Source organism: Typopeltis vanoorti, chromosome 11 (genome assembly GCF_054136105.1).
Source record: "Typopeltis vanoorti isolate ZY-2024b chromosome 11, IOZ_Tvanoo_1.0, whole genome shotgun sequence".
Lineage (NCBI taxonomy): Eukaryota > Metazoa > Arthropoda > Arachnida > Uropygi > Thelyphonidae > Typopeltis > Typopeltis vanoorti.
This window is the reverse complement of record NC_143559.1, coordinates 62,311,776-62,368,799: the sequence shown is the minus strand read 5'-3', so window position 1 is coordinate 62,368,799 and position 57,024 is coordinate 62,311,776. Positions and strand designations below refer to the sequence as shown.

The following is a 57,024-nucleotide window of genomic DNA, read 5'->3' as shown; positions in this document are numbered from 1 at the left end:
TTCAAGGAATACAGACAATATGAAATTGTAGCAGTGATAGAACTACTTTTGCTGCAGACAGCTGTATAAAACAAACTACTTGATAGAATGACTTGCAATTTCACATGGATGCTTATGATGTACCAACTTAGAAAAAAAAAAAAATCTTGCTGATAGTATTGCCATCCATAATCAAGGCCGATAACTTTTCAGACTACCCTTATAGTCTGTTTTAATTTCCTTAAAAAATGCACTTATGAATAGTTAATGTAATAAGCCTTACCACTGGAGATTGATTCTATAGCTAAAGAGAAACATTTTTCACTTTATCTAGAAAATCAGAAGAATTTTTTATGAATGAGTAGTAGTTACCAATTTGAACTTTCGTTAGGTGTGCTAAAAATTTGGCTAATTTTGTAAGTAGGTCAATCGGCAATTGAACAAAGAGGAACGTTTTATGTATCTTATGTTAACCATAGTACCTAGGGATTCTAGAAAAATATGTTAAGTTTTCCTATGCTGTCTCCATCAAGGCTTACAACTTCATTTAGTAATGAATTAAATTTTCTGAGTTGTCTGTTAATGGGATTGTAATCCAGTTCTTGGTACGTTGACCAATCTCATAATAAAAGAGCAATTTTTCTTTTATAATTGGCTGAATCCATAACAATCATAGCTTACCCACTTGTCAGACTTAATAATAATGAGATCACTGTTGCTTCCTAAGGATCAGAATGGTTTTCATTATTAGTATCCTCACTAGATAGTGAATAATTTCTGTTCAATGTTAAAGAAGAAATCTGAGTAAGGTATCATTTTATTAATTATTGATAAATTATGTCCTTTGGAAAGAATAAGGATTTCACATTCAGTTAAAGACCATCCTGAGATGTTTACTATCCAGTTTTCTGGGACAGTATAAAGAGTGCTTTGCTTAGTGACAAGGGCATTGAATTTATTATTATTATTGCATGACACTTCCAGGGAGTCCAAAGACTCATCAAGAGAGGGCACCTACTCTCTATCTACAACTACTATAACTCTGTCTCAATCCACAGACTACAATGAACCACAACTACACCAACACCATCTACTGCCAACCACCACTGGTATTTTCACAGACAATTACAAACATCCATGCCCACGGCAGGATTCGAACCTGCAACCTTTTGGCTGGAGAGCAGATACGCTAATCAGACCAGCGTTTTATTATTTATTATCTAAATGTCAGTTTTGTTTATTAAATGAAGGATGCATAGCATATAGCTACAGTAAGAACTACACTGGAAAGTTGAATCTACAGTTGAGGCAGTATAATTATGGAGATCAGAAATAAGATGAACATTAATACCTAGTTCACATTTAGCAGCTCGAAGTTGATTGTGCATGAGTAATAGGCTTGCATTGAAATAGATATTATGAGCACTAGAAGACTTGATAGTTTTTTTCCCCTTTGTTTTTTCAGTTTTGCAAAGTTTGGAATAATTTTGAGATTGCAGCATTTTTTAATGAAGGAAACCCTTGCTTGCAAGCGAGGATTTCTTACCTTGTAACACTGATAATTTTCCAGGTTTATTGGTCTTGGTTATTTCTTCCCAGTGAAGGATTATTAATTTATCATGTGGCTCTTACTTTTTCAAATCAATCCATTGTTTGCATTCTCCCTTGTAATTAATTGTTGTCACCACTGATGATGGCCTATAATATTCAGACTGAAATATATGGCCTTAAATAAAAAGTATTACTTATTCCTTGTGTTTTTTCATGTTAATTTAAAGAAGCTTCTCATGACACAAGTATCTCTTAGAACGACTAAAACTGTTGCCAAAAAAAGTACTATTAAAACCTCGCACTACTTCTGAGATTATCTTGCACTAAAAGAAAATCATTCTTCCATATGCATAATTGGGATCTAAACTCCCAGTCATTCTGCCTAAACATTTCAGTAGTTTTCCATTTCTCCCTAGATTCTTGACCTATAAATAGTATCCAACATGGCTTATCACAGCCTTGAAAATAAAAAAAAAAAAAAGAAATTATAAAAACTAGTGTAGTATTGCAAAAGACTAATTACAAAATTTCTGCTGCCACCAGATAGGATATCAAATGAAGCAGTTTTTATATTCTGAAAATGTAAAACATGCTCTAGTATTTAGGGGGGGAAAAACTATATACTAATCTACTCTGGAAGTACAAATTTTATTTCACATGAAAAATATACATATTTTAAAACCGAGACATAAAAAGTACCTTCTGGTAAATAAAAGGTTCAATTGAACATTTAATGTTACTATAATAAATTCAAAAGGTATACAGACAAGTCTGATCAACTGAAAAGTTACAATCAAACACTAATACAAAATTTTCTTAAATCCAAAATGGTGTTTAGTATTTTGATGTATTTTCAAATGTCTATTTAGTCAGCCAGTACTGTTTTTACTAACTGCTCTGACTAATTATTGGCCCAGTATTAACATCCAATATACCCATGGTACGAATACCTACAGGAATTCATCACACCAATCTGAGAGACACTGATAGCAGTCTGAAGCCTGTTTACTATTGGCACTACTGATGTCTTTCATCCAGTCAATAAAAAGTTCTTTATTTTTCTTCAAGACAAGGAACTGTCCCAATACAACATAAGCCTGAAAAATAAAATCAACATATTAAGTATTTCGATGGAAATTTAGAAACAAAATATTGTTCTACAGACTTTCCTGCAGAAACCAACATTTAATTCTTGCCACTTATTTATATTTTTATGCAAATTGTATGTGCAACCTAAAATCTTGTATTCCCTGTTTTTCCCCACCCCTTCTAATTCTAAATGTTATGACTTAAGAATAGAAGAGATAAACATTTCACAGATAAGGACAATTTAGGATACAGTTTACTTCTAAATTTATTTACACACACAATTCTAGAAACAAAAGTTTCAAAGGTAATTTATATTCTTTCAAATTTAGCAGTGTTTCTTTTAGAAAGCATGTGGATTAGAGTTTGCAAAGACGTGGGAGTTATTTCAGTTTTCTGAATACAGATAAAGAAAATATTACAGAAATTTCTGAAAGATTTAATGCATCATTAACATTCAATTATTCATTAAAACTAAGTACAGAAATCAATTATTATGCTCGTGTGTTCTTTTGAAAAATATTTTAGGATAAATGATTGAATAACTGGAAGAAAAATTAGAAAACTTAATAATCATAATTAGGTTTAATTAGTTTTTTTTTTTTTTTGGTAAAACAACAGATGCTTGTATTTATTCACTGCTAGTAGGAAAAGTGAAAACAAAACTAAAAATTATTTATTGATATTGTTACTTCATAGTCTGATAACATTTTGGGAATAAGAACAAGTATGTAATGCACAGCGTATCAAGCATAAAGTTACAGTACAAGTATCATTAATTTCCTGATATATATACCCTCAAAGCACAGGAGTATAGGTTAATGATAGTACTATAGTCTTCTTCTACTACGCGTTATTTCCCGCTTCCCATGCAGGGTCTGCGTGTTACTTTAGATGCGACTTCTTGTTAGTACTACTCCCAACTGACCCGTCGCCTGGTCTGCCGCTGGGGGGGGGGGGGGGGGGAGATATATTTTTGACTGTACAGGCGTATGTTCATGGGGCAGGTTTGCCTGTTTGCGGGATGAAAAACGCCAGATAAACTGGCGAAAAAAACCCTACTGACTGGCTAACTTGGCTATGCCTGAGGAAGATCCTCAAATTCCTCACGTCTACAACGGGAATTGAACCTGGGACACTCCTTCCCCAGGCATATGGTTGCGAAGCGCAAAGCCACTAGGCTAACCATGCGGGTGATGATAGTACTATAGTAATCTACCATTTTATCCAACCTTCAAACTGAGATACAGCTTATTAAGCAGAAATTTATGGTAAAAGTACCATCATTATTTTCTATCTATTTATTCAACCTTTAGGAAAGAACTTGACATTGTTAGCATCCGGGAATGCATTAGCAGAGCGAATCTCCGGTGGTATGGTCACTTAAATAGAATGGGAGAGAAAAGATTAGCAAAACAAGTGTTCTCTGCCAGGTTGGCAGGAAAACGACCCAGAGGAAGACCAAGATATAGGTGGATTGATACGGTACAAAGTGCCTTAGACGATAGATATATAAGATCTGATAATGTAGGAGTCTTGATAAGTAACAGACTGATTTGGAGGAAAATTGTAGATAGGAAATTAGTAATGATGTAAATTTTTCATGTAGTATTATCATATCCTGTACACCCCTTGAGGGTACATGGCAGGAAATTGATGATGATGATTCAACCTTCAATTAACCAAATTCTTGCATGTCAACCGATTTCTGGTACAGCACCAATTACAAGTATGCAAAATTAACTATACGATAATTTTAATAAAATTTTACATAGCAGATATATTACAAAAAAAAAAACCTTGTATACCAAATCTTAATGTGAAAAATGCAAATTTCATTAAATAACTGAGCTTATTTCCATAGTAAATGTGGAAAAATTACTGAATATTACAAATTTCTAAATGTACCTCATCTGTATATCATATGCCAACTTTGAATAAAGGTGCTATTATACTGTACCGTTGCATTCTGTCCCCCCCCCCCCCAAAAAAAAAACGCTGGGTTTAATATAATGAATACATCAAAGAGAAATAAAATAATTAAACACAAGTTTAACAGATCTTATATTTCATCTCTGTTACAATCTTAAAACTGTAAAAGCACACAAAACAGTAAGTGGAAAAAGTTAAACTGGAAGCCTGAAGTCCTATGAGGAGTGCCCTCTATGGGTGCTGTTGGACAGAAGACCTAAGAATTTTTCCCAAGATGTGGAAAGTTGAACACAAAAAAAAAATCTAAATAAAATGGTTTTTTTTTTTTTAATATGCTGCTGATTGTAAAAAAAAGTGTTGAATTTATATTTGTTTGATGAAGCGTAGTAGTTTAATTCCATTTTATTCTGTGCAAGGTATCGGAGGCATGGTCAACCAAACCTGATAACCACAGTTATGATAGATGTTGGCAGATCTCCCAGTTTTTTTGTTTTTTTTCTCTCTCTCTTTTATGTAGTTTCCATCCACAAAAGGTTATTAGTAAACCTATAATACATTTGTACCATGGGTGGGCTAAGGATTTTTTTCCCTCTGTTTTTTTAATGAATTTTTTAATTTCTTTATTTTTACATATCCAGAAACTTCATTTACTTATTGCTGAATAAGCTTACATAATGCTTTATTTATTCTTATAGCAAAAGATGAAGAGATCACAAAAAACTGTATACTATACTGATGAAGCCAGGGACTTCAAGTTTAGAGGGTATAATGCAAAGGTAGCCAAAACTGCACATCATATATGGTTGTTGAAGAACACACTAACAAATGGTGTAGGATGATTATTAATACTCTTTATAAGGCTATATAAAGACTATTAAACACAGATCTAGTCACCTGGATTCTGGGGAAAGAAGCAGTGGAGAGAGGATTGTATCAGGTATATGGAATGCTTCCTATGGGAATAGATTAAAGGTCTGTGGGCTTCCAAAACTAGCCGACATGATAAAAGCATATGTTATTATTCCATGCTCATCATAAGAGACCCAAACTATCATATCTCTCCCTGAAACCATTAACAGATAAAGCACTCACAACTGACTCAGGCAACCCATTCCATTCATTCACCACTCTCCAAGCAAAAAAATCTAGTCCTCATACCCTTGCTAATCATACTCTTACCTAACTTCCAGGAGTGACCTCTCGTTCTGCCCCTCTAGCCAAGTGCTGAAACACTTTCCCTGCATCAGTCCTATAAAAGCCTTTAAGTAACTGTAATGTTTCTATCATACCTTCCCTCCCCTTTTTCTGCCTATCAATCAACCAGCTTTTGCAATCCACAAACCCTAAATCTCTCCTCATATAGAGCATCCCACTCATCTCCAACAAACACACTAACCAGACAGACCTGATCACAGTAATCCAGATATGGTCATATTAAGGCTTTATAAAGAGGAATGATAACTCTTTTACCTCTGCTTGTTAGTGTTCTTCAATAACCAAGTAATTCTTGAACTACCCTGGCTACTTTAGCAATATGCCCTCTAAACTTCAGCTCTCTATTTCCTAGCTTCCTCAATTTCTTGGAGTACAGTTCTCTCAATGTAGTAATTAACAGCTTATAATCTTTGTATCCCAAAATGCATAACTTTACACTTTTCTGCATTAAATTGTGTTTTGCCCATACTGTCAGCTTATTTAAATCATCCTGCAAGAGCTCTCTACATCTTGATTAACTATTACCATATCCAACTTTGCATCAGCTGAACAAATGACTACCTCCCTGCAAAATTATACAACGGTGGGTACAGAACCCTCTGGCACACCACTAGTCACTTGCCTTCTTCTAGATTCTGCTCCTCCATACACCAGTTTTTGATATCTGTCCAGTAGCCACCCTTTAATCAATATCACAAGTTTCCTATCTATCCCCAGTTGTTGCAGTTTGTGTAACAGAGTTTCATGTGGTATCCTGCCAAACACATTTGCAAAGTTCAGCAGTATCATCATGTAGCCCTTCATCCAACTCAACTGTCACTCTATTATAAAAAATTAGATTACTGAGGCATGACTGACCCTTCAAAAAGCCATGCTGTGTATTTTTCTATCACAGATGTAGATCCTTTATGCAAAGAAATGAATTTGCCTTCCTTCCACTGTCTTGGGATCTTGTCAGAGCTGAGACTTAAATAACCTAGTCAAAGGCATCAGTTCCCCTGCACATTCTTGTAAAACATGAGCCAATATCTCAACCAATTCCACAGTTATATTTGCATTCAGATTCTGCAATACACCCTCTGTCCAAAAAGAAACCGAACTTTTCGAAAATAGAAGAAACTAGTGGCACCACCTGTTGAAAGTGGCAACCCTCATTAGTGTTGTGTCAACTGTTTATGACATTTGTTTCATTAGAAGCTGAGTTATAGTGCCAAGAGTGGCGTTTTGACGAACAGTCAGAAAATGAGTTTCAAACAGAGAGCTGTGATTGCTGTTTGTGTTAAACATGGTAAAAGTTTTACTGAAATGCATCAAATGCTTCAAAAAGCATATGGTGATGAATGCTTATCCCATGCTCAAGTTTATGAGTGGTTTAAGCGATTTCAAAGTGGTCATGAGATGCTTGAGGACAACAAAAAGCCGGGCCGTCCAAAAACTGGACTGAGTGAAGCTAACATCCAAAAAAAACCTGAAATCGTCCTTAAGATTGATTGAAGATGAATTGGGGATTCCTAAATCAACTGTGCACAACATTTTGACCAAGAGTTTGGGCCTTCGTAAATTGAATTCGCGATTTGTTCCCCACAAGTTGACAGACGATCAAAAATGCATCGAATTGAACATTGCAAGGACCAGCATTAAAACCACTCATAAGGACTCAAACTTCCTTGAAACGATCGTTACTGGTGACGAAATGTGACGTTTTGAATATGAGCCCAAAACAAAGCATCACAGTGCTGAGTGGAAACCCTAAAAAAAAATCGCTTGGAGAAGTCAAAAGTAAAGACAGTGCTAATTTATTTCTACGATTCCAAGGCATTATCCACAAAGAATTCGTTCTGCCTGGCCAAATGGTTAATGATGAGTTTTATCTTGAAGTTTTTAAGCAATTGATAGCAAGAATTCGTCGCATACGGCATGAATATTGTGATGACCATTCGTCAAAACACACACTGTCACTCTTGGCACTATAATAATTTGGCTTCTAATGAAACAAATGTCATAAACAGTTGACAACTAATGAAGGTTGCCGCTTTCAACAACAAAAAGATACAATGGGTGGCACCACTAGTTTTGTATTTTCAAAAAGTTCGGTTTCTTTTTGGACAGAAGGTGTATTATTATGTGACACCTCCAAGGAGTCCAGACTTGTTGAGAGAGGACACCTACTCTACAACAACTCTGTCTTCACCACTGAATCCACCAACTACAGGGAACTGCATCATCTACACCAACGCCATCTACTGCCCACTACCTGTATTTTAACAGACAATCACAAACATCCATGATAGGATTTGAACCAATAGCCTTTTGGCTGGAGAATGGATATGCTAACCACTCAGTCAACCAGGCCGGCAAAAAGTTTGGAAAGGTCCAAGCTACAATGGGATTCAAACTTACGTGTTGTAGCAACTTACAGATGCTCTCCATTTATTTATTTATTGGTTGGTCTGAATGGCTAAATACCTCCATTTCTTCAGCCCTCTGTTCCACACATCAGTCCCTGTCACAACAATATCTTCACTTGGATGATATACCCTTACAAAATGATCACTGAGTGGCTCAACAATTTCGTCTGCCTGTTACCTCTCTACCATCTGCACTCATTAAAGTTATCCTTCCATAGTCATTCTTCGTTTTACTTGCCACATAATGAAAAAAATCTTTAGGATTTCCTTTACCTTGTTTGGCTAATTTTTTCTCATAATCTGATTTTGCCTTCCATAAGTAGATAAACTTTGTGAAGAACAAAATGGCTTTTGAAAAGGACGATTGTGCATTGATCCAACTTTTACATTAAAAATTTTAATAGAAAATCATTATGAATACAACATAGAAACGCATTGTAGACCACCAGAGCGCCTTTGACAGTCTTAAGGAACAAACTGTGGACCATACTGAAGAATTTGAACATTCCAAATCAGCTACTTGTTGCAATAACTAACATTATTAAAACAAACAAATAGTTGTAAGAATCAATGAAAAAGTTGCAGAATGGAAATTTATAAATAGATGGGGTCTGCCAAGGATGCCCGATATCAATGTTATTCAATATCTATATGGATGGATTAGTAAAGAAATGGAAGGAAAATATAAAACCAGCATTTAAACTGGATTGTGGAACTATGCTTAATACCTTTTTGTTTGCAGATGACCAAATAATCTTAGCAAGAAATAAAGATGAACTCCAAAAATCAATATATGTCTTAATGAGTGCAAAAAAAATATGGAATGCAAATATCACCAGATAAAACAGATAAAGTCAGAAGTAAAATCATGATTGAAAATAAAATTTTAGAACAAATTAAATGCCTTGGATGTACTGTATCATATACAAAAGAAACTGACATTGGCATCAAAATTTCAAATTTTCTAAAGATAACAAGAATGATCAATATTTTTCAAATCTTACTACGTTCAAAAGCACAGAGAATAAGAGTTTATAAAGTTTTGGCAAGACCTGTACTATACAGAAGTGAATTAGGGACCATAAAAACTGCAGAAGAAAAAAAGAATAGAAACTGTAGAAATGAAATTCTTGAAGGACACCAGCCTATATATTCTCTGGGAAAAAAAGAAGATGCACAGAAATATATAAAGAAACATATCAAAAGAATTTACAGTTCAAACTACCCCAAAAAAATAAAATAAAATACTCTGATACCACCACGTTGGAGAATATAGAAGTCAGGAACGACCAAGAAAAAGATGGAAAGAGACTGGAACAGGCCATCGGGCCTAAATCTCTTAAAGGATGATGCCTTCCTCACCATGCTGGTCATCTTTCTTGCCAAACTCATGTTCATGAGTATGCTGGTCACCTTTTTCCTTATATACCCTCTACAACTTCTTTGTTTGCAGCTCATGCCTAATGACACTAGTCATCCATCTAACTCCTAACTGATTTACTCTCCTGGCCTTGGGTATACACCATGATATTGCTTCCTCTAGATATCCCTTGACTATCTCCAATGCATACGTGGAACTATTAGGAGGCAGCTTTATGCCATGGTACTGCTTCAAGCTGCCTCCTAATAGTTCCACATATATCCCCTTTTTAACTTTTGCTTTTATAGGGGTTTTATGGGATTGACACTGAAGACATTTTTCAGTACGTAGCAGGAAAGGAATAGGGTGTCATCTATGGAAATTATGTGAGTTAGTTAACAAGGATACAACGGATTGCCAGAGGTGGTTTTGAGTGAGTGCTTCGTTAGTGAATAGATTTAAGGATGGGGTAGGGCAAGTATTGTGTGAATAATGAGTCTCTCATGATGAGTCTTTTGACTCTATGGAGTCACCAATATAATAATAGTCCTCTAAGTAGAAGTGCTGTACCAATATTTACGGCTAAGAAAGAGAGAATACAAAGAGAAATGATCTGATATAATACATACAGTCACCAGAAAAAGTCTGCGCCTGATTAATTATGATTAATTATTAACTGCTTCGCTATCATCTGTCTATTACACTCCTCATGCCTTCTTAACAGACAGTAAGGGATACTTGTATTTTGTTGCGGACCCATAATTTATTTCAAAAGATGCTAGTCAGGAACAAAATACTGATATCCATCATTGTCTTTGATAGGTGAATATAAATGCAAAACTTCTTCTGACATGTGTGGAGAGGGATACTATAACATTAGATCAGTTCTTTTGTGTTATTTCTCTTAGCATATATATATATGGTGGCATAGCATATATACTTAGGGGATAAACAGCCATTTTAGAGAATTATTTATTTACGATTTAGAGAAGTATTTCCAATAACAATCAATCATTTTTCTTTCTCTCCTTTCTAATGCTCTGAATTAATTTCATAAAAAATTTTATAACTATAAAAAAAGTTATGTCACCTTATCAAATCCTCTGGCTTCTAGCCTTTTCCCAAGTACTTCTCCTATACCAGCAAGATCAGTGACTGCTTTGTCTCCCATTGGCTCGGAAACAAAATTTCTGTGTTTTTGTGAAGTTGATGACATTGTAAACTTTTATCAGTTCTGAGTACTGCCAAGAGAATATCAAAATTATGTTTCTGACATTTATGTAATAATTGAAACAAGACAAATAATAATGCTTTACTCATTTCTCAACTATATAAATAATTATTAGACAATTTATAGTATAATTTTTTAAATAATGGCTTCACATTTGTAAAAGAAAACTAAATAGAATGCATTACTCCTATATATTTCACCCAATATGTTACGAGCTTCATTCAGGGAGAAGGCAGAACTGGGGTAACAAAATTTAAATTCTGAATACAAGAACGAGTCATTACATTATGTGTATATATCATGTGTCTCAGTCACAGCTGTACAGTAGGTGAAAACATTATTAGAGTTCAGTCAGAGAAGTGATTACTGATTTATGATTATTACTAACGTACACATAAATGAAACATTATATTAATACAGTACACTAGCAGCATTTGGGTAATAAACTTGTATATGTGGCAGAACATATCACAAAATAAATTAAAATGAAGATTTTTTTTAAGAACATTCAAAATCTGTATCATAATTAACAAAACATTTACAATTTCAAAAAAAGAGCATCCTAGTGATTTATCTCCAGTCTGCAATTTAACCTGCTCATACGCCAGTTCTTTAAACGAATTAGTGTCTACTACAGCAGACTGCAATTTTTAATACATTAATTTACTTTAAATGGCTTTAATAACAAATATTTGAAAATGAATTGAAGAGCATTTTGTTCTGATGGTGTTCTAATATAGTGCTGGAAAAAAAGTCTGGAGTGGCTACTAAGTTAGAAAAATTTCCTAAAATCATCATTTGGCATCATTTAAGTCACTGACTGTAATTGTCATTTGATGATGCAATAACTAAAAGTTATATTTAGATAAAATTTATTCTATTCATCATCAGTCTAACAAAAATCAAACCAAGTTAGAAACTGTAGCTAAAGAACTTGAAATTATTAAAATTAGTCGATTACTGGGACCACAATGGGTGGCATATAGTTTACAAGCTGCTACTGCTGTACACCATGCACATCCTTATTAGCAAAGGTTGGTCATCAGCTGGTAGAGCCTTTGCTACTAATGGATCACGCAAAAAGTTAAGCAAGTTTGAGTGTGGTTAGTAGTTGGAAGGGATTCAATCATTTGATGCTGTTGGCACACTCTCCCTCGATGAGTCTTTGGACTCCCTGAAGGTGTCACTTAATAATAATATGCATTTTTCAAGTTCTTATTCTGGTCTGTCTGCTGTTAGCTAATATACACTTCATACAAGACCTTACTTTAATGATAGACATTCTGGATGATGTTTCATTACTTTCAACTGCACTTCAGTCAAGATTAACTAACATTCAGAAAGCACTAAAATTAATCAAACACCAAGCATTGGAAAATTTAAAAGTTGGTACTGGAAAACATACATCGCAAGTTTAGGATTTGATTTATATCAAATAAGTTTAAAGATATTCCATTTAATTTAATAAAAATAATAAATGCAATGCTCCTACTAGGAATACATTACTAGAAAATATAATTCAACACATGAATTTACAATTTATCAAAACTTTTTTTTTTTTTTTTGATTTCTTAGAGCAATCTACTTGACCTTATGAAAAAGTTCACCATGGGCAGCTGGTGAAAAAAGTTGTACCTTTTAAGTAAAATTTTAAATTATGAAATTAATTTTACAATGATTTTTGGGATTTTGTAGATAATAATGCAGAATCAAAAAATGTTTCAATCCAGGCAGTATTCAAAACGCTAAATCAACAGTGCTGAAACAAAGAGATTTTGGTTTAATTAGCATAATTCATACAAGGGTGAGAAATAGTTTAATGGATTACATATCAGACTTAATGACAAAATATTTATTGGAAAAAGAGTTGGTGGTTTGAAATGCGACTCTGTTTTGTCAAGTCATGGTTGAATTGTAACCACAGATTGTTACAGATACATGAACTAGGCAAAAATCAGTGAAAACGTTTTGCGAGAGTCATTTGGCTATAAGGAAATCACAATAAAAGATTAATATTACTGCTTGAAATTTTTATATTCAAAACTGCTGTAAATGAGTAAAACTACAATATACATGTACACACACATTCTCTCTCTCTCTTTTCCCAGTAAGACGGTTAAAAAGTTACCAGCACACCACCGATATAGTGACTACTACGCACACACTTACTGTGAGAGGTACTCTATATCAAACAAAATGGTCATCGAAACTTACTATTTCTAATTATCACACATACAAGGTATGAGTCAAATCTATTTCTTCACACCAGATTCTAATCATACTTCATTAAGTAAAAAACCTGCTCTTCCCACCTTTGCTCATCTTCTTTATGCAATTTCCAGGCTGGTTAGCATTAAAGTTAAAGTAACCAACTAGGTCAGCATATTAGGTCTGTTAATTGCATGTGTGCTGGATGAAAAACTAGCATTAAAAAAAGGTAAACCCTGTTATCTCTGCATAAGGCTGATTAACTTACCTATAGTTAAAACGCCCTGGCAGGATTCAACCCCAGGCCTTCCCAACCAAAAGGAAATGTCAATACCCTTATGGATGTAATAACTTCGAAGAATGGGCTTACATTCAGACCCTCTCTCTCCACTATACAATAATAAAAAAATTTCACCATTCACTGGCTATATCTCAATCACATTGCTGACATCAACCTAAGTGGATCCACAGCTGTTCTTCCTTCATCTACTCATATCCCCTAATGTGTTTCTCACAAAATACAATATATGGTCTTGTAAATCAAATGTAAACAAGTTCCTCGTTTCCCAACCTGCTACCCATATATGGTACTAATGTCCTATAGGTTGATCAACCAACCTCTCGTATGGGCTCAACATAAATATATATATATATATATATATATATATATAAATTATTTTAAATGACTGATACTGAGAGATAAAGAGATGACATGGTTTATTTAAAAAGATACTACTAGTTTCGTTGAATGGATCAACTTCTTCAGGTATCACAATCAAAGAAATATACAAAAAATAACAAACTTAAAAATTGCATTAACAGTACTAGTCCAAAAAAAAAATATACTGTTTCTCCATCACTCAACTGCTTCTGAAGATCCCTCTTCTCCCAGAGCCTTTATTTCTTTGCTTACATCAGCTCTCTTTCACCAAAACTAGCTAAAATTCTCAAGAAATTTAACTTCAGAACTTGCTTCACACTTAGTAAACCTAAAGAGAAATATCTTCCAACTCAGTTTCCAGGAGTCTACAAGATCTTATGTGATTGTGGAAAGCCATACTACAGCCAAACTGCTAAATCCATCCTTCTACGTTTGGAAGAACACCGTAGAGATATTTCCTACAACAGGACTAGAGCCAGCGCTCTCTCTAGCCACGTTCTTTTCTTCGTTAACTCAGATGAAGGCCGCAAACACATTGTGGACTGGACACAAACTGCTAATATCCATGTGTGCTTTGATGAACTTGAAAGAAAGATTGTCGAATCCAGAGAAATTGCCTTAGATTCTTCCCATATCATAACTCCCTAAGTTTCAATCTTTCTGACGCACACACATTGCCTCTGTTCAATACTGGAGCACTTGTGACAGCACGTAGTCAACTTTTATTTGGAACTCAAGTGCACATTACTGTTTTCAAAATGTACTAGTTTTTTTGTTAATGCAATTTTTGAGTCTGTTATTTTTTCTATATTTCTTTGATTGTGATACCTGAAGAAGATCCATTCAACGAAACTAGTAGTATCTTTTTAAATAAACGATGTCATCTCTTTATCTCCCGGTATCAGTCATTTCAAATAATTTATATTTTCTACCGAGTAAAAATTACTAATCACAATATATATATATATATAAAATTAGTTTGAATAACTATATACCGAGAATGAAAAAAACAACAAGGTTTAATATTAAGATACAACTAAATTCGTTGAATGATTCAACTTCTTCAGGTATCACAGGCAAAGAATTATACAAAAAATGACAGAGACATTATAAAATTACATCAACAGATCTAGTATAAAAGTATATTTTAAAAACAGGAATGCAAGCTTGAGCTCTAAATTAAAGTTCATTACGTGCGTGAGCTGCCATGAGTGCGCCAATACTGAACAGAGGCAATGTGTGCATCAGCGATTGAAGCTAAGGCTGTTGTTAATATGGGATGAATCTAGTGAAATTTCTCTAGATTCAATGATCTTTCTTTAGAGTTCATCATAACACACATGGATATTAGAAGTTTTTGGCCAGTCTACGAGGTGTTGGCAGCCTTCATCCGAGTTAATAGAGAAGAGAACGTGGCCAGAGAGAGAGAGCTGGCTCTGGTCCTATTGTAGGAAATGTCTCTCTGGTGTTCTTCCATACGCAAAAAGGATAGATTTAGCTGTCTGGCCGTAATATGGTTTTCCACATTCACACAAAATCTTGTAGACTCCTGGATACTGAGTAGGGAGATGTTTCACTTTAGGTTTACTTAGTATGGAGCGAAGTTTTGGAAACGTAGTGAAGCAAGTTCTAATGTTGAATTTCTTAAGAATTTTTGCTAGTTTTGGGGAGAGAGAGGATGTATGGCAATGAAATAAAAGCTCTTGGGGGAGAAGAATCTTCAGTAGCAGTAGAGCAATGGAAAGAGAAAAATTTATCAATCTGTTTAAGAGAGAAACCATTGTACAAAAGTCCTTTTAAGTAAATGGAGTTCATTTTCAACTTCTGTTTCATCTGTAAGTAAAGATCTGGCTCGATGTGCCAGGGTTGAAATAATACCAAATTTTTACGGAGGGTAGTGATGGGAAGAAGCATGAAGGTTGATACCGTGTTAACACGGTATCAACAACCTCAATTTGTTTCTAGACCACCTCAACAAGTTTCATGAAAATATCAATTTTACCTTTGAACTGGAATCCAACGACTGTCTCTACTTTCTGGACTTAAAACTTACGAGATGCGCTGAAAATATCAAAAGCTCAATTTTTAAAAAACTGACTCACACAGACAGATACCTTCATGCTTCTTCCCATCACTACCCCCACAAAAATTTGGTATTATTTCAACCCTGGCACATCAAGCCAGATCTTTACTTACAGATGAAACAGAGAAATTGAAAATGAACTCCATTTATTTAAAAGGACTTTTGTACAATGGTTTCTCTCTTAAACAGATTGATAAATTTTTCTCTTTCCATTGCTCTACTGCTACTGAAGATTCTCCCCCAAGAACTTTTATTTCATTGCCATACATCAGCTCTCTCTCCCCAAAACTAGCAAAAATTCTTAAGAAATTCAACATTAGAACTTGCTTCACTGTGTTTCCAAAACTCCGCTCCATACTTAGTAAACATAAAGTGAAACATCTCCCTACTCAGTATCCAGGAGTCTACAAGATTTTGTGTGAATATGGAAAACTATATTACGGCCAGACAGCTAAATCCATCCTTTTGCATATGGAAGAACACCGGAGAGACATTTCCTACAATAGGACCAGAGCCAACACTCTCTCTAGCCACGTTCTCTTCTCTATTAACTCGATGAAGGCCGCCAACACCTCGTAGACTGGCCAAAAACTTCTAATATCCATGTGTGTTATGATGAACTCGAAAGAAAGATCATTGAATCTAGAGAAATTTCACTAGATTCATCCCATATTAACAACAGCCTTGGCATCAATCTCTCTGATGTACACATTGCCTCTGTTCAGTATTGGCACACTCGTAGCAGCTCACGCACGTAGTGAACTTTAATTTAGAACTCAAGCTTGCATTCCTGTTTTTAAAATATACTTTTATACTAGATCTGTTGAAGTAATTTTATAATGTCTGTCATTTTTTGTATAATTCTTTGCCTGTGATACCTGAAGAAGTTGAATCATTCAACGAAACTGGTTGTATCTTAATATATTAAACCTTGTTGTTTTTTCATTCTCAGTATATAGTCATTCAAACTAATTTTTTATAATATTTTCTACCGAGTAAAGATGAACAATAATATATATCCAACATCAATAAAATCTGATATTAGGTAGCATTTTGGGATTACTAAGGCAATGAGCACAGCAGTGGTCCAAGAACAGAACCCTGCAGCTGTCTTTTGGACTCTACTCCTGAGTAAACTACACTCTGATATCTCTCCATCAACCACCCTCCTATTCATCTCACCAACCCTATATTCAGTCCCATATGTTGCAGTTTACGGATAATGAGAATACAAAGGCCTTAGCTAGGTCCAGCAGTATCACTGTAAACCCATTACCCTTATGCAGTTCAGCCGTCACTGTGTTGTAAAACCTGAGCAAGTTACTCAAGGCATGATCCACCCTTCACAAAACCATGCTGTCCCCCATACAGTATCTCATTTTCATCAATCCATTCCTGTATTTTTCCCTTGACTACTTTCTCCGAGACCTTGACAACGACTCCTGATATGCTGATCAGTTGGTAATTGGCAACAGTAGTTTTGGATCCTCCTTTATGCAGTGGAACTATTTTCCCCTCTTTCCATCCCTTCGGGACTAAACCAGACCCGAGACTCAGATTAAACAATATGGTCAAAGGAATTGACAATTCTTTAGCCGCTTCACGTAAGACCCGTGCTGGTATACCATCCAATCTCACAGATGTATTCACATTAAGGTTCTGTGTCCGCACGGTTAGCCTAGTGGCTGTGCACTTCGCAACCATATGACTGGGGAAGGAATGTCCCAGGCTCAATTTCCATCAAAGACGTGAGGAATTTGAGGATCTTCCTCAGCCATAGCCAAGTTAGCCGATCTTGGGTGCGGGCAGTAGCGTTTTTACCGCCAGTTTATCTGGCATTTTTCATCCCACAAGCAGGCAAACCGGCCCCATGAACACACATGGATCTACAGTTATAAATACTTAACCCCCAAGAGGGGGCTCAACTCACCCCAATAGAGATGGGGGAGAAAAAGGGAGGAAACTCCCTTTTTCTCCTCCATACGAATAAATAAATAAAGTTCTGTAATAGACTATTCGGCTCCACTTCATTCACCACAATTCCCGTATAAACTAATGGTTCCTTCAATGTCACACCACCTGGATGATATACTCAGTAATTCCACTATATCAACTGATTCAGTGACCTCCCTACCCTACCATCAGCATTCCTTAAAATCATTCTGCCATGTGCAGTTTTTCTTTTACTTGCAGCATATTGAAAGAACTGTTTCGGATTCTCTTTAGCTTGCATAGCTAGTTTTCTTTCATAATCCGTTTTTGCTTTTCTTACCACACTCGTTACCCTTCTGGCCTGTGCTTTATACCATTCATGTGTGGCAGGTCACCTTTCTCCTTAAATTCCTTCCGCAGTTCTTTCTTTTTTTGCAACTCAAGTTGAATGGTGTTATTCATCCATTTAACACCCTGCTTGATTTACTATTCGGACCCTAGGTATACAATCAGCCATAACCTCCTGCAAATGCTCCTTGACCACTTCCCATGCCCTATCAACATCCAGCCCTTGCAGTTTTGCATGCCATGGCACTGAACCAAGCAATCTCCTAAGCTTGTTATACTTGCCAGCACAGTAATTCCACATGTATCCTGTCTTAATCGAAAATTTCACACAATTAGCCACCTCCCAGGTCAAGACCTTATGATCACTCTCACATTACATGCTGTCTCAGATAGTTATCCCATGACACTTGATTATTATTACGTGACACCTAGGTTACCTCATGAGAAGTTAGTATACAAGATGCAGAGTTCATGGATGATAGATGGGTTAGATAGATAAGAATTTGGCTCTGAACAATACCAACAAGTTGGGTATGATGGAGCATCTCAAAAGAAAAAGGTGACCACTGTGTACCTCAAAGAAGTGGATGAGATTTGAGATCTCAAGGAAATGGTTGATAGTGGAGTGAAGTTTAGTGATGGCATTGAAAAGACTAACTTTATAGGGATAAGGAAGTGGAAGTGTAGGGATAAGAAAGTGGATGTGCCACTATATAATGGTCAGACCACATAGACAACTGTGCTCAGATTTGATCACCCAGTTTTCAGTGACATGGAAATGTTGAGAAGGGTCTGGAGACAAGTGACAAGGTAAATCAGGAGTGTGAAATGCTGATTGTTGTTATTATTATAATACAGACATCTCCATGGAATCCAAAGATGTATCATGGGAGACCCAAACTATCCGCACAATGTATCATACCTCTACTTGAACCTATTAACACACAAAATACCAGCATCTCACTGTGGCAACCCACTCCATTCATTTACAGTTCTCCAAGAGAAAAATATACAACACACCCCTACTAATCACACTTTTTCTCAACATCTAGGGATAACCTCTTGTTCTGTGCCCTCTAGCCAAATGCTGAAACATCTCTGAATTCATCCTATAAACTCTTTAACCCCTACTATGAAATAGCCATACTACCCCAGCATTTTTCATGGATCAAAACTTCATTGGCATTCTATCTGTTATCACGTAATTACCCTCCTCCACCTTTAATCCTGTAGCGACGATTTTAGAACCATCAGCGGATTAACTATGGTGGAGCGACCTTTGTGGCATTTGTTTTTACGAGTACTGTGTTACTTGCAATTTCCTTTACTGTCCTACAATATCTGATCTTTTTTGCTGCACAATTTATTTATTGTGTTTCTTCCCAAAAATAAAAACGAATTCACATGTGCAAAAATAAATATAATCAATCCTGAAATGACCACAAATCAGTCTTTCACCATTAATCTATTTAGTAGTAGTAAATTTGCTTGTTTATTCTTCAACTCAGTGCAACGGAACAAGACAACTTTATGTTCTTTCACTTTACTGAAAATATAGAAGCCATTTTTTGCATTGAAAATATTATGTCAAATATTTCATCATCATCATCAAATTCCTGCCATGTACCCTCAAGGGGTGTACAGGATATGACAGTACTACATGAAAAAATTACATCATTACTAACTTCCTATCTACAATTTTCCTCCAAATCAGTCTGTTACTTGTCAAGACTCCAACATTATCAGATCTTATATTTCTATCGTCTAAGGCACTTTGTACCGTATCAATCCACCTATATCTTGGTCTTCCTCTGGGTCGTTTTCCTGCCAACCTGGCAGAGAACACTTGTTTTGCTAATCTTTCCTCTCCCATTCTATTTAAGTGACCATACCATCTGAGATTAGCTCTGCTAACACATTCCTGGATGCTGACAATGTCAAGTTCTTTCCTAATATCCTCATTTTTAATATGATATTGCCATTGATGCCATCTGTTCACGCCTCTAATCTTTCTCAGGACTCTCATATCTGCGGTCTCTAGTCTTTGGTCAAGTGTTTTACTTCTGACCCAGCTCTCAGATCCATAAGTTAAAATTGGTTTGAACACAGTCTTGTATACAGCTAATTTAGTGTTTTTCATTCATTTCATATCATGTTTCACATGATATTTATTGAAATAAATATGACCTTTTGATTTCTTTCCTTGCAAAATATGGATTGTCACATTTCAGTTTTAGAAACAAATTTGATTTTGTTTTTATGAACAAATGATGTTAACCTGCATTACTTGGTTTCCCATTGCAAGTGTTTTATAGTATCAAATATTTATATCCAATGATATTTTAGCATGGACTCTTTGCCTTTGTCTTTTGCTTAAAACTGCAAGTTTTTTTTTTTTGTAGGATGCACATTACTATAATATTCAGTGCGTAGCCACTGAATATTATAGTAATATTCACTCCCCCCCCCTTCTTCCACCTCCACGCAGAACTCAATTACATGGCTACTCTAAATTTCTACTGGTTTTAAAACTTTCACAGACAGAATTCAAAATCTGTTGCTTCGTTTTATCGTTTTGACAAAAGCAATAAGACAATAATATTGTTGTACCGTCAAACCTTCTGTCTTTGCAATCTAAAATCAGCTATCTGCTGAAATTATTCTGTTTTAGAAATACTATGCGATATTTTCGCCATGTAAAACTGTTTATATGCATATCACACACAAAAGTTCAGTAGTGTTATTTATGTTTCTTTTTCTTAAAAAAATTCTAAATATTACTACTTCTACTGCTGCTAGTTGCTATTTCTGAAATAATATGTCTTAGAAATACTCGATAATAATCTTATCAGCTGAAGGAAAAGCTAAAGGCTTAGATTACTCTTACTGATACTGAGAAAGAAAAGAGAGAACACTTAGCCAGAAGTTACACTAAAGTGCCTTATCGAGGAGTAGTGCAGAGTACATCATGAATGTCTTGTTTCGTTTTCAGTTGATGATTAGCAGACATCCTAACACAGAACTACATTTCTTTTACAGGCTAATACAGTATTTATGCCAAAATAATTTCTTAATTTATAATGATCAATTTCACTTTTATTATCGAAATATTTAAAATTATAAATTATTTGATACAATTATCTTGAAAAAAAGAATTTGAACTATTTAAAAGAAAAGGCACATATGTGTTACATAATCATTTTTTGAGGTGTGTGTGTGTGGGGGGGGTATAAACCAATTCAATCTACAGATATTTCAGAGAATTTATTTTCAAAATCGTCCACAAGACAACTGTTACAAGCCTAAATCAATTGGGGAACATGTTCATGCGTTTTAGCCTAAAATATTAGCCAAAGTTTAGCTACCTCAACAATGGCATGTATCAAAACTATAAGAAAATGTAATTACACTCTTATATAAATAAATTTTTCATGCATGATTTCTCTATTAGTTATAATAGAATCAATTTACAGATTTTTTGCCCTCTTGTATTCTCTAATGTTATGCACAGCGATTTCTTCTTTGTACAAAAATATAATTTATAATTTTAAATATTTCGATAATAAAAGTGAAACTGATCATTATAAATTAAGAAATTATTTTATTATAATATTTATATTTATTATAATTATTATATTTATAAATTAAGAAATTAATCTTATAATAGGCAAATTTCAAAAACAGTTGCATTAGGTATATTGTGGTACACAGCATGTTTCAAAAATTAAGAAAAAAAGCATTCAGAGAATGATTTAGCCTACTGTTCAGAATTGATTGGAATATAATTAAGGTATTATATATATATAAAATCATCAAAAAAAAAAAAATCAGCTAATGCCTATTATTCCTGTATAGGGAGTAGGCAAGGTCGTTTTAGCCCTATCTAATTTTTGGAGACTGAGTAGGCAGTTCAATCTCCACTGGTAGCAAATCAAAGATAGCTGGCCCAAGGTTATCACTAATTAAGTGGCATGCAGTGAAGAGACGGCTAACAAGTGCCACCATCTCTTGGTACCTAACAATATTTTAAATGTCTGAAAATAGTGTGCGTCTGTGGCCGATTTTCTCGAGTTTATGGGAAAAAAATCTGCTTGCCAGTGCCAGAGATTGACTAACTCAGGAACCAGTCGATAAAAGGTTTAGAAAAAAAGTCCTCTAGTCAGCAACTAGAACCGAACTACACAAGAAATTTGGAAAACCCATATCACATCAATGCTGTGTGTTGACAAGGGAAAAATGTTCTAGTTATTATTTATATTGTTTATTTATTTTATTTTCTGAAATAATTTACTTTTCAATTATAGCATGTTTTTCCAATTGATAAAAACTGATATTTCATGAAAAACAGAATTTGAGTATTATGAGGTAACAATAACATCTTCTGTTAACGATTACTCTGTAGGTATTCAGAAAATTGCATACTCTAATAGTAATTGTTTTTCTTTCTTTCCCATTAGAAATAAAAATTTGATAACAGTAATAGTTAATCTTATTTTATTCATTTTACCTAATGAATGAGAATAGAATATTACATTATTGTAATGTAACTATTATAATTGTCACTATGCTGATATTATAGAATGCTGTTTACATTATGATAACACAATAAGTTTTCTGATATAAATTGATACGTACACCAAAGTCCCTTTATCTCAAATTTAGTAAAATATTACTATTACTACCAACAACAACAAGAATAATAAGCTCTTCTTCCTTTACGTATTATGCCTAGTGGCCTGTTACAATTATGTATTAGGTTGACCTATTACAATTCGAAACTGGAAATCCAACAGAATAGGTCAGTCAATCCTATTCCAGGAGTGTCCTATGTTTGTAGATGCATGTGTTCATGGGGCCAGTTTGCCTGTTCTGGGAAAAAACAGACTTTACGGCCGAAAAAACCCTCTACCTCTGTATGAGACTAGCTAACTCACCTTTTGTCGAAAGAGACCAGATAAAGATTCCTAACGTCACATTAAAACCACGTCTTTCCAACCAAAGGGCTTCGTCTATATGGACTGACCTATGGAGGTTCCCAAGAATGATGATAATAATGCTATTTTCTATGTTGTATATATTCAGAAAGTAGCCATATATCTTGTTTTTCCTTTCAAGTAACGTAAAACTTGAAGCCTGGTGTGTTCTAGGACGAACAGTGGAAACTCTTCCAAGTGTTACTTTTGCATTTACTAGTTGTGGAAAACAGAATTTCATAGCTCAGCCAAAAATAACTTTGCCTTGTAACCATGAGATTTCTGCAATGATAGAAAAATTATCCCAGTTTCAATCCTTTTTAGAAATTAGGGCTCTTCCCCATGCAAAACAAACAAATTTGCCAGTGAACATCCATTTCCATAGTATATGCCTCTAAAGCAGATGTGAGGAGAGTACAACAGTTTTCTTCAGTTCGAAAACCTGAGTTTGAAGCCTATGCATTACTATGATAACCTTCTTCAGGGCTTTTCAACTGAAAATAAGTTACAGTCTCATTCTGAGATGTTTTTTTCCTACCAGGAAGTTGCATTTTTCAGCAAATAAGCAAAGCAATGGAAAGTAACACAACGTACTTGCCTCACAGTTGCTTCTGCCATAATTTCAATCAAAACAAAATCATGGCCTTTAGTCTACTGAATCATTTTCCTGATTGAAAACCAAGTTGGGTAGCCAAATGGAGAGGGTCGCTGCTATTTTGTTACTAAGTGGCTGTGAATTAGAATCTTCACTACTGGCACGAATGCTTATGAAAATATTTAGGTAGGTAGATGAATTTGGTTCTGTAAACAGCATAGTGCAAAACCATCACCCAGTTTATTGGAGGGCTTAAAAAAACATGTTTAGTTTTATCTCTGATGTTAATTACATATAGCAGGGGTGTTCAACCCGTCAATCGCAAAGAGATTTTTGGTTCTATCTCTTGTGTATTCCTCCTTACTTACAAATTTAATTAAAGCTGAAAACATAACATTTTATTTATCATTATTTTGTATTATTTTTAATTCGCTTTAAGTGTATTGCTATTGTTTATTTATTTTTCATTAAAATTGTCAAATCAGTAATTTTCTTATAAGTCCGGGTAAATGCATTAATTTGGATCAAAGTCAGTCAGAAAGAGTTCAAACAACTTTCTGATGGCCGGCAACTTACAATCAAAAGAAAGCGGAGGAGAACAAAAGGCGTGCTGAACTTGAACTTTAAGATAAAAGACTCATACTGAGCAAGCAGAAGGGGTCCCGGTTCCAGAATTGCTGTCAAAGACGAGGCCGCCCTGTCCAGATTTGCCGTTAGAGAGACTGCCCGGATTCACGTTGCTTGAAAGAGGAGTTTCCCGCTTCTAGAAAGGAGCTTCTCGGTTCAAGACATTGCTAGAGAGAGAGAGAGAGAGACTACTTCTAGGCCGCAGACAAGGTTTCAAATTGCCGAAAGGAAGATTTCCAATTGCCGTAGAAAAGTTTCCAGGCCAGGTTAATGTCAGACATTCACCAGTGTGTTGCATTTTCATTACAATTTGATGAATCAAACGACTTCATTGATATTGCTCAGTTAATGGCATTTATTCGCATGGTATTTCAAGATTATTCAAGTAAAGAAGAACTTTTGAAAATTATACCATTATTGGGAAGGACTAGGGGAGAAGACATTTTTTCAGCATTTGATGAATTTGTGAAACAACACAAACTTCCGCTTTTTAAACTTGTGTCTATTACTACTGATGGTGCTCCTGCAATGATAGATAATAAATCAGGCTTCATTTCATTATGTAAAAACGATGACAAATATCCAGATTTTTTAACGTACCAATGTTTATTCACCAACAAGTACTGTGTAGTAAAAGATTAAACACAAAAGATGTTTTGGATATTACATTTAAAATTGTAAATTCTGTTCGAGGAAAAGCCCTGCAACGGCAGTTATTTAAATTACAGAGAGATGATGATAGGGAACTTCTGTTGTACAATAATGTTCGCTGGCTCAGCAGTAGTCAATTTTTAGAAAGATTTCTTGTATTAATTAACGATATAAAAATTTTCTTGATGAAAGATGGTTGTTACACTTATCATTTTTAGTAGATTTCTGTAAGAAATTAAGCAATTTAAATTTAGAATTACAAGGTAGAGATAAAAATTTAATTGACATGTTAAGTTTAATAAAAACTTTCCAACAGTACTTACTTTTATTAAAGAAAAATATAAATGACCTCGAATTTAGACATCTCCAATATTTATTTAAATTTTTTGAACAAAATCAAGAAATGCTTCACTATGATTTAAAAGAATTTATTCATGAAATAGAATTAGTTGAGGAAGAAATAAATTCAAGATTTAAAGATTTTAATAAAACTGAAATGATTGTATCTTTTATCAATAATCCATTTCAAGAAAACTTGAACATCACAGAAATTTCAAATAAAATTAGTGGGCTGTTTGATATAAACCAAGCTGAAGTAGAACTTGAGATAATAAACATTCAGAATAGTTTATATTTAAAATCAATAAACAATGAAATCATTTGGAAGTATGCACATGAAAAATTCCCATATTAACTGATATTGCGCAAAAAATTCTGTCGTGTTTTGGATCGACATACTTGTCAGAATCCGCTTTTTCAAATATGATCGTCATAAAAAATCAATTAAGAAACCAAATTACAAATGATCATTTGGATGATTGTCTGTGATTGGCCACTTCTTCATACAAACTTGACTATGAAAATATTGCGAGGTCCACAAATGCCAAATTTCATATTAACTTTTTTTTTTTAATCAACCAGCATTTCCTGTAACTTGTGAGTTTGTAATCAATCTGTTGTTTTTTCTAACTTTGGTTTTCCAAAATAGAGAAATAAATATTTTATTCCAATATTTTTTTTTTGTTGTTGTTGTATTAAAATAATTAAGTGATAAATAAATTTTTAAATACACAAATAAAGTTTTTAGTTGTTTATTTGTGCGTAATCAGATATCAGGTTGGGGGAACGTGATCTATATAAGAGAGTAGATCACCGAATAACTTTTTATAGAAAAGTAGCTCGCATGCGTAATAAAAAAGGTTGAACACCACTGACATATAGCATTAACGTGTTATGGATTTCCAACCTTTTGTGGTTGTGGACATAAAAAAAAAAGAACAGTGTTTGCACCTAGAGGGCTTGTGGCCTGATGATCCTCCTGCTATTTTAATTTTATTCCCTCAAAAAAGGTATTAGCCACTTCGAGAGGAACAATATATTATTCTGTGTACTATAAAAACAACTTAAATAAATTCCTCTTCAAAAGGAACTGGAATCATTACATTCAGCCATCTCTCTCAATACTTGTAATCCACAAAAGGACTGTCTTGATAGTCTTAAAGGGAATATTTTTGTTTTCATACTGTTCAAAATTTATATATCTTGAACAGCGGAACGACCTAAAACAAGGAATGAACGCACAAAGCAGTTTTACATTCTGGACACAAGATTCTCCTTTCTGATTTTTTTAAGCAGACATGACATTTGCTAGTGTTTATTATTTTTTTTATTTTTGTGGGTGGTAAAGTTTCTGAGAAATAGTTAGCAGCGTTCAACTACAGAAGTCTGGAAGGATTGCCAGTTTTCCCTGCTTGCTGAAAGACTATAAACTTGTAGCAATGCTTTGGCAATTTCTACTCTGTAATCTAGATATATTATGGTAGACATATCTTTTCTTGTACAGGAGGAAACTGTTACAAATAATAAAATCCAACATATGTCCAAACACTTTTTTATAATATTTTTTTTATGCTGTTTCCTCATTAACTCAGAATAAAATGATAACTAGTGATCGCACCTGTAGACTCCTCCCATAATGTCAGTATATGCACATACAGCAATGGGTTTGTTTTTCTTGAAACCATGCTTCTCCACGATTCCATTGATGAATTGTGCAGGGAAGACAGCAGAAAAACATCTTTTTTGTCTTTCTAACATAGAGCAAAGATTTTCCCTTACTGCTAAGCTCGGATTTCAACCTTCACCAGTTTTCCTGATGTGAGATCTAGTGGATGTCTCATCTTTTTGCATTTAGGTATAATGACAATCTGTATGATGCTGTAAATGCAAATCAGGAAGTTCAGGACACATAATAGGTATCTTATTGTAACTAAGTAACCTTTCTCCAGCAAGGGGTCTAGTAATTCCACTACTACAGCATCGACAAGGGAAGATCCGAATATTTATCATGTTTGAGTACAATCTGCTTTTCCATGTAAGGTTTGAAATTACAAAGCATAAATTTACCTCATACTTTGTTCTCTTCTCTTTTGGGAAATATACTGCTCACATTTCAATCCGCCTTTGAATGGCATAAGGCTTTTGTTAATATTCACGTCTCTCTCAGGAACATATAGTGATCTAAATTTCTGACGAATTTATAAAAAAATCATAAATTTTGTTGAGGACTGGGCAAAGATGTGTTGTCTGATCATATTACTCATTATTCTGAAAATGCAAATACTTCACAATGAGACTGAATTGTTTTTCAGTCATAACATCACAAAACATTGAAGTGTTCAGAATCCATTCTATAGACCATATGTGTAGAAATACATTTCGAGAGTGGGCTTTTTCATTATAGCTAATGCAATTAAGATCATTATAAATGTAAGTGTTATGTTGATATCTACTGGGCACCAAAGTGTACTGCAAGAATGCAGACTGTACTCAACTTGCTGATGTTGTTGGCAAACAAAGGTAAGTCTGTTTCAAAATGAAGGAAAGAATATCATCATCTAGAAATAGAGAAGAAGCCTAAAATGTTGCTTGAAAATCGAAGGCTCCAATTTTCTGCATCTCCAGAACTTTTCTTTCTTTCTTTTTTTTTTTTTTTTTACCCCATACTTTGCTTTCTTTTGGGGAATATACTGCTTTACATTTCAATCTGCTTTTGAATGGCATAAGGTGCAGCGCAGCACTTATACATGAATTTTATTTGTATGGGGTAAAAAAAAGAAAAGTTCTGAAGATGCAGAAAAATCTGAGCCTTTGCCTTTGAAGTAGCTTTTACTCTAGTGATGCTGATAAGGAAAATTTTTCTAGCTACGAAGATAGCGATTTTGCATGTAGTTTAAACATGTCCTCAATGCAGGATGGGTGATCGAGAAAGTATCAGTACTTCAAAACTGATGCTACCGTTGCTACTACTTGCCATCCCAGAAATGAATTGTGTCTTCGATATACTTGCTAATATTCCTTTCTGCTCGAGTAACAGGCTGTAAGCATCATCATCATGCATCTCAAGGATTTAGGCCTAGCGTGGCCTATTCCAGCCTTAGAAGTCATCGTTGAATCTTTTAAGAGGACATCCTGGTTTTCTTTTTCCTAATGGCTTGTAACTTAAGGCTTGTTTTAGTAATATTTCTATTTTCGTTCTTTGAACGTGTTCCATCCATTTATGTTTATATTTTTTAATTTTTTCTATTACTGATTCTTGATTTAATTCTTTCATAATTTCTTCATTTCTTTTGTGATCCAATAGAGTATACTTTGCAGTTTTTCTCATAAACTTCATTTCTGCTGTTATAATCTTTGTTTGTCTTTTGTAAGCTAATGAAAATTATTGAGAAAGTGAGGAAAGAACATGTCCAGTAGACTCACTAAAAAGTTCCTAACAATAGTCAAATACACACAGAAATTCGTTTTTTTTTTTTTTTTTTTTTTTTTTTTTTTTTTTACACCTTTCTGATTGATTTGCAGATATTTGAAACATTTTATTCTGATATTGCTTTTATAGGATGACACTGTTTTTTTATTAATTCCCCATATCACATAACTTAATGAACTTAATGATTTATAATTATCAGGAAATAATATAAATTAGAAAATACACAAAATTTGCAATTTATAATAATCACAAATTTTGGTTATTAAAAGTTATCTGGTACAGTTACTTTGGAAAAATAACGAATTCAAATAAAAAGAAAGTGCACATATGTTACTTAGCAATATTTGTGTGTGTGTGTGATAGTTTGTGGTGGGAGTTAGCCAAAGGTGAAATACAATACAATTTTAATTCTATTATGAAAATTTTGGAAATAAAATTTCATTTTGACACGTGCACCTATAGATGTTTCAAATGATAAACTGTAGGAGAAGTATCGCTACTTCAAAACTGATGCATATCAAAATTAGCATAAAATATGTACAGTTGACTTCATAACTGTTGTTTATTTCAATTTGTAGTGAGTGACCAGGGAAAACCAAGTTGAATTGCAAAGAACAGATTAAGTTATAAAGATTATGCATTATGTGATATGATTCAAGATTTATGTATTATTCTCTATAAAGCAAAATTGTAAAAGTGTGAACTTTCACACAATCTATGAACTAACCTTCGAATTAAGATTATGAATAAAATCTAAGGAAAACTTAATTTGGAACAGATGGAGGCTGTATTTATTTTAAGATTTGAATTTGCATGATTTATAAAATAATTATTTGACAAAAATAATTATCTTGAATCAAGTTCTGGGAAAATAAAATGTATTGGCATCTAAAATAATTAGCAAAAAAAAAAATGACAGTGACACTGATCTTCCAAAGTGATACAATATTAAGAAGAGAAAGTAGAAAGGATCTCTTATTTTGCACTGGCATTAAAACCTATAATTATACAATAAAAGAAGTAAAAAAAAAAATGTAACGTGTAGGCATTTAGTCTAATATGACTAAGATTCCACTTACCAAGCAAAACGGCAAGCAACTGAGTTTCTTGCTATAGGCAACTGAATGTAGCTCTTTACGTGAGCTAATCTAGTTAAGTGTTTTCTTCGCCGTGAAGGATTATCACATCTTCTAATAGACATGACAGTCAAATTGCACTTCTTATCCATGTTTCAACAGAGGGGTTGAATCGCATCTACGTTTTGCTGGACGTGTGTATATATATGTGTGTGTGGCCGGTTGGAGGTTAAGTAACTTAAAAGTTTCTACCAACTACCCTCTTTTTTTTGCCTATCAACCAACTTCTGACACACACCCTCAATCTATCCTCATAAGAAATAATCAACAGATGATTTATCTGCTTGCTAGCATCTGAATCCTCTCCACCACTTCCTCATCCCCCCAAAAAAAACCCAGGAGACCAGACCTGAGCACAATAATCCAGATGCAACCATATCAGGACCTTAAAAAGAGTTCCTTATCTCTACTTGTTACTGTGTTCTTCAATAGTAATCTTATGAGATAGGTTAGCAATATATGCTCTAAACTTCAACTCTGTCTACTACCATGCCTAAATCCCTAGCATCATCTATTTGCTAGAGTACATTTTCATCAATGTAGTACACAGCTTGTAATCTATTAATATTTATCCAAAAATGTATAACTCTACGTTTCACCACATTAAACTGACACCTATTATCTCTTGCTCATAATAGCAGCCTATTTAAATCATCCTTCAAGCTCTCCGCATCGCCTCGATTCACTATTCCTAATTTTGCATCATCAGCAAAAAACTGAATATTTCATTCCAGATTATTTCCTATATCATTTATGTAGAAATTAAACAGTAGTGGTCCTAGCACTGAACCTTGCAGCACATCATTAATCACCAGCTTTTGCCTGGAATCTGCTCTTCCATATACCACTTTCTGATATCTGCCCAGCAGCCACCCCTCTTATCCACATAACCAGTATCGCATCCATCCCCATTTCTTCTAAATTGCATAACAGAGTTCCATGTGGAATTCAGTCAAACGCCTTTACAAAATTCTGCAGAATCATCATGTAGCTATTTCTTTTATCCAACTCAGCTGTCACTATATTATAAAAATTTTGTGAATTACTAAGGCATGACCAACCCTTGTGTTACACCCTGATAACCAAGAATGTAAATTTTTCAGTTATCATGGTGTAACAAGAAAATAAAAATATAAAATCCTATGTAAGTAGCTAATATAAAATATTTAAAGACAGAAAATTAATGATTGCAGAAATTGTTTAACTAAATAATAAAAAAGGATTCTTATAAAAAAACAAAAAAAGGATATGGAAAAAATAGGTTAAGTAAGACAAAGAAGATTAGAGATAAGAATTTGTATGTGAGGGGCTAGTTTAACACTCGAAAAGAGGAAATTAAAATATTGAAGTAAATTCTAAAAAGGGGATTCATTTAGTATAGAGGCTAGCTTAAAACAAATGACGATCGCTCAAGGTCAATTCCCGAAGTGAGACGTCGCCATGTGCTAGGGACCGTAGCATGTTTTGGGCAGAAAAAACTCGACTTTAACTGGTGAATGAGATCAACCCCAGTAGGGGGGGGGAGAAAGAAATTGAAGGTGCCGATAGGGCCATGCAGATAAAAGTTAGGACCCCCCCCCCCCCAAACACACACGAGGCTTTTTTTCCTCAGAGTTTCTTCACGAAATTTTCGTATAGGTAACACGGGTTTTCCTGAGTGACGGCGTAGGAGTTATCTCCGTCCGACGCAACAAGGAAACAAAGTGTGCAGAAATTCGATCCCGTATTCCTATTGCAAGAGACGAGGAATGCCATATAGTTACAAGAAGGAAGGAAATGTCTATGTATCTCATCATCAGGTACTCGTATCGAGGGAAAGAAAATCCATACAGAAATCCATGCCCACGTGAGGAGTTCCGTAGTGAAAGAATAGAAGATCTTGTGTGTGTCCTTTATTCAAGCACGAAAGGTATAGATCGTGAAAACCAGGGTTCGTCCTAGAAAGGTACTGTAAAATCTTGTATCAATTGAAATCGCATATAGTTGCAATCATTGTTAATTACTGGATAGTACAAATCAGAGTAGAATGAGAGTAAACTAGTTTATATTATTCGATAAGCATCCATGTGCTAGAGATTTATGTATGCGCATGGTATTTCATATGAGTGTCTTAAAGGTCAAATGTATGTATGTATGGGCATAGCGAAAGAATAGTTTAACCTATATTGTTTGTTTGTAAGTTAGATAAGGTAGACTGAAAATAAATATTAATGTCCATGGTATTATGACAATATAGAGTATTCTGACTAGTATAAGGTTAAGTAAAGTGTTAATTTGTTCCAGGATTATATGTGTATATCTATATGTATAAAGTCCGTTATGACGGCATGATGGCAAATTCCCATATAGGATTTTTGCCCTAATACTTGTATAATTTGAAATTTTATTCTTAGTACTGAATTGTGTTTTATATAATAGAAACTGAATTGTACTATTTAAGATTTTAAATAAACTTTTGTTCATAAATAATACAGTTGTCTGAAATTGCTGCCTAATGCACCACTTGAAAATGTACAAACCTAATCACGCAGGAAATTAATGTGTTAAGTTATGAGATAAAGGGTCACATGAATAGCCTTTCGTATTTGAAAACCTCCCTTATGTAAGGGAATTATTTTACCCTCTTTCTTTCTCCTTAAGAACTCTACCAGAGCTGAAACTTAAATTGAAGACCCTAGTGAGAGGCATTGTCTGTTCCCTTCCACATGCTCACAAAACCCAAGCTGATATCCCATCTAATTCCATGGCTGTATTTACATTGAGATTCTGCAATATCCTAAGAATCTCCCATTCATCCACCCTCTGTTCCCACATCAGTGTCTGTCACACATTTACCTCACTAGGATGATTATACCCTTGCAAAGTGGTCACTCATTAACAAGTATTTTATCTGCTTCTGTAATCTCATGACCATCAGCACTCAATCAAGTTATTCTTCCATAGTCATTCTTCTTCTTACTTGCCACATAACAGAAGAACTCTGAGATTTCCTTTGGCATGCTTGACTAAATTCTTCTCATAATCTGATTTTGTCTTCCTTGCCATGCTGGTCACCTTTCTTGCACTGAACCTTGTACTGCTCATAAGTTTGCCAGTAATCTTTCTCCTTACATACCATCCACAGACTTTTCTGAAGATCATGCTTAATGATATTATTCATTCATCAACTCCTACCTGATTAACTCTCCTTATCCTAGGTATACAATTTAATACTGCTTCCTCTAGATCAGTGGTTCCCAAACTTCTGGATGTCAGGGCCCACTTTGCAAAAATTAAAATATTTCACGGCCCCCCTCGAAACAAAATCGTAATAGAGAGATATATTATTATAATATTTATTGTATTTATATGCAATACAAAACATACACAGCGAATATTGCAAAAATCAAATGCTTATATTACATTTTTTGCCTCTTACCGTTTGGTTCTGATAACGATGCGGGCTGTTCTGGTAAAATATGAAATACTGTCCTTTTTTTTTGAGTCTGTTTCTGCTTCTTCTGATTGTTTGTGGGAATTTTTTTTTATTTTTTTATCAGCCACTTATCCATCTCAAGGCTAAATTTTTTAACGTAGAATAGATCAAATAATATCACCACTTACCAATACTGGCACACCACAGACTGATAACATAAAATTAGTGAATATTACCTGAATAAGGGAATCCCCAGACCAGGAACATTTTTCTCTTTTGTGACTTTTCTCCCTTTACGGTAATTAAGCCTAACGCGAAACAGACAGCAAAGGCAGGTTATGTGCATATGATTGGTGTGGTATTAACAAAAGATCGTGCAACTGAAAGATTATCTTTCAGTTGCACGATCTATTCGTGTTGTTATCTTATAGTTCCACATATAAGATAAAAGCATAGCTGACAATTGAGTTGAAATGCTAACTCTCTTCAACCAAATTCCATATGTGAAACTGCCATAACATTCATTATATATATATATTACTTAGTTTTAACAAGTTCGGTTGAATTTTATTGCTGCTTTGGGAAATCGAACTCGCGCACATCTAATTAATAACAATAGTTTTTAGTTAGATACTGTGTTTGCCCATGAAACATATGGTTTTGTTTCAGTCTATACAGCATAGTTTCTGTATGAGGGGACATGATTCATTAATTAGTGTGTTTTTATCCCAGTTGTCTCTAATTGCACTATTTGTTGAGAAATATATTACACAGACTCCTCATGCCTTATTCACTGGCATAATAAAAGTACTTGTTTTTATTGCCTCTGCAGTATAGTGGCTGTTAGGGAGGGCGTGTTGTTTACCACTGCAAGTGAGTTACTATCTCCCCACATGAACTTGTTTAAGCTTTTTTTCATGTGTGAAGTATATGCGAAACTTTTATTGGTAACAGAAAACTAGCTCGGATGAAAGTGATAATATAAAACGAGTTTTGATATGTATATAAAGTCAATATCAACAGTCCCTGATTACGAACGTGTGATGAAAGGGACAGGAAGATTTGGAGCTTCCCTGGAGAGCATTCGAAGTAAATACAATTAACCACTGCTTTGAAATGAAACATATGAATAAGCAATATTTACTAATATTCATTAAGCGCCGAAATATGCAGGAAGCAAAGTTTGTGAACCAACACCAATGTGTGAATTTTTCCATTAAAATATAAAAAATAACAAAAAAGAAATAATAAATAATAAAAGTTAAATAGGTTTCTTTTAAAATAAAAAAATCTACTTAGTCTTAAAACATTTTAAATTTGTTTTCATTATTTCATGCCCCCCCCCCTCAACAAAACCTACAGCCCCCAGTGTGGGAAGTGCTCTAGATCAGTGCTTCCCAAACTTCTGGATGTCAGGGCCCCCTTTGCAAAAATTAAAATATTTCACGGCCCCCTCGAAAAAAAATCGTAATAGAGAGATATATTATTATAATATTTATTGTATTTATATTCAATACAAAACATACACAGCGAATATTGCAAAAATCAAATGCATATATTACATTTTTTGCCTCTTACCGTTTGGTTCTGAAGACGATGCGGGCTGTTCTGGTAAAATATGAAATACTATCCTTTTTTTTTTTTTTTTTGAGTATGTTTCTGCTTCTTCTGATTGTTCGCGGGATTTTTTTTTATTTTTTATCAGCCACTTCTCCATCTCATGGTTAAATTTCTTAACGTAGAATAGATCAAATAATATCACCACTTACCGATACTGACACACCACAGACTGATAACATGAAATTAGTGAATATTACCTGAATAAGGGAATCCCCGTACCAGGAACATTTTTCTCTTTTGTGACTTTTCTCCCTTTAAAGAATTAATCCTAACGCGAAATAGACAACAAAGGCAGGTTATTAAAACGTGCATATGATTGGTGTGGTATTAACAAAAGATCGCGCAACCGAAAGATAAAAGCATAGCTGACAATTGAGTTGAAATGCTAACTCTCTTCAACCGAATTCCATATGTGAAACTGCCATAACATTCATTATATATATATATATATATTACTTAGTTTTAACACTTTTACGAATTTTAACACGTTCGGTTGAATTTTATTGCTGCCTTGGGAAATCGAACTCACACACATCTAATTAATAACAATAGTTTTTACTGTGTTTGCCCATGCAACATATGGTTTTGTTTCAGTCTATACAGCATAGTTTCTGTATGAGGGGGCATGTGATTCATTAATTAGTGTGTTTTTATCCCAGTTGTCTCTAATTGCACCATTTGTTGAGAAATATATTACACAGACTCCTCATACCTTATTCACTGGCATAATAAAAGTACTTGTTTTTATTGCCTCTGCAGTATAGTGGTTGTTAGGGAGGGGTGTTGTTTACCACTGCAAACGAGTTACTATCTCCCTACATGAACTTGTTTAAGCTTTTTTTCATGTGTGAAGTATATGCGAAACTTTTATTGGTAACAGAAAACTAACTCGGATGACAGTGATAATATAAAACGAGTTTTGAAATGTATATAAAGTCAATATCAACAGTTCCTGATTACGAACTCGTGATGAAAGGGACAGGAAGATTTGGAGCTTCCCTGGAGAGCATTCGAAGTAAATACAATTAACCAATGCTTTGAAATTAAACATATGAATAAACAATATTTACTAATATTCATTAAGCACCGAAATACACAAGGATGCAAAGTTTGTGAACCAACACCAATATGTGAATTTTTGCATTAAAATATAAACAAAAAAGAAATAATAAGTAATAAAAGTTAAATAAGTTTCTTTTAAAATAAAAAAAATCTACTTAGTCTTTAAAGCATTTTAAATTTGTTTTCATTATTTCACGGCCCCCAAGGGGGCCCGCGGCTCACAGTTTGGGAAGCGCTGCTCTAGATGACTCTTAACTATATCCCATGCACTACTAACATCCTTACCCTGCAGTGTTTTATGCCACTGCACAGATTTAAAATTCCTCCTAAGCCTGTCATAATCACTTGCCTTATAGTTCCACATATACCCTTTCTTGACAGAAGTTGTGGATAGCCCTCTGATTCTATAACCAGGTCCAATACTCTTGCACCTCGAGTCCTCTCCGTCACATGCTGCCTCAAGTAATTATCTCTCAGTAGGTATTTCCTGTCTCCATAGTTGAAGTCCTCCACAATAATCACTCAACCTGCATTCATTCTACTAATTCACTGATGCATTTCTTTCAGATCATCCATAGAACCGTCTGGCCTAGAACAGCAACCAACTGTATATTTCGTCTTACTGGCCTTGATCTCACATCAGACTGCTTCAAATGAACACCCACCCTCCCATATATCTTATTCTTTTTGGCTGCAATTCATTGCTATCATCAGCAGTACTCCCCCCCCCCCCCACACACACCCTATTTTCTCTACCTTCCCCGAAAATAGTAAACCCTTCACATTCTATCCCTACAATTACATTATCTGTAATTTATAACTTATATAACATTATATAACTTTTGGCAAGGTTGTGCAAAACCTCTTCCTCTTGTTCCTAATACTTCTGGCATTAATAGATAGAAACATCCATTTAGGTAGGTAGCATCCATTTAGGTACCCAACCACCTTTGCTTCCTGAAGTGATTATACTATTCAATATGTTTGCTCGAGAGACCTAGATTCTGCATTTGTTGGTCATGGTCATTCTCAATCACTCACCTCATGGGTGACTTCATGCACATTTTCCTGCATCCACCCTAATTGCTTAAATTTTCTGAATTTACTTCAGCATGCTCGGTGAACAAAGCACTCTCCAGAAACCTAACATCAAAACTATTTAGATGCCGTCCATCTGCTTTATACAAACTCTTCTTTCCGTCAAACACAGGCCATAGGTTCATTACCTGTGCACAACTTGTGTATTGATTCATTTGCTTTCAACACCCACTCCCTCCTCAATTCATCTCTATTATAGCATGCCAAGAAACTTACAATCTTCGCTTTCTTGATCCTCATTTTTGCTTCATCCAAGAACTCCTTCACATGGCATGACTAATGTAATTAATTTTTGCACCAGAGAAACATGATTTTTTTATACTTTTGTTAAGTGTTCCTCTGATCATGGAGTCCCTGTATATAATTTTCTCCTTACCTTGTTTTTCTCGTTTGTTGACATGATTTCAATTTTTACCTCAGACCACCTACTTTTTCTTCTCAGCCCTGCTAATCTCTTGCCACTTTTATCTGCAACTTTTCAATTTTACACTTTATCATGTGAAGGTTAATGTGTAAGCACACTATTTCCTTATTTAGGTCTATATTAGGTTCCTGTATTTCCACTACTGCACATTCAGTATTAATTCTGACATTAACATTTTCGATTTTACCATGGATACTATCTACTCTACTAACATTTGCTTTTGTTCTCTCACCACCTAACTGGCACTCGCTGTCAAAACATTTAATATACACTCACTCACCTGTTTCACTCTCCTTCCATAAATAAACACACTGCACTCACACTGCACTACAAAATTACAGAAATTCAAATCACCAAACAATGACATCTTGCTATTATTGTTCTACAATGCTTTGCTGCCATACTGACAATACTGTATTTCAACAAAACGTTTATTTACAAACTAAATAACTCAATCTCACACCATATAAAACAAAAACTACAATAAGTTAACGTAATATTATTAACTAAAACATGCAGTTTACATTTCTTTAGCCTCTCTCCATAAAGAGAGAGGAGGAGGACAAGGCATTTCTTTAGCATCTCTCCATAAGGAGAGATGCTAAAGAAATGTAAATTGGAAACTTTGGTAAATAGGTGAAAAAGAGGTGATATGAAGGGATTAATTAGACTAATATAACAGGGATTATAAAGAGTGCTAGGTAAGAGAAAGAGAGAGAGGGGAACTTTTAAGGATGGGTTATCCTTAAAACTTGCGCAAAACATGTGGTGAAGAAGTGTGTAAGGAATAGATTTTTTATGGAGAATTAGCCCTACCGGTCTTAATGTATGGAAGCGAAATCTGGACAATAAAACAAAAAGACAAACAAAGATTAACAACAGCAGAAATGAAGTTTATGAGAAAAACTGCAAAGTATACCCTATTTGATCACAAAAGAAACGAAGATATTATGAAAGAATTAAACCAAGAACCAGTAATCGAAAAAATTAAAAAATATAAACATAGATGGATGGAACACGTTCAAAGAATGAAAACAGAAAGATTACTAAAACAAGCCTTAAAGTACAAGCCATTAGGAAAAAGAAAACCAGGACGTCCTCTTAAACGATTCAACAATGACTTCTAAGGCCAGAACAGGCCATACTAGGCCTAAATCCTTGATACGTATGATGATGATGATGATGATGGAGAATTAGTGGTGTGTAGAACACATTACGCATTAGAATGGCTTGTGAATCCTTTATAAACTTATTCTCTAGAACAGTGGTCGGCAACCTTTTTAATATGAAGGGCGCAATACTGCGGGTGCCATGATGCTCGCAGGCGCTGTGTTGCCGACTCCTCCTGATGTAAATAATTAAACTTAAAATTACAATTGGCACGAATGGTTTTGAAATGTCTTTCTATATTACTTTATTTAGAAATAGCCACACTATTATTGCATAATAAACAAATACATTTGCCATTATGATTGATAAAGCAAGCACTCGCATCTGATCTGACAGATACATGCTAATTGTTAACATGAATATTCTTTCAACGGTTAGGTCTGGAGCTTGCCCCACCTTTACTATGAGTTGCCCATAAGGCACTACTTATGCTTGCACCCGCCGAAACTTTTAGTTCCTATATATTCGGCACGAAACTCTTGTAGTTTCTATATTCGGCTATGAAATAATGTTGGATTCAATATTCACTTAATTTGTACCATCATGTATTATATTTGCAGTGTTTTTTCTTTATGTTTTCTTGCATTTTAGCACATACTAGTAATTAATGTATCTCTCAGATATACTGCGATCTATGCTGCAAAATTACTGCTAAAAGCTCCGAAGCAGTTTACAATAATTTCTCTGAGGGTGCACTAAAAATTCACTGCGGGCATTGCGTTGCCGACCTCTGTTCTAGAATATAAAATTCACTAGAAAGGAATGCAATCATTCCTCATGGAAGTTCTTTATTATTGCTTACAAGTCTTTAACAGGTCATAAATACCTGCTTAAAGATATTCCTTACTCATCAAAGACATCCTATTCTGATAATTTTGTTTACAATGCTGAACTCAATCATGTCACATACTTTTAGGTGATTAAAACCACCACAAAATTCATGAAATATTACTGATAAGATATAAGAGTTTCATGTGAGTAAAACACACTATCTGATCAAAAATATCTGGACACCCATTCATGGCAGTGAATATGACTATATAATTCACAACTATGGCTCATACAAATTTAAAAGGAAGCACAGTATTGCAGTCTTCAAAGACAGGCATTTAACAGTAAAATGGGCATTACTGAAGAGCTCAATGACTTTAGACATAGCACTAGTATAGGATGAAACCTCTGCAAGAACTCAGTTCATGAAATTTCTGCCATGTCCCAATTAACTGTGATGTTATTGCAAGGTAGAAATGCCTAGGAACTACAATCACAACTTGCAGGACCACCACATAAAATCACAGAGCAGGACCACCAAGTGCTGCACCACGTGGTGTGAAAAAAAACTCGCATCCTCAGTCAAAACACTAAGTTCAGAAATGCATCTGCAAGGAACTTAATTGCCACAACCATTCATCAGGAGCTGTAGAACATGAGTTTCCATGGCTGTACAGCCACACAAACCTGACGTCAGTAAGGGTAACACCAAGCATCAAGGGAGTGGTGTAACTGCCATTGGACTCTGGAGCATAGAACCTATTAGTGGGCTGATTCCAAGAGAATGCTATCTGCTCAAACATGTTGTGCCACCTGTCAAGTTTGACAGAGGAATGATAATGGTCTGGATGCTCCCCTGGTTCCAAGCGATGGGAAATTTGACATAGCCTATAATGGCATTCTGGACAATTCTAAACTTCTAACTTTATGGCACAGTGGCAAAGGTCCCTTCCTCTATCAACAACACCCCATCCACAAAAGCAAGATCTGTACAAGAATGGTTTGATGCCATGGGTGTTTAAGAGCTTGACTAGCCTGTACAGAACCATGATCAACTCCATCAAAAACTATGGGATGAACTAGAGTGTCAATTGCAAGCCAAGCTGAATTGCCTCACATGAGTGATGACTGACCTCTCCAATACTCTAGAAGAATGGAAGGAATGTAGCAATGTAACAAAATGTAGTGGAAATCTTTCCCATAAGAGGCCATTATAGGAGCATAAGGTAGACCAACTCCATATTAATGCCTTTCATATTACAGTGAGAGTTTGGATCAGCAGGCATCCAGATATTTTTGATCAGATAGTATACTTGAAATATTGGATTGTCAGAATTGACATCCCTAGTGACCATACCCTGAAGGAACTCTCCAAATAATTTTCAGATTAAAAAGATTGAGAATAGCAGGTCTAGAGAAAGTTATGAAACATTTCTGTAGAGAAATAAAATGTTTAATGTATCGAATTATCTTAATTACACATTTAGCAGTAAATGCAACGATTAAATAATATATTGCATGCAGTTAACTGTGATACAGTTTTTTCAGTTCTTTATATATTCAAATAAGAATTCAATTTATTAAGTTTTTTTTTTTTTTAATACAGCAATTACTGTTTATTCAAACTTCAAAACAACGATCTTTCATTTAACTGACCCTTAGATATTATTATATTTGATTAACAAAATCTAGTTAGAAAAAAAAAATTGTTTAACATTATGCTAAGTTTCCAGTTTTATCTCTTTGTTATTTACATCAGTCAGCAGTTATTTGTACTTGAAACATATTGCAAGCTGCTAAATATCCTTCTAGAATCTCGATGACATGCTCCATTGCAGTCACAAGGGTGTGTAACATTTGCCCTTCATGTGAGATCAGATTAAATGCTCCCCTTTTTTAAAATAACATCATAGTGATATCATTCTTATGTAAGCAAAACAGAACAAATATAACAATAATAAAGACTGATTGTAGACAATCATGAATGAAGTAATATGCTTCCTAATCAGATTCAGGTATGGTGACACCATTCACTGTCACAACTGAAGCTAATCAATTTTGGCAACATGTAATAAAGATTTTTTTTTTTTTTGACAAACAGTCCAAATGAAATGACTCAATATATCTTGATAGGGTAATTAAATAGCAAATTTAATTACATTTCAGCAAAGTTATGGAGAAATTATGAGTTTCAAATATTTTCCCCAATAAAAACAGCATAATAATGATTCCAGGAGGAAAAAAAATCCAATCATTCTTGAACTTAGGAATGATTTGACAGAAGAAAATACTGCAATGAAGCACACACACTTCTTGGAAAGAAGTCAACTGACACCCACATGGGCAAGGTGCATCGAAGCAAAAAATGAGTCACGTGTTTGTAGCCAGTATAAATTGTAGGAATATGATGCTCCCAATTCAGTGCAACTGCGTCCAGGTGAATTAGCTGCAAGAAGGGAACTGATGGAGTTTGAAAGAGGCATTGTAATAGGATGCAATGCTGCAGGCCTAGCTGTTTGGCAAACTGTAGAAAAATTGGGCCATATCAGGTCAACAATCTATGATATCATGCTGAGATGGAAGTGCAGAGTCAACTGCAAGTGCTACCCACAGTGGACAACCCACACACTCACCAAACATGGCCGTAAGGTGCTAAGAAGGATAATATGTAAAAACTGCCATTTGCCAGTCAACATGCTCAATGCAAAGTTCTGAGTATCGACTAGAACATGAACCTGCACAAAGCATTCAGAGCCAAGGCTCACAATATGGATTTCCATGACAGGATTGCAATATGCAAGCCACAAATTACCTGAACTAACATGCACCATCATTTTCAGTGGTGCAAAGAGGGTATATATACAGTGGAAAGCGAAAGCTTGAAAAGCTGTTTATGGAGCAAGGACTCATGCTACACCAACTACCGAGAAGATGGACAGGTGCAGCAGATGCCCAGTGAATATCTTACCAGAGTGTGTAACCTCAACTAAATTCAAAGGTGGTAGTGGTGGTGTGATGGTATGATCCTATTTTTCTTGGTTTGGCCTTGGACCTCAGTTTGTGGTGCCATGAACTCCGAGAGATATCTGAAAATTCTGAACAATGCAATGCTTCCTACTTTGTGGCATTTCTACAGAATTGACCAGTGTCTCTTTCAACAAGACAATCCACTGTGTCATAAGGCTGCTGATATAACTGCATGGTTTGTGGACATGAACATTACCACACTTGAATGGTCTCCACAAGAGTCCTGATCTCAACTTCACTGAACATCTGTACGATAAATTGAAGAATCAGGTGCCGTCACTCCCACAGCAGTCCAGGACCTCATTACATGACTACAGGAAGAATGGTCCAAAATTCCCACTGATTGCTATCATATGCTTGTGTAAAGTTTGCCGCACAAGATTCCTGAGTCATCACAGCAAAAAGAGGTCTACGTCTTATTAAGGTGGTCAAAATGGCTGTTTGTTCCTCACACTTTGGTGTTAATTGACTTCTTTCCAAGCAGTGTATATTTTATATGTTAATAAAAAGAAAGTCCGATTAGTGAAAAGGTCAAAATAATTATTCATATATTCAATCTTTTTCTTTTATGCAAAACATTGAATTATTAGAAAATAACTAGTTTAAAAAATATAAAATTTACTTTATAGGAGCATACTTGGAGCAGAGCTACTGCAACCAAGCGGGTCCCCAGGTGGCAGATAGGGGAATGGCCATCAGAAATGGTGGTTGGCTGTGAATACCCAATAAGCAGTTCCAGACCAAAGCAGGCATGTCTGGAGGCCCTAAGATGGCAGCCCCCATCACCAGACTATGCTGTGGATGGTTGGTAACCAGTCCAGCTGACAAATTCTTATACTGTAAATTGCAATGGAATAAAAAGGAGATGGGCAGAAGACTTTATAAACCCTTGAAAATGTTACAGGCAAACAATTGCCTAATACACGAAGCCAAGAAGAAGCAGCAGCATACTAAAAATGGACATTGCCATTTCCTTTGTAAATACATGTAGCCAGCTCCTTTTCATGTGTTTACATACAATACAGCAGTTAAAAATTGCTTCAACGGGATTTTCTGTTGTCCACATTAGTATAATTTTTATAAAAATTTCACCAAGTAGTGATACTTTTATAACAATCCAGCATATAAGTTATGATATACTTAAAAAAATTAAATCCTTTTTTTTGGGGGGGGGGGGCTAAATATTCTACACTTTCAATTTTGTCTTGCAAATCTTGCTGCAAACAGTTTGAGTGAAAAAAAAACTGAAATTATCTGACAAACATCAATCAATACCAAATTTCATTCTGCCAGTACACGATATCAATTCAAATCATTCTGCAAACAAAACAATAATTGAAGTGTTCACTTTTAGTTTCAACAAGAGAATTTTTATTTGCAAACATTTTTGTACATTATAAATCAAAAATTTTATTATATTCCATACAGCTGGCATAGTGTTATATAATGTAGTACACAATTTTGACATTTTCCCCCTTTGTGCACTGCAATGGCACAAAGGGGAAAAACATCATCCAACTGAAACAAAAATTGGAATATTATTATTATTACATAACACCTCCATGGAGTCCAAGGACTCATCGAAGGAGGGTACCTGCTCTCCGTCTCCACCACTCCACTAACCACAACTACCTTCATCATCTAAACCAGCACCATCTATTGCCAACCAACACCACTATTTACACAGACAATCACAAACATTCATGCCCAAGGTGGGATTCGAACCCACAGCCTTTTGGCTGGAGAGCAGATACGCTAACCACTCGGCCAACCAGCCCGACTATTTTGACAGACTGTTATAAGATTTCCAAATATCTAATTCCAATAAAAACATATCTGGAGTTCTGGAATAACTTGTGTCTGGATGGATCTTACAGGTGTATGCAGAATATGAAACTGTATAACAGTCAACTCTCACTAAAGCAAACTCACAGGGGCTGTGCAGATATAGTTTGTCACAGATGATCTGCTGTGCTAAATCTCCTTGAGAATAGCTTTACTGTTTATGGAGCATTGGTTGGATCTTTTACTAAATAGTACAACCATACCTCCAGGGAGTCAAAAGACTTAGCATGCTGGCACCTCTCCATGGAGGTGCCCGTACAATAATAATAATCAAGTTACATATTTGGTTTAATCCTTTATCCAAGTGTAAACAAACAGCTTGCACTTGAAATATTTTCAGGACTGTGACAACACACAGAAAAAGTGATATAAGTTCTGAACACTTGCCTTAGTATCCCATAATGCAAAGCACATATCCTTATGGGTATGCAAAATGCTATGCATTATGGAAAGGATCACTGCCCAGACCGGTTTCGACCTTTATTGAGGTCTCATCAGTGAGAGCTAGACCCAGAGGTGGTGATACTAAGGTGAAAGTAATGCAAAAGTCATATCACCATATACTAGTTGCCAAAAGGTGTAAACACCTTTTTATTATTAAAATTCTCTGGCTTAGATATAGTTAATGGAAGTTTTTTCACTTGGCTATGTGACCAATTACATATTTGGTTCAATCCTTTATCCAAGTGTAAGGAAACAAAGCTTGTGCCTGAAATATTTTCAGGACTGGGAGTATATAGAGCATTGGGCAGATGAGGGTAATGTTATCTGTGAGTCAACATGGATTTTGAAGCAGCGCTCTTGTTTTAGTAATATGCAAGCCTTTTATAATAAAGTTACAAGAGCAATAGATGAGGGAAAGGCATATACTGCCATTTTCTAGGATTTAGTGAGGGCATTTGACAGGGTGCCACATGATAAGCTGATATTTAAGTTGCAGCGCATGGGGTTTGGATGTCAGGTTGGTCAACTGGATTCAGGATTGGCTGTCCAATAGGTATCAGAGAGTTGTGTATGGTGAGGCAGTTTCAAGGTGGTGGGGGTCCCACAGAGCTCAGTGCTGGGACCTGTATTGTTTAACCTTTATATCAATGACAGTGTCAGTGGATTGCAGGGGGATATTCAGTTGTTTGCGAATGATGTGAAGCTGGGAAGAGGTATTAGTAATAGTGCAGATGTGGTGGCCCTGCAAGAGGATTTGAATAAGCTAGACAGATGGGCAAATGAATGGAGTGTCGGTTTAATGCAGCAAAATGTAAGTTCTTGAGGTTTGGGACACATCGATGGGATGCTGCATACTCTATTGGAGGAGCTATACTGGAGGAAGTAGGGGAGACAAAAGACCTGAGGTTGATGATTGACAGAAACCTGAAATTCAGGAGACATATTGCAAAGGTGGTGAAGGTAGCACAGAGGATTGCTGCAATAATGAGAAGGATGCTGACCTGCAGAGATAAGAGTTATCATTCTATTGTATAAGACTATTGTTCTCAGATTTGGTCCCCAGGATTTGAAGGGGATAAATTAACTGTGGAAAGGGTACAAAGGCAGATAACAAAGATGGTTTTAGGACAGTAAAATGTTAGTTATGAGGATCGGCTGAGGGAATGTGGACTGCAGAGTTTGGTGAATAGAAGGAGAGGTGACATGATGGAGATTTTTAAACTGTTGAGAGGTGGTTACAGGGTTGACACTGGGGAGTTCTTTCGCTTGGTTGAGCAGTGAGAAGGAGTCATGACAAGGGACCATCTCTGGAAGTTATGAAAGGAAACTGTGAGCAAGAGGGTGAGGAGTGGTTTCTTTGCATGGAGGGTACCTGATATGTGGGATGCATTGCCTGATAGTGGTGGAAACAAGAACAGTCAATGAGTTTAAGGAATGGTATGACAGACTTTGTGTTTCCTAGGAGGGATCTCTCACGATGAGTCTTGATAGACTGTGTTTCCTAGGAAGGACCGCCTGCAAAGAGTCTTTTGAATCCATGGAGGCCTGAATAATAATAGTAACTCGTGGTAAAGGTGGTATAAGTTCTGATCACTTGCCTTCATATCCCATAATGCAAAGCACATATCCTTATGGGAATGTAAAATGCTATGCATTATGGTTTGGGTAGTGATCCCTTCCATTAATGCAAAGCATTTTACATACCTTATAATAAATTTAGCTTAACCCTTTATCCAAGTGTAAGCAAACAAAGTTTGAGCCTGAAGCAACTCATGGTAAAGGTGGACCAAGCTCTCATCACAAACTTTCAACATCTTTCTCTAAATCCAGAGTAATTTAATAAAAAGGTGGCACACCGTTTGGCAACTCCTATACGTAGAGATGACCTTGCTAATGCTTCTGCCTGGTATCTCTACTTGGGCCTGGCTCCCACTGAAGGAAACTCAATAAAGGTCGAAACTAGTCCGGGTAGTGGCCCTTCCCTTATTACAAGGAGATGTGTTTTGCATTATGGGAGATACTGAGATAGGATTGATGTTAGCTTGCTCCACCTTTGCAACGAGTTTCCTAGTGTTGTACCACCTTACCCCAGTCCTGAAGATACAAGCACAAACCTTGTTTGCTCACACTTGGATAAAGGATTAAACTAAATTTATTATAGTCTAACCAAGTGGGGAAAAAACTTCTAACATCTTTCTCTAAATCCAGAGTAATTTAATAATAAGGTTAGACACCTTTTTGCAACTGGTATAGCTAAATATGACTACTCCGTTACATCTCCTTGCAGACATGTATAATGCTATGCATTAAGGGAAGGGCCACTACCCAGACCGGTTTCAACCTTCATTGAGGTCTCGTCAGCAGAAGCCAGACCCAGAGGTGGTGATACTAAGTCCTTATAAGGACTGGCTTAAAGGGGCAAAGCAAGAATGCTTTTCATCTTCCCCGTTATCTGTAGAGGACAGTGTAGGAATAACGTGTTATTGAGCTATTAAAACTCTGATCATGGCAGGAAGGTAACAGCAATAGCCGAGCCTCAGTTAGAACTTCATTGGCTACAGCATTGCCATCTATTACCCTCCAAGGGTATTGTTCACCACATCTCACGGTCGAATCTGGTGATACTAAGGTGGAAGTAATGTTGAAGTCATATTTACCTATACGAATTGCCAAAAGGTGTCTCACCCTATTATTAAATTACTCTGGATTTAGAGAAAGATGTTGGACGATTTTTTCCACTTGGTTAGACTATAATAAATTTAGTTTAATCCTTTATCAAAGTGTAAGCAAACAAAGTTCTGAGGCAACTCATGGTAAAGGTGGACCAACTCTCATCACTACTTGCCATAATGCAAAGCACATCTCCTTGCAGACATGTATAATGCTATGCATTAAAGGAAGGGCCACTATCCAGACCGGTTTCGACCTTTATTGAGGTCTCATCAGTGGGAGCCAGACCCAGTGATGATGATACTAAGGAGGAAGTAATGGAGAAGTCATATTTACCTATACAAGTTGCCAAATGGTGTTTCACCTTATTATTAAATTACTCTGGATTTAGAGAAAGATGTTGGAAGTTTTTTCCCCACTTGGTTAGACTATAATAAATTTAGTTTAATTCTTTATCCAAGTGTAAGCAAACAAAGTTTGCACCTGAAGTATCTTCTGGCTGACGTCTAAGTAAATATGGTTTCTCCATTACTTCCACCTTAGTATCACCACCTCTGGGTCTGGCTCCCACTGATGAGACCTCAATAAAAATCAAAACTGGTCTGGGTATTGGCCCTTCCCTTAATGCATAGCATTATACATGTCTTCAAGGAGATGTGCTTTGCATTATGGGAGATACTAAGACAAGTAGTGATGAGAGCTCTGGTCCACCTTTACCACGAGTTGCCTCGGTCCTGAAGATACTTCAGGCTCAAACTTTGTGTGCTCACACTTGGATAAAGGATTAAACTAAATTTATTATAGTCTAACCAAGTGGGGAAAAAACTTCCAACATCTTTCTCTAAATCCAGAGTAATTGAATAATAAGGTTAGACACCTTTTGGCAACTGGTATAGGTAAATATGACTTCTCCATTACTTCCACCGTAGTATCACCACCTCTGGGTCTAGCTCCCACTGATGAGACCTCAATAAAAATCAAAACTGGTCTGGGTAGTGGCCCTTCCCTTAATGCTTAGCATTATACATGTCTGCAAGGAGATGTGCTTTGCATTATGGGAGATACTAAGACAAGTGGTGATGAGAGCTTTGGTCCACCTTTACCACGAGTTGCCTAAGTCTTGAAGATATTTCAGGCGCAAACTTTGTGCTTACACTTGGATAAAGGATAAAACTAAATTTATTATAGTCTAACCAAGTGGGGAAAAACTTCCAACATCTTTCTCTAAATACAGAGTAATTTAATAATAAGGTTAGACACCTTTTGGCAACTGGTATAGGTAAATATGACTTCTCCATTACTTCCACCTTAGTATCACCACATCTGGGTCTGGTTCCCACTGACGAGACCTCAATAAAGGTTGAAACCAGTCTGAGTAGTGGCCCTTTCCTTAATTATTAGCATTGTATATGTCTGCAAGGAGATGTGCTTTGCATTATGAGAGATACTAAGACAAGTAGTGATGAGAGCTTGGTCCACTTTTACCATGAGTTGCCTCAGTCCTGAAGATATTTCAGGTGCAAACTTTGTTTGCTTACACTTGAATAAAGGATTAAACTAAATTTATTATAGTCTAATCAAGTGGGCAAAAACTTCCAACATTTTACATACCCATAAGGATATATGCTTTGCATTATGGGATACTATGACAAGTGATCAGAACTTATACCACCTTTACCACGAGTTGACCCAGTCCTGAAAATATTTCAGGCACAAGCTTTGTTTGCTTACACTTGGATAAATGATTAAACCAAATATGTAGTCGATAGCATAGCCAAGTGAAAAACTTCCATCATTTAATAATAATATGCAGAATTTGACAATTAACAGTGGATATTAAAAGCTTGGCAAGTTACTAAAGAAGTATTTATTTTTCCAAAATATTTCATACTGGTTACAACGTAAATGTTTTCCAATTATGTTTAGAGTTGCTGCGACGTCATGTAACATTACTGGGACTGTGTATCCCACAATGTTTTAGAGTCGGTTAAATTCAGAAATGCACTTATATAGCCATGTGTAAACCCCAAGGGTTTTATTTTATTAAGAGTTTATATGATAGCGAATGTTTTTAATATTTGGTTATAATGGCAGAGAAGAAATTGTTTACTTTTGAAGTGATTCAAAAATAAATGCTGAAGGCAAAAACAGCGGAAATCTGTTATTAATGGGGAAAAAAAAAAGAATAATAATAAGCATTCTTGTTTCCCTTATAAAATGCATGTGTTGTTCCTTCAGACTAATAAACACACTAATACTTAAGTGGTTAATATATTATCTTCAACACTGGTAGTCATACAGGGTAAAAATTAGCTACAGCATTAACAAAAGTTAATAATTGAATAATGAATTAATAAATGGATGGGAAGCTTGTTGAAGAACTGATTTCAGGCCAAATCAGATCTTCACTTTACGACAAATAGTTGAGAAACCATGGGAATATAACATAAGGATATGTAGATCCTAGAAAATGCATATGACAAGGTGCCAAAAGAGAAGCTATTCAAAATGCTACAGTTATATGGGGTCAATGGGTCTTTATATCAATACTCAGTTGTATGTCAGCAGTTAGAAGTACAGGAATATGGTTTAATGTTAATCTGGTGTCAGACATGGATGTACATTATCCCCCTCTGTTATTCATTTTCTATATGGGTCACATTATGAAGGAAAGTGGTATTAAACCTGATATCAAAATTGGAGAAGTTAATGTCAGCTCTTTGCTCTATGCAGACAATGTTATACTTCTAAATAAATCTGCTAGAAGTCTGCAAGATTCCCTGAGTAAACTGAATAACTGTTGTAATAGATATGGTATGAAGGTCAGCATTAAAAAGACAAAGACAATGAAAATAGGTATAATTGTTGAAATGTCAACTGTGTTGTGAACAGAGAACCTGTGGAACAAGTAAAACATTTCAGCTACTTAGGCACGATTTTTAGCGAAGATGGTAAATTAAATATGGAAATAGACAACATAATCAACAAAGCTGGTATGGTAGGAAGTCAACTGAATAAATTTATATGGAATAAGCGAGAAATTAGTCAAAATACTAAATTAGCTGTATACAAGACAGTGTTCAAACCAATTTTAACTTATGGATCTGAAAGCTGGTTCACAAGTAAAACACTTCTGAAATGGCAATATCATTTTAAAAACGAGGATATTAAAAAAGAACTTGACATTGTCAGCATCCAGGAATGTGTCAGCAGAGCTAATCTCAGGTGGTATTGGTCACTTAAACAGAATAGGAGAGGAAAGATTAGTAAAACAAGTGTTCTCTGCCAGGCTGGCAGGAAAAAGACCCAGAGGAAGACCAAGATATAGGTGGATTTAATATGGTAAAATGTGCCTTAGAAGATTAATTAATAAAGAAATAAAGAAACAGAGTCCAGTATCTGTTGGATTTGATTGGAGTTGTAATCATTTGATTCCAATACCTACAGTTTCTTCAACAGTCCGCAGAGTTCCTATTCCGTACATTCTAGGAATCTCAGAACCTATAGGTAGAATTTTGAAAAAGTATCAATTGATTCCAAGATATATTCCTATCAACAAAATTTCTTCTTTATTACCTTCTACAAAGGATAAACTGTCTTCTCTATCTTTGGCTGGCATTTACCAAATATCTAGCGAATGCGATGTCTCTTATTTTGGACAAACTGGCCGTTCTTTGGAAAAAATAAAAAATAAAAAGAAAAGAAAAGAAAAGAAAAGAACATCAATATTATATTGATTATAACAAACCTCTGAAGTCTGGTCTTGTGCAGCACAGTATTGACTCTACTCATAGTGTCCAATGGGATAAAGCTGTTCTCCTCCATAGATGCAGATTCAAATATGAACGCTTATTCAAGGAAAGTTGTGAAACTATCTTACACCAACCGAATTTAAATAGAAATGACTGTCTGTCTCTCTCAAAGATCTGGGAGACTTTTATCATATGTAAAAAACCATTTATCTTAATAAATTAAATTTGTTAATTTCTATTATTTCCTAGCACGCAGTAACAATTGTATTTTAATAGGCGATCCACCGAACGTTTTGCTTGTATTCCATTCCTATTACTGTAACAGACACTGAAGATGTTACTATTAATTTTAGTATGAAATATCTGTCCTTTTACTAATTAAAGATATCACTGTGGGTTTTTACATGTTTCTTTATTAATTAATTTACTATGCCACAGGTTCCTCTTACATGAAAAACAAACAGGTGATATGGGAGGCTGTCTAAATGACATTGGACCAGCTATCTCTGAGTGGCTACCGTTAGTGAACTGCCAACTCAGTCTCCATCCTGTAGGCATGTAACGAGGTCCTGGACTGTTGTGCAATGGATGTCCTTTGACCCTCACTTGATGGCCCAGTTCATTCCACAGATGTGGCTCAAACAGTCTCACCTGCTCCTTGTGAGAGAATAAAAGGTGTTAGCATATATATATATATAAATATTTTTTTTAATTCCACAAGCTGGAATAATCAGGACTTGCTATATGTCATCACCCGCAACATATAATTCTTCAGAAAAAGATTGAAGTACTAGAGAAAAGCTTTTTTTTTTTTTTTTAATAGAGCAGATGCAAAATCTGAACACAATGTATGGACTTAAGTCATCCCTTATGAGAAATTTTTTTCTTTATACAACTCAGCTTAGTTTTTTTTTTAAATATATATCTTTAAACAAATATACAAACATTCAGACTTAAAAGTAACTTCGGGCATACTACTTTACTTTATTCAAGTGTGACTGGCATGTTGTCACTGATTCATATTTCCTGGACCTTATTTAATTTTTAAATTCACAGTGAACATGGCCTTGATACTTACGCAAAATCTTATGCAATTTAAAATTCCTAGAAGTTTTTCTTTTTGTATGAATTTTGATTTAAAGTTCCTAAATATATTCTATAAATGTTTTAGCAGTTTAAATAAAGGCATATGCCTTTCTCCTTAGACAAATACAATAATCATAGCCTTTTGAAGCTCATCCATTAATTCAAAATAGTGATATTTTGTAATATGTGCCTTTGCTAGTGTTGAGCAGTATTATTCTCTTCCTATCACTTCCAAATGCTTCTTAATTATCAAATACTGTACAAGACACAAAATGCAATTTCATTATACATTTTGCCTAACTTACTGGGTCTCTAGGGAATTCAACTCATGTGGATGAGGGAGAATAAACCATGTACAGTTTTTAGTTGTCACTTAGTTATACTATAAAAAAACATGCCAACAAATTATATTCTTGGTTTAATCCTTTATCCAAGTGTAAGCAAAGAATGTTTATACATGAAGTATCTTTGCGAGAGGGCTACTTGTATATAAAGGCTAATGACTTTTTATCAGTTCTCAGTATCCCATAATGCAAAGCACACACAACCCTTCAGATGTGTATAATGTGCATAATGTTATAGCCAGTACCGAAACCAATTTCAACCTTGATTGAGGATTAAACCAAAAATATAATTTCTTGTCATCTTTAATTTATAGTATAGCCAAGTGAAAAAAAATTCATCACCTATTTCTAATTCAGAGTATTTTAATAAGGTGTGACACCTTTTGACTGCTTGTATATAGGAAATATACGACTTCCGCATTACTTAACCCTTGGTATCTCTTCTGGGCGTGGCTCCCACTGATGCAGTTTTGTGGGGATGTGGGAAACTTTGCTGCAGTGGTTTCCATGGAGGTTGGGTCACTGAAGTGGATGCTTTTCCCTAAGATATGAGCAGCTCTGCTTGGTGGTGGTGTGGGTCTGTCACTAAATAGAACCACTGGTGTGTAATGAGTTAAATGATCCTCCAAATCACTCACTGTTGGCTGATCTGAGGGATTTTGATGAAGTATCCTGCACTTAAATATACCTCAATAAAGATTGAAACCAGTCTGGGTTTCAATCTTTAGTAAAGTGGTCCTTTACAGTCAAAGTCCCATAATATACATCTGAAAGGGTATGTGTGCTTTGCATTATGGGATACTGAGGCAACTATTGTGAAGTCATTAGCTTCTAGCCCACACAAGTAGCCCAGTTATGAAGATACTTCACACAAACATTATCGCTTACACTTGGATAAAGGTTTAAACCAAGAATATAATTTCATGGCATTTTAAATTTATGTTTTACGTTATATTACACTAATTTCATCAGAATCAGTAAACCATGACAACAATATGAACTAAGTAATATATTTTTTAAAAAAAAAAATTCACATTTTAAAGTCCATAGACGCTGTATGGTCACTGCCATAACTCATGGTTTTGGCAATGATGTCTTCTGCTAGAATAACATGGGCACGGGTCTTGCGTGAAGCGGCTAAGGAATTATCAGTGCTCTTGACCATGTTGTTTAATCTGAGTCTCGGGTCTGGTGTAGTCCCGAAGGTGTAAAAAGAGGGGAAAATAGTTTGACTGCATAAAGGAGGATCCAAGACTACGGTTGCAAATTACCAACCGATCAGCATATCAGGAGTCCTTGTCAAGGTCTTGGAGAAAGTAGTCAAGAGAAAAATACAGGAATGGATTGATGAAAATGAGATACTGTACAAGGGACAGCATGGCTTTGTGAAGGGTAGATCATGCCTCAGTAATTTGCTCAAATTTTATAACACAGTGACAGCTGAACTGGATAAGGGGGGGGGGTTTACAGTGATACTGCTGGACCTGGCAAAGGCGTTTGACAGGATACCACATGGAATTCTAATCCGTAAACTATAACATATGGGAATGGATATAGGGTTGGTGAGATGGATAGGTGGGTGGTTGATGGAGAGATATCAAAGAGTACTTTATTAAGGAGTAGAGTCCAAAAGATGGCCTGTGACTAGTGGTGTGCCACAGGGTTCTGTTCTTGGACCACTGCTGTTTAATCTGTTCATTAACGATATAGGGAAGGATATCTAAGTTGAACAGTTCATTTGTTCGCTGATGATGCAAAGTTGGGTAGGGCGATAGTGAATGCAGAAGATGTCAAAATCTTGCAGGATGACTTGGATAGATTGGAGTTCTGGGCTAAGGAGAATAGATGTCAATTTAATGTGACAAAATGTAAGGTTATGCATTTTGAGGTGAAAAGATTAGCAGCAGTATACCACATTGGTGGAACTGTACTCCAGGAGATTGATGAGGCCAGGGACTTGGGAGTGTTGGTGGATAGGAAGATGAAGTTTAGGGGGCACATTGTAAAAGTAGCTAAATCAGCTCATCAACTCACTTGGTTGTTAAAAAATACCTTGACGAGCAGAGACAAGCAAGTTATTGTACCTCTGTACTGAGCCTTGATAAGACCTCATCTCGACTACTGTGCCCAGATTTGGTCACTTCGGTTCCTTCTTGATGGGGGGGGGGGGGAGGAGGAGGAGAGGATCCAGAGGCGAGTGACCAAGATGATAGCAGTTCTATGGAATGAACCTTATGAGAACAGGTTGAAGATTTGTGGGTTGCAGAAATTGGTTGATAGGCGGAAAAGAGGAGATATGATTGAGACATTCAAATTGCTGAAGGGTTTCTATAGGATTAATTCAGAGGATATTTTTGAGATCAGGACTGGTGGTGGGAGAACTAGGGGACATCGATGGAAGCTGGGAAAGAGTGTGGTTAGTAAGGGTGTTAGAGGTGGGTTCTTTACTTTTAGAGTGGTAAATGAGTGGAATAAGCTGCCAGAGTCTGTTGTGGGTGCTATGACGGTGAGTGAGTTCAAGGCAAGGTATGATAGATACTGTGAGAATGTCATATAGTTGTGTGGACATGATGTTTAAGGCCCCCCTCGATGAGTCTAAGGACTCCCTGGAGTCGCCCGAAATAATAATAGGTGGTAGAGCCACAGATTCCCTTTCCACACAAAGTTTGTAGGACAATCACAAACATCCATGCCCACGGCAGGATTCGAACCTGCAGTAATATATTAGATTATGTTAATAAAAATAGGATTTTTAAAAGATCCTGTTTTTAGGCCAACAATCATGACTTATGATTATCAAGTACAGTGAATGACTGAGAATTTTTTTTTAACAAAAATTTTTATTTTTATCTTGTTATTATCCCTTGCACTCACCCAGAAATTATCCTTTTTCCATGTACCTTCCAGGTTTGGCCCTTTGCCATGCCATATCTTCAACATCCATCCAGTAAACACTATATAAATATTTAAATATTTATATAGATATCTATATAGATATTTAAAATCATATCCCTTCTCTTAGCTCTCAATCTATCCTTATACCCATACAGCATAATCCCCCAATCATCTTTGTTCTCCAACATTGTTCCCTCTCCAAAGCTTCCTCAACCTTTAAAATGCAGGTGTCCAGAGAGCCAGGTATGGTTTGATCAGGATATTATACATAATAAGCACACATCTTTATCTCAGCTAGTCAATGTCTTTCTCACTACTACAGCCATCCATAGGACAGATAAAACAGTGTCCCTATAACATGTTTCCTAAATTTCTTATGTCATCATCCCAAAATCCCATAACTCTCTCTCTCTCTTTTCTTCAAGTATTATCCCATAAATAGACTACACTGCTTTCTGTCTCTGAATCCTAGTTTAAAACGTTGCACTTCATTACATTAAAGTGATCCTCCTAACTTGCCTACCTGTCCAATCTATTCAAACTTTGAAGAAGAGTCAATATTCCTAATAACCCTCCCCAGCTTTGCATCATCTGCATTTCTATTAATAATACCACTGACATAAAAGTTGAACAGTCAAAGTCCCAAGTATACTGAGCCCTGCAGAACTTTACTTATAGCCTTCATCACCATATGCAAAAATTATATTTGTCAGCTAACTGCCAATCTAACATATCTGACTCATTCGTTTCAAATTATATATATATATATCCACTTGTAGTGTGTCAATCTGCCAAATGAATATTTAGAAAGATCATGGTATATCTAACCTCTCATCAATCACTCTTGTTACTTTATAATATCTAATAATAAAAATCTAACCAACGTAATAAAAGACTGCCCTTAAAATAATAACTCAACCTTCACAAATATCTAAACAATTAGCGACATAAAGTAAACATGAAAACAAGCTTTTCAAAGATATGTACATATAAAAGCATGGAAGAACACAGAATATACTTTTGGTTTAGTTTTGCCAATGTTTTGATATATGCAGAAATCTCTTTCCAGAATCAATGAAGCGTGACATCATCCACACCTTAAATAACACAATTTACGGGATAATCAGTAAAGCTAGATGAACTCTAATTTTCAGTAATGGATGTAAAGAAATTTCAGATTTATAAATACTTACCAAAATATAGCAAATGACACAACAAATACAAAGAAACAAACACACAGACGCGAGCTTTCTAGAACAACGAAACAGAAAAATATTTCAATCAGACAGCACTTAAACAGCGCCACCTAATATTTTAATTTCTTGTGACTGTTTATCAAATCGGATGTTCATTGGATTAGATAAATGGATACGTTATTTTCATGACGGAAAAGAAAATAATAAAATAATAACCAAAAATAAGACTGACGACCGTGTAGAGGACGATATAGCATTTGAAATAACAGAAAATGATAGGAGCAAAAATCTTCTGGAATACATATAGATAGAAAATGAACTATTAAAAACGGAGGAAAGCACTTAACCAAGTATTTAAAGTGTTAAATAACAAATATTTAAAGAAAAATAAATATCAATTTCTTTTTACTAATACAATTCTAATGTTGCCTTTTACATTTATACAACGAAAATAACTGGT

At 35.3% G+C, this 57,024-nt stretch overlaps 1 protein-coding gene across 1 annotated transcript; it reads right to left on the bottom strand.

The window, feature by feature from the left end:
* Positions 1-2,159: 2,159 nt before the first annotated feature.
* baf (barrier to autointegration factor) lies at positions 2,160-56,680 on the bottom strand. Its single transcript, XM_090400280.1, has 3 exons — positions 56,562-56,680; positions 10,622-10,772; positions 2,160-2,627 (listed from the first exon to the last, which is right to left on the bottom strand). The coding sequence occupies exons 2-3, from the start codon at positions 10,745-10,747 to the stop codon at positions 2,481-2,483; spliced, it is 273 nt and encodes a 90-aa protein (XP_090256406.1). The 5' UTR covers positions 10,748-10,772; positions 56,562-56,680; the 3' UTR covers positions 2,160-2,480.
* Between the last annotated feature and the right edge of the window lie 344 nt (positions 56,681-57,024).

Excerpts from the sequence above, each read along its gene's own strand:
- baf (XM_090400280.1), bottom strand. The coding sequence starts at position 10,747 with ATGTCATCAACTTCACAAAAACACAGAAATTTTGTTTCCGAGCCAATG. Across the intron at positions 2,628-10,621 it reads AAGCCAGAGGATTTGATAAG|GCTTATGTTGTATTGGGACA; the intron begins GTGACATAACTT and ends TTTATTTTTCAG.